This window comes from Papilio machaon, chromosome 17 (genome assembly GCF_912999745.1).
Source record: "Papilio machaon chromosome 17, ilPapMach1.1, whole genome shotgun sequence".
Lineage (NCBI taxonomy): Eukaryota > Metazoa > Arthropoda > Insecta > Lepidoptera > Papilionidae > Papilio > Papilio machaon.
In genome coordinates this window covers 4,276,572-4,348,660 of record NC_060002.1, presented here as the reverse complement: position 1 = coordinate 4,348,660, position 72,089 = coordinate 4,276,572, and the positions used below count along the sequence as shown (strand labels likewise).

General features: G+C 33.0%; 1 protein-coding gene across 1 annotated transcript; it reads right to left on the bottom strand.

The window, feature by feature from the left end:
- Positions 1 to 14,835: 14,835 nt before the first annotated feature.
- On the bottom strand, positions 14,836 to 64,234 carry LOC106721451 (hemicentin-2). Its single transcript, XM_045681835.1, has 17 exons — positions 64,014 to 64,234; positions 28,589 to 28,721; positions 27,362 to 27,570; positions 25,721 to 25,831; positions 24,610 to 24,816; positions 23,600 to 23,745; positions 23,206 to 23,356; positions 22,867 to 22,997; positions 21,510 to 21,669; positions 19,122 to 19,283; positions 18,432 to 18,566; positions 17,466 to 17,672; positions 16,918 to 17,067; positions 16,368 to 16,485; positions 16,107 to 16,237; positions 15,316 to 15,446; positions 14,836 to 14,958 (listed from the first exon to the last, which is right to left on the bottom strand). The coding sequence occupies exons 1-17, from the start codon at positions 64,129 to 64,131 to the stop codon at positions 14,836 to 14,838; spliced, it is 2,523 nt and encodes an 840-aa protein (XP_045537791.1). The 5' UTR covers positions 64,132 to 64,234.
- Positions 64,235 to 72,089: the final 7,855 nt, after the last annotated feature.

The window sequence follows — 72,089 nt, the reverse complement described above, 5'->3', positions numbered from 1 at the left end:
TCTTTGTGTTGCATTAACCTATTGACTGCCAGACATATTTAGAGCGTCTTGCGCTGGGTGCCAGTTTTATTTTGAAGAATATATAAGTTAATGATACTATATTGTGATGGCATTTACAGTCTACGAGATAACTCGTAGCTGGCAGTCAATGGGTTAAACAATCATTATTCACGAAAATGTTTCTATTTCATTGTTTCATTCAGTTTATAACATAAAGGTAATATACCAATGTTATTACGCATATACAGTTAGGAATTTCTCTCCAAAGTTAGCGATAATGCACGCGACTGTACCTCACCAAGTGGACACTAGACGAGTGGAAACTGCTTCATCACTCAACCAGGTCATTTCCGACTCCGGATATGAAGCATGTATTACCACTTCAAACTAGACATACTAATGATCGTTCAAGAAAACGTTATATCTCACACTATCTGACTTAAGTAATAATGTTTTAAAGGATTATTGGAGATAAATTATTTATCTTTCATAATAATTATATACAGTAACTTCATTTTTACAACCAATCATTCTATCCATTTACCAAAAATATTAGGTTTATTTAGATGGGACTTACTTATTAGTTAGATAAATTATCCTGCTAGAAGGATCAAAATTAATTATGGGCAGCAATACAATGAACTCTTCAATTGATCGTAGAACTTACTTCAAGTGCCTCATAATAACGTTCTTAATAAGAAACGGCTTAAACTCACTAAGTGTTTAGCAGTGTAATTAAATGTTAATTCAACAATGAGTCGTGAAAGTTTTATTAATTTTCAAAACGTTGTATAGAATATAAAATATCGATTATTAATGAAATTCTAACTTAAAAGAGATTACGATATTGTATAGTACATATTAATGAATAAGTAAATATAAATTGAATTTCGTAGAAATGTGGCTGACGCAGTTGCGATCAATATTTTCATTTGTATTCTAAGTTAGTTACCAATTCAAGTGTATCAACCGTGTTGCCAATAAGTACTGCAATTATTTGAATAAATTATAGTGTAGAAGGTCAAATAAATACAATGAGCAAAGACAGAGTTGAATAATTATATCTAATATATAAAATTCTCGTGTCACAGTTTTCGTCACCGTACTCCTCCGAAACGGCTTGACCGATTCTCATGAAATTTTGTGAGCATATTCAGTAGGTCTGAGAATCGGCCAACATCTATTTTTCATAACCCCCCCCCCATTTTTTAACTGCGCGCGGACGGAGTCGCGAGTGACAGCTAGTAATTTTATAATCCAATGTAATCATTGTACCACATTAGCGGTATATTCTAGGTTATCAAGAATTTTCTTTATTAAACGGGCAAAAATATTTCTCAAATACTCTTAGTAGTTTCTGCCTTTAGTACGTTCAAACATACTCACAAGCTTGTATAGATGTTGACCTAGAGTCTGCGGACAATCGTTACAAACGAGCGGTATACAGGAACATGGATACCCACACAACATGATGCCTTATACAATGGAGGGAAATGATTCAATAGATCAATGTCGGAGATGTGGGAGGCAGTGTCGCGTAGTAATGTCACGTACAAAGACGGCCAGCTTCTCAATGCCTCTTGATATAATGTCCCATATTGTTTGTTTTTTAAATTTCAAAAATTTACAAGCAACAAGTATATCAGAGATACATTCTGAGTAACATAATTGCGCATCATTCAAATTGTTGTCATCAAAATTTGAGAATCAAATATGGTTGAAAATTTTCGGGACCATGTTAATGAACTTAATTTTTTTTTAGTACACTTATAGTTTAATAAACTTTTCACTTTATTTTTTTTTTCGCAATCTTATGAAAAAATTATGAGAGGATATAATTTAAAGAAAATTGTACTCCCCATAAGTTTTCCAATTAGTTACAGTATTTCTGAGTATTCTTGTTATATTGTTATACTGACGTCAACTACCAAATCCTTTAAGTAAGCTAAGAAAAGTAAATAAAGCATCTTAAACTTTCATGAAGGAACTTATTATGTTTGTACAACAGAATTGAATTCATAACAAACAAGGCTAATCTCGGGACAACCGCAAAAATATGAACTTAGATTTGCTGAGAGCAATTAAAACTTTACCTCACAAGTAAGTTCGTTAGTTGGCGGTCTTTTTCAACGAAATATTACAAGCGCTTGAAAGATAAACAAATAATTTTTGATGAGAACAAAGTTAAACAGAATGAAATGTTAACTATATTTTATTCAGATATCTTTTCACATTTATACATTTTTAGATTTAAATAATAAATAAAGTTTTAATCCCTTTATTACATCCTACAATATAATATAATATAATATAACAGTAAAGAAATATTTTACTTCAAGTTTTATTATAAACTAGCTATTGCCCGCGACTCCGTCCGCGTGGAATAAAAAATAGAAAACGGGGTAAAAATTATCCTATGTCCGTTTCCTGGTTCTAAGCTACCTGCCCACCAATTTTCAGTCAAATCGATTCAGCCGTTCTTGAGTTATAAATAGTGTAACTAACACGACTTTCTTTTATATATATAGAAAAAAGAAATAAAAGAATAAAAGAAATGAATATTAAACGTTTAAATATTATTTTATTGTGTATTCGTTTTAATTTAAAACGTTTCATTCAAATGTCATACACTTAAATCGCCACTATTCATGAACCTTATAAACGTCCAGAATGAAAAAGTTTAATTAAAAGCAAAATTTAGTTTCTTTCAAGGATGGCAACATTAAAAAAAAAAGAATTTATTAAGGCAACTAATATCATTGCTGTAAGTCAAAATTATAATAATTAAAATTAAAACTATGTGGATGAACTGCCAGTTACTTTTCAAAAATGTGGATGCACAACATAACCCTCAGAAAAAAAACAAATATGACAATTTGCGAACTTCCCCACAATAACATCAAACGAGTACTAAGTGGGATTAATATTGACACTTTTGTTTGATACTTTTAAGCATTTAAGAGCTAAAAAACTCGAAATATCTGTTTATAATCATGATGACAACTTATTCTCAAAACTCCGTCGGGTCATTTAGTGTACAGAAAGCTACAATAGGAAATGACATAAGTACACACCGTCACTATGCGTGTACTTTTCTGTTACATTTTATGCAATAAAAAATATCTAAAATGAAAACTGTTCAACAAAGCGGTCATCCGTGCAATAGTTGACCGGGCAGCGTCGCTTAACCTCTAGTCGTTTAAACTATGGACCGCTAAACGCGTCTAGCGAATGCAGCTACATTTTTCGATAATGCACAGACTAGTGTCATATTTATTTTTATCCGATCAGACCAGACGATCACATGAGGGTTTTATGAAGAAAATACTCGTATTCAACAGCATAACATCGATGTAGACGAATTGCAAACCTATATGATTGTTTTTTTTATTTTATTAAAGTTAGATATATTAGGTCCTTACATATGAAATTGGCGTTTTTCGTACTGGCCACTTTAATCACGAATTTCTCCTCTTTGGTAAGGAATTCCAAATTCAAATTTGTACAGCTATAGACTCATGTATTTGTGGTTCGATGACCGTCATTCATTTGTTTTTTTTCTTCTGTTTTTTTCTGTTTGCGTCACTCATTTTACAAAATGGAAAACTTAAAATATCGCATTATTTACGAGTACGAGTTCCGCCGTGGCACTAGTGCTGCGGAAACGACTCGAAGGGTGAATGATGTGTATGGGGGTCGTGTTGCAAAAGAAAACACAGTTCGTTTTTGGTTCCAACGTTTTCGTTCTGGAAATTTCGATCTGCAGAACAAGCCCCGTGGACGGCCTGAGACTCAAGTTGATAATGAAGAGTTGAAGGCTATTGTGGAAGCGGATCCATCGCAAACCACGTCCGAGTTAGCTGCAGGCTGCAATGTTAGTGATAAAACTGTTTTAATTCACTTGAAGCAAATTGGAAAGATTAAAAAGCTTGAAAGGTGGGTACCTCATGAATTGACTGAAGCAAACCGGCAAACGCGCGTCGACTGTTGCGTTACATTACTAACCCGGCACAATAATGAAGGTATTTTAAACCGAATCATTAACTGTGATGAAAAATGGGTTCTTTACGATAATGGGAAGCGCTCAGCGCAATGGTTGGATCCTGGTCAGCCAGCCAAATCCTGCCCCAAGCGAAAATTAACCCCAAAAAAGTTACTTGTAAGCGTTTGGTGGACTAGTGCCGGTATTGTTCATTACAGTTTTCTCAAATCTGTCCAGACTATTATGGCTGATGTCTATTGTCAGCAATTGCAAACCATGATGGAAAAGCTAGCGGCTTAACAACCTAGGCTGGTCAATCGCTCCACGCCACTGCTGCTTCACGACAACGCTAGACCACACACTGCGCAACAGACGGCTACTAAATTAGAAGAGCTTCAATTGGAAAGTCTAAGACATCCTCCGTACTCCCCGGACCTTGCTCCAACAGATTACCATTTTTTTCGAAATTTGGATAACTTCTTGCAAGGGAAAAAATTCAACTCCGATGGGGCAGTCCAAATCGCCTTCAAAGATTTTATTGATTCCCGTCCGACTGGTTTTTTTAGTAAAGGGATCAATGAACTACCTATGAGATGGCAAAAGTGCATAGAAAATAATGGTTCATACTTTGATTAATTAAATATATCATATTAAAAAATATTCGACTTTTTGTTCCTCCCATACAAAACGCCAATTTCATATGTAAGGACCTAATAGAAAGTTTTTTCAACTTAATTAAAATTTTTGAAACAATAAGCCACATATCTTTATACTTTGTTGGTGCGATTACAAAGATAAAAGTCAATTTACACATTAATTTACTTTACACTACTTGATTAAAAAAAAAACAAAATTAATGAAGTTGTTTTTCGTTAATACTGTATCCTATCTGCTATTTAAAAATTGTTTGTTTCATTTTATAAAGAATATTAAAGTGTTTATGTTTATGTGAATTGGCTGAAACATGATAGTGTTTTTGTAGAAAAAATGTAGATGTACTCGCGTGAAACTGGGACGGACCACTAGTTTTATAAAAATGTAAAATCTGCACCACCAAATATATTTCTAAATAATCGAAAACAAAAGCGCATTCATGTTCAAGTTCTATTCCATTGTATTTTTGTCAGTAGCAGAATATTAGAAAAGTTTTTCAATCCCGTGAATAGTATACAGTACATGAGACACAAAATATTGCAGCCAAAGTATAATCTGGCTTTGAGCCAGTTCACAAAATGTGAGCTTACATTTAAATACAGACATTTTCGTATCCGACGAAGTTCAATGACAAGTGAAACTTTATAGCTTCGCTGACACAAACAATTGTTGCATACTAACACGACACATAATACCACGTTCTAAATACAGCACAGACATTTATAAGGTGACTAACGACCAAGCTCACGTCATAAAATAAGCGATCACTGATATAATAAAGCCCATCATTATAACTAGCCATTCTGCCAGTCCATTGTTGGACATATGCCTTCCAAAATGCCTTTCACACTATGCGGTCCTCAAATTTCTGTATCTACCGACTTCTTGCTGTCCATCACCTAAATCTCATAAAAGAATAATTATATCCGGATTTTTGACGGAAGGATTTTTACTCTTAATGAATTAAGTTTTAAAAAATAAGCACCAAATGGGTTATTAAAATCAAATCATAACAAATTGGTGGGAAAACAAAAATAATTATTAGAAGTGGCTTCCTTCCCTAACGACCTCGATCATTGGGCAAATCTCATTAGCATACAAATCGAAGTCGTTAAGGATCGATTTAACCCTTTCCATAAGTCTCTTATCTCTTTGTATAGTAAAGTAAACAAAAGAAACTTAAGATAAGTTGAACGTTATAACGTACCCTGGCAGTTGTAGGATACATTGAATTTATTGCTTTTTTACAGGAAACTTGGCGTTGTTTGACTATATATTTACTGCACTGTTTATACTATTTTTTTTCATTATAACCATAATTTATTAGACTAACCAAGCAAATAATGACTTGTATGTAGGTCTAAACCGATTATGACGAGCTATTCGTTTCTTTTTTTCTGATTCCATTTTGTCATATTTATTTTAGCCGGGTTATAGAGTAAATTATACGTGAGAAAATTGTACGTGTTGCGAATTACTTGAAAAAATATCAATTATTACTTTCTTTTACTTATTATAAGTACATTTATTTGTTTGAAACCGTTAGTTGCTAATGAAGTTAAGTAGTAAGAGTGAGGTAAAGTTTTAATTGCTCGGCGGTCACGCGACACAGCTTTGTTAGCTGTTATTCAGTCCACTTCAGAGACGCAAAAAAGAATTGCGCTACAAATCTCATTAGAGTTCGAGTGTCTCTTTTTATTTTTATTTTTAATCTTACTTCAAAGAAAACAACACATAAATTATCATGACCTAAATGGAACTGTTTAGAATTACATATGACTTTCAGATCTTTTAATTTAAACTCTTACATTTTTTGCTTTACTCACAGAAGCTATTTCGCGTGTAGGTGTGTAGCCATATCCTCGTATGTATTAGGTCCTTACATATGAAATTGGCGTTTTTCGTACTGGCCAATTTAATCACGAATTTCTCCTCTTTGGTAAGGAATTCCAAATTCAAATTTGTACAGCTATAGACTCATGTATCTGTGGTATCGAACCGTCATTCGTTTGTTTTTTTTTTCTTCTGTTTTTTTCTGTTTGCGTCACTCATTTTACAAAATGGAAAACTAAAAATATCGCATTATTTACGAGTACGAGTTCCACGGTGGCACTAGTGCTGCGGAAACGACTCGAAGGGTGAATGATGTGTATGGCGGTCGTGTTGCAAAAGAAAACACAGTTCGTTTTTGGTTCAACGTTTTCGTTCTGGAAATTTCGATCTGCAAAACAAGCCCCGTGGACGGCCTGAGACTCAAGTTGATAATGAAGAGTTGAAGGCTATTTTGGAAGCGGATCCATCGCAAACCACGTCCGAGTTAGCTGCAGGCTGCGATGTTAGTGATAAAACTGTTTTAATTCACTTGAAGCAAATTGGGAAGATTAAAAAGCTTGAAAGGTGGGTACCTCACGAATTGACTGAAGCAAACCGGCAAACGCGCGTCGACTGTTGCGTTACATTACTAAACCGGCACAATAATGAAGGTATTTTAAACCGAATCATTACCTGTGATGAAAAATGGGTTCTTTACGATAATCGGAAGCGCTCAGCGCAATGGTTGGATCCTGGCCAGCCAGCCAAATCCTGCCCCAAGCGAAAATTAACCCCAAAAAAGTTACTTGTAAGCGTTTGGTGGACTAGTGCCGGTATTGTTCATTACAGTTTTCTCAAATCTGGCCAGACTATTACGGCTGATGTCTATTGTCAGCAATTGCAAACCATGATGGAAAAGCTAGCGGCTAAACAACCTAGGCTGGTCAATCGCTCCACGCCACTGCTGCTTCACGACAACGCTAGACCACACACTGCGTAACAGACGGCTACTAAATTAGAAGAGCTTCAATTGGAAAGTCTAAGACATCCTCCGTACTCCCCGGACCTTGCTCCAACAGATTACCATTTTTTTCGAAATTTGGATAACTTCTTGCAAGGGAAAAAATTCAACTCCGATGGGGCAGTCCAAATCGTCTTCAAAGATTTTATTGATTCCCGTCCGACTGGTTTTTTTAGTAAAGGGATCAATGAACTACCTATGAGATGGCAAAAGTGCATAGAAAATAATGGTTCATACTTTGATTAATTAAATATATTATATTAAAAAATATTCGACTTTTTTTCCTCCCATACAAAACGCCAATTTCATATGTAAGGACCTAATATAATGTTCATTTCATTTTTACAGGATTATTGCCTGTAGTCTAAAGGCTTGAATGATTTTGAAGTGGTTCTTTCCTCTAAATTAATACAGAAGTCGATCTTCTCGGTTATAAAATTAATTACATTAAAGGAAACATGTAAACATTTTGTAGTAAAGAAAAGGAAACAATCATATCGAATTCAACATTTAGAAATCTATATCTCGCACCATCCAAGATTAAAACGACATTGACGGATTGAACGTTCTCTGCTTCCCTTCCCTTTTATCACGTATGTCAGAGAATTAGCCTATCTCGCTCTCACATGTCAGCAATTAGGTGCTACTGGCATTTGTTTTGGACGCTAGATTTACTTTCTTGGATGTTATCTTGACGTGGTAGTAATTCTTGGTGATAGATTAGCTCTAAATAGATGAAATTAACATTTAAAGTAGAGTTAATTGCCCTAATGACAAGAGAGCAATGTTTTTCGGGCGAGATGAAAGGTTATTTTTGGAACGAAGTTCCTTATCGCGCGTTGTGAAAGGGGGCTAGACGGAAAAAATTCTTACGAAAAGTTGTCACGACACTTTTTGCTATAGACGAATGAGCGCTACTTCACCACGGCAACGACGTGACAGTATATAACGAAAATTCATAGAAATAAAATGTACTTCTTGTGAAGACTTAAGTTTTTTATTCATAGAATAAACATTGGTTCCTTCACTAATTAATAGAAAGGAACTTCGTTCCATCCGGGTGTCCATTGACACCTCTCAAGTTTTTTATTTATTTCGTTTATATTGTATTTATAATTTTAATTGTGATCCGTAATTCAATCTGTTGAATCGATTCTGATTAGTTAGGTATCATTAGATTAATTTTTTTTTGTTTTCTCTGAATTAAATTTTTTTTTATATGTTTTGCTGTTACGTCCTTTTACATTGGCACTGGATAGTAATATACTACCCATATGATACGTAATTCAGAATTTCCTTATGGTACGTTATAACAATGCATTATTTAAATAAATCTCGTTCACTCCTAATTAGCTGTATTTATTGGGCCATTACTCTCAATGTCCAATGAATTTCAATGATTTATTAGCTGTCATCAGTCATTACACAAATTCATTGACGAAATCTGATTAATTACAGTCATGCATATTGAACTTAAGGCTCTATGACTTTACTAAGAGCTACTTAACTACCATCAATATCGTTATTATTTAAAGTATATATGTATCAAACAATTGAAAACGTCATAATCTCTCTGTCCTTACTTCAATGGATGTAAGATCCGAAGAGCGCCATTTAAATTGATCTGTCATAGGTCATTTCAGTCACCACGCCCTTCTTATTCATGTTACATTTCACGTAATTCAATCTATATTTAGGTCCGCGATTCCATCCGCGTGGAATTAAAAAAAAACTTACTAAGTAGCCAATTTGTTCTTCCAGACTAAGTTCTACATCTGAGCCAAATTTCATCAAGATTTCAAACAAACATCCATCCATCTATACATTTGCATTTATAATATTAGTATGATAATGGTAATGACAGATTAAATCATTAGTTCTTAAATTCATTGTGATATAAATATGGCAAAATTTATATAAGTTATAGTTACTCTTAGAGAATTAAGTCCATTAAAATTTATAATCTGAATTGATAATTAAAAATAGTAGTGTAGTAGTGATGTTATTAGGTCCTTCATTCAATAAAATAAGATGGCGAGCATATTGCTAAAGTTTTCTGATCCTCCGAAAGCTATAAGTTACGTGAGAAACAAATATTTCACCAAGCCTAAGGATAAAGTCTTGGCCATTTGCCAATTTTCAAAATACAAGCTTTTTGTTTAATACAGTTATTTGAATATACGATGGAAATATCATGAAAATTGTACGAAATATTTCAGTCACCACGCCCTTCTTATTCATGTTACATTTCACGTAATTCAATCTTTATTTAGGTCTTCAATTATCGATGCATATATTCACATGTAAATTGAAAGTTATGCCAACGTTTAAAGACCTTATAAATTAATAATAAATTCTTTAAAAATTCCTCCGTATGCGGACAGGGAATGGCCGAATGTCATTAGCGTAAGTATTTATGTCACGCTTCGACAAGGCGTGTCATGCCGTAGAGTGGCGACGTGATTGGAATAGCCGGAGAGGCGAGCAATAAACGGACACAGATGATTTTGCGTACCCCCAATCCACTGTAATTAACTGTATTCATTTCATTGCTTTTCTTGTTAAATACATTTTTAAATTGGCCAACAGACTTAGGCCAAAGATTTTTAGCAGTTTCAAAGAGTAACGTAAACATGTTTGTTTTTACCTTATCTAAAACGGTTTATAAACAGAAGTCAGTCTTAAATTATGACTATTCCCCGAAATGTAACTGGTTAAAGTCAGTCGAATTTATTGATTATTTGAATAAGGAATTAATGAAGTTATTTCAGTTCACTTGTACTCGTAGTATCGCGTAGTTGTTATATCGCTCGTAGCTGCTACCAGTGCTACGAATGTATAAAGTACTAGCTGTCCCCCACGATTCCATCCGCATGGAATTAAAAAAAAACTAAGTAGCCAATTTGTTCTTCCAGACTATGTTCTACATCTGAGCCAAGATCCGTTGAGCATTTCCGTAGATAATTTCAAACAAACATCCATCCATCTAAACATTTGCATTTTTAATATTTGTATGATAATGGCAATGACAGATTAAATCATTGGTTCTTAAATTCATTGTGATATAAATGGCAAAATTTATATAATTTAAGGTTACTCTTAGAGAATAAAGTCCATTAAAATTTATAATCTGAATTGACAATTAAATTTAGTAGTGTAGTAGTGATGTTATTAGGTCCTTCTTCGACAAAATAAGATGGCGAGCATATTGCTAAAGTTTACTGATCCTCCGAAAGCTATAAGTTACGTGAGAAACAAATATTTCACCAAGCCTAAGGATAAAGTCTTGGCCATTTGCCAATTTGCAAAATACAAGCTTTTTGTTTAATACAGTTATTTGAATATACGATGGAAATATCATGAAAATTGTACGAAATATGGAGACTCGCAAAATATTTATTTTTATTTAATGACACATCTACTTAATAAATTCACCTTAATATTATGTTTGACCTTCAAGTATATTAAAAATAAACGTTATCCTTCACATTCTTAAAAAAAGAGATAACAAAATGTTTTTGCATAGCTTTTTTGGCAGTATTACCTCGCGTTTAATGTCGTAATCAAGAAGACAAAAATGAAAATTTTGCATCAGTTCAGTCCGTAAATTATTTCGTAATAATAATTTCAATGAATTATCTTTGAAATATCTATAACGTACTGATACATTCAAAAACATTTAATTCTCACATACATCATATTTAACCAAACTTTTTTCGTTTTATTTGCTCGCCTTTAAATTGACTTTGAAGGTGTTTACTGTAACATGAAATAAAACTGCGCCCGTGTTCAAACGAATTTGTCCTCTGTATGTCTGAAGCTTTATTTTTATGAAAAGTTTAAGAACCCCCAAATATACTTGTAAAGGTGACTTTTTCCGAGAGAAAAAAAAATAATAGTCGCTTGATATTTTTCATACACCACCCTCACACGTAGCTAAGACGATTTTTATTACACTTCAAAGTAAATGTTTAGTAACGATATTGTACGAAATAAGCTTTAGCTATTGAACACAAGTATGAAAAGATATTTTGCACTTGTAGATATTTCGATAAAAAAGCTGTCTTTTTTATTTATTTTACAAAAGACAAGACTTTTCTCGTAACTTACTATTGAAATTTTTTTTTTCTCTGAAATATGAATTAGTTATGGTCGAGTTGGTAAAAACTTTTTGAATTTAACACTTATTTTACTCTTAATATAGCAAGGATTTTATTTACAAAATCAATTAAATTATGGAATGTGAAATTCATTAATTTATTCACTAAGATACGAGTACATATTTTATTGTAATATTTTCCTGTGAGTTTTCAAAAGCTAGCGAATCAACGAAATGTTTTAACAGAGAGCTGCTTAAATTGGAACGGAAAAGTAAATTCATGAAGTCTTTCCTACTCCACTGTGGCCTCATTCATTGGGTAAATCTCATTAGCATAGAAATGGATGTCATTAAGGATCGATATACCCCTTTTCGGCATCTTTTAAACCGCACAAGATGCTTATATAATGTTGGGATAGAAACTTTCATATAGTAGTTTTAACTTACGAAAAAAAGTGTTAATTTTATTTAAAATTTATTTACGTTTTATAAATATTAACTTTTTACATTTCTCACTTTATCCAGGTATAGTTAACATTAAAAGTTGTTCTAAAATAAACAAAAACTAAGAATCTTAAAGTGTGTTAAGATAATGTTTTAAGCGTATCCAATTTAGTCTTTTGCATCAGAGCAATTGTCATTTTCCTTGAGGCAGTAACAGCGCATCTTGTGACAGCTGTTTTTCGAATTCAAAATAGTTAAGTGATTAGAATTATAAGAAAAGTTATTTTTTTAATTGTGCCGTAAAATACTAACCCTCTTACCTTTTGTACAAATCGATAAAGCCTTTCCATTTGTAAGATCAACGTAAGACCAAAATATAGGTGACCGCAGCGGAAATCCGAGAGTGTACGTACCTTCCGTAATGTCAGGCGGGTTAACTAATTGGGAAGGGCGGGTCGGATGTGCGAACAAGGTAAATGAAGATTTATCATCGCATTGCTACCTTTTGCACATGGTACTTACTACTTTATACGCTGACATTATTTTTAAATCCCACATTTGTTTCAGATTTTTCTCAATATATATTTTTGTATTAGTACTAGCTTTCGCCCGCGACTCTGTCCTCGCGTAATTAAAAAAAAAGTGATAAGTAGCCTATGTGTTCTTCCAGATTATGTTCTACATCTGTGCCAAATTTCATTAAGAACCGTTGAGCCGTTCTGGAGATACCTTCAAACAAACATCCATCCGTTCATCCAACTAAACATTCACATTTATTATATTAGTAAACCTTAAAATAAGTGTCCTGTCAAATGTTGGTCAGAAAGTTTGACAATTTAATATTTTTTAGAAAAATCCCGTCGGTAATCTCTGGTACGATTTGTTATTAATTATATTTACTCTATGAATATATATTAATAACATTATAGGCAATTATAATACTCGATAAACCGGACACCTTATGTCAGGGAAAGTGAATTTTAGTAGATACAATTTAAGGATTATTACTATGGATTTAGGGAGGATTATTATGGATTTAGAGAGGATAATATTTAAATATTTATTTGGAAAAGTAATGTAATTAACGATGAGACACTCCGCATATCGTTATTTAACATTGAGGTGTAAATGAAACATTATTTAATTCCATTTGGAACAATAAATCCACTCACCTATAAAGCTCGTAAAATTTGGTGGGTTGATTGAGTCAGTATTTTTATTGTTTCAGACCGTGAATCAATGGCGAATGTTAGAGTAATAAAAGCGTTTTACGATTGTTTTCACGGGGAAGTTTGTGGCCCGTGAAATACACTTCCCCAGTCATTTTCTTACTCGACGTTCGATTCTGGAGACATACTTATTCTTTACGGCGACACCTAATTTTAACGGTTTTCACAGTTGGCCAACTTTCATATAATTTTCCTTTGATGTTCCTCTCTTGAATGATTAAATCATTATTTCCTTTATATTCAGAATTTATTTTCGTGATAACGAAATCTCCGGATTTTCTTCGCGTCAGATTTATTTGAAATGTAAATCTGAGCATATTTACCTAAAATAGCTGTATAAAGAGTATTTTTACAAATACAATAAACTAAATTTAAATTGACTTACTAAACATCGTGTGTGTTTCTAAATGGACTTCAATTAGAAATAGATCAAAACATATTTTAATCAAGCACATTTAAATTTATGCCAAAAGCAGACTTATATCGTTGGATTGTCCTTTTCCTCGGTCGCTCATTTTTCTTCCCTTTTTCCCGGCGCAAACGGTAAAGAGAAACTTAATTGGAGGCTTTCCTGCCGACTCTCAGGCTCAATGAAAAATTACGAGCTAAACGAGCTCACGCTTGGGAATTTCATACTCGTTCTCAACAGTCCGCAGAAAGAAATACTTAGACTTTTTACGTTAGACCATCTTAAAGTTAAATAAAGACACATTCTCTTTTATAGCGCTTTAGCCATGTATTATTTTTACTTCAATACGTGAATTCAAAAAAATTCCTACATCGTATTTTCCATTCCATTACATTTAGGTAGAATTGTTTTAATTGGGTGTCATGTTTAGAGGGTTCCTAGAACGTGGTTTTGCTTCCTATTTCTATAATTGGCATTTAAAATAATGTTTATTTTATTATATCAAAATCTTTGACATTTTATTAATACGAGTAATACACGGCGATGTAAATAATGAAAATTAATGAGAAACATTGTAAATGAATTATATAGAACGTGTCAATTACCGTGGGTTTCCGAGACCGAAATATCCGTTTAAAACGTATTTTTTGTTTGTTTCTTTTGTCAAAGATTAATGATTGGGATAACTATATCATTTATACAGCGATTTTGGTGTCAGAAACCAACGGTAAGTGATTTCTTTAGTTTACAAACCTAATTTTAGTGTTAGAAGATACGAAAGTATAATTGAATGTGATGGTTAATAGCCCCTAACTTAGGTAAGGTTTCGCGCCCCTCAGTGGGGACGTATAGTGAGCTGATAATAACTTTATTAATATTGAGTAAATTATATAAATTAATTAATGTTTTTTACTACATCCCAGGTTCACTCGGGTAGTAAGGCTGTCTTCTTTCTTTACGTATCGTAGGTATTAAGATATTAGGTGGCAATCTCAATAAATTTAGTTAGGCTTTATTATTAAATGTATTATTAAAATAGTTGGTTAAATTATAATTGAAAAACATACTGAATCATAATTATATTTTATTTTTAATTAGCAAATATTTACAATATTTTTATCACATTTTTCACAGTCAATACACAATTTGTTAATAAATACAAAATTATAATAACTATACAATTTTCTATACACAACTCTCTGGGCCTGGTATTTCTTCTGGTATGAGATGACCTCTTTTACTTATTGACAGTGTGTTTATTGTCACTTGCTGTTTACTTGATATTGAGGCTCTAGGTGATGATGTAACCTGTAAAGAACAAAAAAATAAATTATATTTTTACTAATTCATACATTATTTGTTATTTTAACTATATTTTAGAACCAACAAATGCTTTCATTTGCAAAAAAGTTCTGTAATTCATATTTTATGGTAGTTAATATTTAAATTTTTATACTAAAATAGTCTACAAGTACAAGTGTATGTGGTATTAAAAATTAGAAGTCCCTTGATGTCAGTCAACGACGCGGTAAGGATTACTTTAAAAACATGAGTGGAAAAGGATCATTCCACACCACTGCCAAGTATTAAGACTCTGTAGTTTGACTATAAATTTGATCACTAAATAATATTTTAGTAATAAAATTAAGTACGTAAAAAACTAACCGGCTGAAGTGGTTCTTGGCTAGCAGTTAGCGAGTCGCGCTCACTCATTGCCCACTCCTCGCTTACACTGAGCCCGCCATTTTTGACAGCTACTTCTATTTCACACTTTTCAGTCGATGAGCTTCCGGGATCTATAAAATTGAGGATCTCTTTTACTTTTTCATGTTTATAATTTTTAAAATGTTTTTGGTAAATCCAGAGGAGCTAGCAAAGAGGTTCAAATATTTTTTAGGTTTAAGTTATTAGTGTGAAATGTAGTTAATCATTTTTTTTGTTTCAAATTGTATCTGGTACAGAATAAAATTTACGTTATTAAATTTTAATTAAAATTTATAAATTTGTTTCGGTTCCTAACTTTAAGTCCTTTAAATAACACACAACAAAATATTCAAACAAACAAAACATATATCAATAAAGTTTAAATGTATTTCAGTTCATAGCCCACTTTCAACGCTTTATACAATTCTCTTTGTAATGAGTCTTTGGGGATTGAGAACGAAATTTGGTTAGCTTTATTGCTTGTGCCCCATGGATTCATGTTGTGTGAAAAGTTTGAATGAAATAAATTTAAAATAGATTTATATTTTCGACTGGATTTTAATCAAATTAAAAATAATAAATTATACATTTAAAAGGGTCACGGTGATTTTTATTCTATGGTTAAGATTGTGGAGTTTCTTTATAGCACCAAATTTGGATAAAATCCTGGGGTTATTATATATAACTCAGTCCTCTAATATATAAGATATCCTATAATTATTGGGTGTGCTTTCTAGATATTTTTCTCTTACCTGGCGGTGGATTAAGTATATCAGGTTGGCTCTGCTTAGTTCTAGATTTCAACGTAAATGCTACAACGTATTGTCCGTCGCCGGAATTCAATTGCAAATGTGACGAGTGTGGTTTAGATGTTGATCGACGTCTAAAAATTAAAAAGATTCTTTAAAATTCACTATTATGATAAGCAAATTATGTGGCATATTATTTTTGTTTATTATTTAACATATAATGATTAGTGTGATGAAAAAGGTAAGACTGTTGACTAGTTTTACCGTTTTCTTCTCAAGAATAGTCCCGTTGTGACCGCTGTCATTGTGCATACGATCGTAGTAAGAACGACTGCCCAGAAAGCAGCTCTTGATACTCCAGCCATAAGACTATGATTTCCATCTGTATGTAAAAAAGAAATTAACTAAGCAACAATATAAAACAATGACATAGTACTGAATAAGTTTTAAACAAAAAAAAATTAAATGTCTGCATGATGGTTGTTAGTCATATCATTATTACATGGAAAGAATACGAATGCAACAATCAACTTTACTCTTTAAATCGTGTCAATAATTTTAGGCCCTGATGACGTCACAATGTGTCGAATATATAGCTGAGGTCGAATAGCAAATTTACGTTAAACACATTACACATTACACATTCTCATGTGTTTAAGAAACAATGTAAATAATTAGATGTAAGGTGTATTTATTGGAAGGCTTATGGGGCGATATGGTCGCTTTGCGACAAAGCCTCTTAAATTATTAAATAAAAAAAAAAAATTACACATTTTCTGTGTAAGACGGTTAAAAGCGTTGTTAACGCTAATACCTGTCCGTCGCTCAGGGTCCTGATACGCGAGGGCACTGAGGACGATCTTCTCGGAGATTCCCTTGTCATTTCTAGAATACACTGTAAGCCTCAAAGCCGCGTTATTCACCCATAGTAATCCTATGGGTATTAGGAACACAGCCACGCCATCTAAAGTTGAAGAAAGTAAGTTGTAATATAATAAATTGTAGTTTAAAATTTAATAAAATATCATATAATAATGTTTAATATTTAAAATTAAATTGGTTATTTAAATGAGTTCAATGTCATATAATATAAAATCAATAAAATTATCATGGTGAATTTCCTTAGCCGTATGCCGTAAAGCTTTTTTTTGCCACTGTTTTTTTTTTTAATTACCGGGTTTACAATTTTTGTTTAAGTGTTTCGTAAGCGCAAGCCCACAAGCTATACGCGAAATATATAGGTATATATTCCAATACATTTGAGATTGAACAACAGAACAAAAAAGTAGAAAATATTTTTTAAGTATGAATCATCGTAAACGAACACTCAGAATTGATAAAATATTTAGCTGTGTTACTTACTCGTTTCGTTTGCAGTAATATTAAATCTAATAGAGGCTGTGTTAGGGTCTAAAGCCTCCAATACCACGAGCTGTGGCAAGCCCCCGTCGTAGCCGGCGACGCAACGGATTACGATGTAATCCTCAATATCATCCTTAAACGTTTCCTCGTTCCAATTAGAATCGTTACTGGCCAGTACTGTGCAGTTTCGTGGCGGCGATGGTCGAGCTGGATAGTTTTGTTATATTTATAACATTGGAATTAATTTATTAAATAAGCATTACAGATAATATATCGTAACTTATCATCAATTATGTTTTTTAAATCATTTAATGTAATTGTTTGTATATAAGTTATGTACACTTTTATAATGATAAATGTTTTGTCATCGAACTTTCTAATTGCATGCAAACTTTTCAATTGAATCTTTTTTTGTGTTAAGATTATATAAATTAGATCTTCACGGTCTACTTTAATTTACCTAAGTAGCTAAGATCTTAAAAAATATAACACAAAAACATAACTTACATAAAGAAGAAATACTTACGAACTACTTGATAAAGTTTTAGAAATTTCCAATGGCAACGAAACAACTGATAACTTCCAAAAGTCTTGTATAAGTTTTTTTTGTTACATTTAGAACCGATTACTGATGTGGGGGGGGGGTTTATACTTTAAATACCCCCTACATCAATCTGCGATCACAACGTCACAGCTACACTAGTTCTATGTTGATGCTACGCTACTGCTACGCATGTGCTTTGCTTTTGCTAGGTACTACGACAATACTACGATTCTTGCTACGATGAAGTTCCAGTTGTTAGGTTTTTTAATTTTCGTTAAGGGAATACTATGTTCGTTCTACGTTTATGCTTCGATAGTGCTACATCGATGCAATAATATTGCTACGTGAATGCTACGATAAAAAAGTAACTTATTTTTAAATTAAAATTGTAACATTTATATACATATTTTTTGCCAACATACCAGCAGGAACAATTTGAAAAATACATGGTTGCAACTGTCGACCGACCGCATTCGTGCCCCGACACGTTAATGCTCCGTAGTCGCGTTCACTCGCAGGCGTGTAACGAAGTTCACTGGTGCTTCCGTTAATAACGCCTACGAGAAAAAAATACCGTATATATATTTATATAGTACACTTTGACAAAGGACAAAGAAAAACTGATATCGCTAAAAACCGAAATGACGGCTGCCGACATATCATCTTGTTCATCTAAAACAAATTAAATTATAAAAAATGTTTTAGAAACATAAAAACTGATTGGTTCTTTACAGTGTTCATTATTGAACAAGATAACGCTTCGATACGGAGAGAAACGTTTTGATCAAGAGATATGAGATTTAATTTTCGCAACAATCATCTTCTTTTGTCCTTTTATTGTACATTAAAAAAAAATATGAAATCAATGAAGTCTTTATCTGTTATTTAATAAACACATTAAATTCTTACAATGGAACATTTAAACTAGATAGCACTTAAAACTTATTACTACGAGTATTACGTCGTAATTGTTACAAATATTAGTAACTAATTAATTGAATGGTTATTGATTCTTTAAATGTAAAAGGTAGCACATAAGCAAACGACCCAATTTGCCAAAAAGCGAAGTCATCATCTCCAAGTCATCGATGTTCTATCTAAAATTAACTTACCAAATCGTGCTGGAGACACGTTGAAACTTTCACCACTGTTATTGAATTGCCATAGGAAGGTGACGTCAGCAGGGTCAGCGTGCACTGAGCATCTAACGTGCAGCGCCTCGTCTAGTGCCGCGCCCACAACTTGCGGACTCGAATCGCTGCACACCGGCGCATCTGTAACGTTCTATTTCATTGTACCAGCACGATAGGTATGACTCATCTGCAAACTAATCGGAGATTACATCTGACAGAACTTGAGTTAATCCGATGTTTACCTATTGAGAATTTTAGAATTTTGGGGATAAAAACAGCATAGAATAAGTAAGTGCGAGGAAGACCGCAACTAAAAATTAAATTCAGTCATACTGACGAAGGAGAGGTCATCTAGACGGTGCTTCCGAACTTCATGATATTTCGAAATAAGATATTAGTCATCTCATTGTAAAATAGATTCCAAAACTTTATGCTTTCAAAACAAACTGTATTTTTTTTATTTTAAAGGTCTTTGTAACGTATGTGTCATGTATTGCTTTGACAAAAATATTTTCAAGCACCGAAACGCAATTTGATATGACTACGATGAATTTTATTTTCTCCATTCGCCACTGCTATTAAGTTCACAGCGGGGAGAGGACGAATAAAAAATTTCATGCATGCAAATATTGAAAAATATTACACGCGAATAATTTTTGTCTCTAAAAAGGATTATTTGATATATAAAAAATGGCAATTTTACACTTAGTCGTGCATAGTTGACGAATGCTTTTAAAAGTACAAACAAGTAGACATCTTAGGTATTAAAAATGTTTATTTTTTTATTTCCTTGTGTTTTCTTCGACGTTCAATCACTTGACTAAGACTAAAATTCAGTCATCTTTAATTCTTAAAGCATAAATGTTAGGTAAACCTATTAGACATTGTTCAACAACACACTATAATTGCGAATATATTCCGACCCAACAAAGAAAATTTATTCAGCCTCAAAGTAAAACAAAGCTCTATGAATTAATGTGTACCCACAAAACAACAGATTGCAAAGGTTCGTGGCGAGTCGCCGTAATATTAGGTAATAATTTCGATGATTTACAACAGTTACTGCCTTCCTCGGCAATTACTCGACGGCCAGTCCGCCGCGGAAGGAAGCGGGTACGTCGATCCGTACCGCAATCATTTGAATACATACTCGCAGATATAAGGATATTTATTGCGCAGTAACTCATTCTCTGCCGACCGTATAGTGACATTTTATTGTTCAAATTCATGTCAGTGTATCCGACGTTTGTTATTCAGGAATGAATAATTAAGTGTTGTAGGCACTTGTGGGTTTCTCACTTCCTACTGAATGAGGATGTTTAACCTTCCATTAAGTCCTCTTCTCTGCCAAATCTACCTCCCCTTTCAGTACCTTCCTTAAAAAAAATGGGTGAGAGAGGCAAGAGGGCTAAAATTAGATGTCCAACACGCACACGCATCAGACGAAACGAAGAATTACTTCCACTTCACACCTGTCATCTGTGTGGTCGTGGTATTAGATCGTTGGAGTCGACCCTTTTGTTACCTAAATATTTTATAATGAAATGTTAGAGGGAAAACGTTTTGTAACAAATTGAAACATAAAAGATTTTAAACATTGATAAAACACTCGACAAATTGTTACCATGTAATTATACCGTTAATTTTAAAATTTAATAAGTCAAACTTCTTGCTACAAGAATCACTTAAAGAGTTGTTACGAGTAATTATTTCAAAATATTTTCGTATTCACATAGACGTTTACAAAGTATAAGGAAACCAACTGTATATAAAAAATAAAAATTAAGAATTCTATATTGAACTAAATATATTTTTACAAATTTAATAGAGCTCTGTCACCTGTGCTAGGTGTAACCTGTGTTACAGGAGACAGCGCCTTCTCTTATTTACGATTTTACGTTACTACAGTATGTGTTACAGTACAAAAATATGTTAATAATATGTATGTGTATTTGTGGGGTGTGTATGTGCGAGTGTGTGTGTACATAGTCATGAATGTGAATTTATTTTCATATTGATGTTTTTTTTCACTTTTTTTTTTTTGTTTTATTTTTAAAAGATTTTCAGATTGGTCGTAGTCGAGTGTCATTAGCCATTGCGTTGCGTATTTTTTGAATCTAAAGTAATTTAGAGCTCCTAGGTTGATGTCGCACTGAGCTAATATTTGGTTATATATCAAAGGCTCAAGAAAGTTGTAGTGCCTTTGCGCAAAACTAGATTTGATAAGAGGAATAGGGCAGCGTAATTTTTTTTTTGACGAGTGTAGCAGCAGTTTAGCTGAAGTGCGGTGGTATCTTAGCAGGGATTGGAGTATGAAGAGCTTCCTAACATAAAATTAAAGTACCTAAAAAACCGATTTTCACTTACACTGAACTCTCAGCATGACAACTTCGCTGGACGTTTCACCTCTGATGTTGGCAGCTTTACAAGCATACCTCCCCGCTTCGCGTCTCGTCACCTTTTGCAGCACCAGAGATCGAGTACTTAGTATTATTCCAGAAGTCATGTTCTGTGTAACTGCTATATCCTAAAAGAGACAGTTTTGTTAATATTAAATTAAAATGCAGTTCATAATGTCAGTGTTGCTTAACGTTAACCATGTAGTAGTTTTTTAAAACAAAAGCTACGTTAAGAGTCTCCTTCAAATGGTCCTGGTAGGGCAGTAAGCGTTATTTGTAGATCCTTCAAGCGCCTGTTTATGAATATAAAAAAAAACTAAAAATATGCAATGTATGTGAGGCAATAAGTATTGATTATAAAACGTATATAAATACATTGCTATTGCATGATCCTTCACCGTCATTTAAACTATTTTAGATCTTCAGAAGAAAGAAACGGGTCTGTAATTTTTTTAAGATTCCCAGACCGTGGCTGTATCTTAAGTTTAAGCTAACAAAACCCTATTTTTTATCTACTGTGGGTTATTTATTAATCTCGTATTATATGGTTGCGTAGAGAAACCAACGTCACTGTTACCGATGCGAATATTAGATTTTTATTGGATATATATCACACTCGTTTTTGTTTTATAGCTTGAAACCAGCCATTGATCAATCATACGCAGAGCAGACGTTGACATTTACGCCGGGAACACAAATTTCATTCCAACATTCATACAGCATTTTTATATACAGTGAAGTCAACACATTACATTATTTTATATGTTTCCTGAAAATAACGCGTACCTCACAATACGTTCGGTAACAAAGGTATGTACTTTTATCAATAATCAAAATGTTTAATTCTGCTAAAACTCCTTCTATATAAGAGCTGCTTAATATATATTCTGATAACCTTATCTGAATGTCTATATTGTTACTGTTGAATAAGATTTTGTTACATAACTATATATTGTAAGGTGGCAAACAAACAAGCGGCCACCTAAATTCGCAAAACATCCGCAACTGTAGGTTCCTCCCTTTAATCGACAAAAGAGGAGATGCACAGAAAGAGAATATTTGCCCTTCCTAGGCGTCTCTCATATCCATCACATCCACTTTCCCTTCCCATTCCTTCCTTATAAGAAAAGGGTGGGAAGGAAAAGAGGACTAAAATTGGGCCTCTGGGACACACACTCATCAGACAGTACGCGAAATTACTTTCACTTGACGCATATCTTCTGTGTGGTCGTAGTATTGCACCGGGCGAGCCGTCCCATTCGTGCAACAGATATTGTGTTGCTTGCGTCTACCACTGTTGTGATATTGGAGACGTACATACTTACATTATGGTACCATGATATCCGATGTTCTCTAGGATTTGATCTAACATTACATTCAAAATATACGTCGTCTCCTTCCTTTATGTCGTGCGGGTTGAGGGTGCTGCCTAAAGTCAGTGTAACCAGCGGACTGTCTAATGGAGAAGGAATATTTATTATTGAATGTCACAATAACAGTTATTTAAGTATTCAATTTTAAAAATTATACCATTCCAATTGTACACAATAGTCGAATGGCGGGAATCATATTCACTACCGAGCGATCGGTAGTTTGTACCCTTTACCATTAGGCTATTGGCTCTTCAATAAGTAAAATAGTTCATTTTTGATGTCAATACTCACATACAACGTTGAGTTGAAACTGATCATCGATCTCTTTGCCCGGCAGTGAAGGATTGATAGCCCCACATTTAATTGTAACTCCGTTGTCCGCTGGCGTAGGTTTCATTATCAATGTACTGATAGACCAAGTATCGTTGTAATGTTCGCTTATCTAATTTAAACAAAAGAAAACCAAAAATTATTTTGATCAATATTACTTGTTCAAATGCAAGAGGTTTATTTATAATTGACCCTTATGGTTAGTCCGTACTTTCTCTTAAACGTGAGTACAATACCTAAACATTTTTTATTGTTGGTGTTCTCAGTCGATAAACTTATATAAAGGCATATCCAACCTTTTAAGTCGTTCTTCTTCTTCATTCGTATTTGAGTAGTGTAAATTCAAATAATTTACCTTATCCATTCTAAAGCTTCTGTTATCTTTGTACCAAGTTATTTGAGCCGGCGGCCTACTGCCCTTTGCGACGCATCGTAATGTTGTAACAGACCCCGCAAGCAGTTGCTGCGGTCTGTCTAACATCGATACAGACACAGGCAACACTGGAAAATTAAACTTAAAAGTACATTCGAACAAACAAACATTAGAACCAATGATCAATTATAATTATAAGAATATGTTTTCATATCACAATTTGAGTATTTTTGAACTCGAATATTAAAAATGAACTCATTTGTTTCATGAGCACCTGTTATGTATACAGCCGAACCTGGAAAAGGGAGAGTCTAAGGGACATCGATATTTTTCTCGTTAGTAAAGGTTTCGAGTTCTCACTCATCCAGGTTCGACTGCACTCATAGTGTGCAGTGTTTATTAAAAAAAAAACAGTTTTGCTTTAAGACTTTAATTCAACTATATTTTTTAAACATTCATTATTCCAATGTGTTCCCATTATTCTAAATAAATTAGAATATATAAGCAAGCTAATTCACAACATTTGAAATTAAAGTGAAACGTAATGTAACATTTTCACTCTAAGTACATACTTTGTCAAATAAATAGGATTAAGACATTCTACGATCCTTTTAAGTAAACTCTTAGACAATAAAATTAATGCTTAAAAGGTATCTCGGAGGCCTATTCTCTGGCATTTAGTTGAAAGCTGCTATTAAAGTATTTATTTTCAGCTAAACATATTGTAATGTATTGAAGGTTGCCCATAATATAATCTTACGTTATAACGAGTAATAACTATGATTAGACTAGAGGTTAGACGCTAATGGAATAGTTTTTTTTTAAGATTTGGTGTGTCAATATTATTTACATTAAACTTACATCAAAACAGTAAAACTATCGTTATGTTCCCTCATAGATTAGTTAATAAAATATATTTTTTTAATAATTAAATTATTACACCATAGAAGGTTTTAGTGATATAGATTCAATTATCAAAAAACATAACTTACAAATCATTTCGAGTCTCACAGTTTTCTCTTGAGGTGGCACAAGATGTGTATTCGTTGCTCTGCATTTAAACGTAGTATTTAAGTCATCCCTTTGTAGTTTCTGTATTTCTAAACGATTGACAACAACATGAGTGTCTGTCTTCACTCCTATGTATTTAGGTTCAATGGTTCCGTTGATTAGCCAAGAAACTGTAGGTTCAGGTCGACCTAAAAGTTTATTACTAGTTAACTAAAATAAAATGAATTGTTATTAAATTTTAAGTTTCTAAACATGGTACTTTTGTAAATAAAATTCTGTAACAACGTTCGTATCCAATTTTAATCCTTAAGATCGATCCAAAGGTTACCTTAATTATTTTTAACAACCTCTAAATTATACATAAGTTTTTCCGATCGCTAAAGCGAACTTAGGATCGATTATGTTTGACGCCAATAAATTAAAATGTTTATAAAAATATGTTGGACAACGTAGAAGCAATACCAAGAGTAATTTTAAATAATGTTTGATAGTTTAGTATTTTATGAAGCAATTGGTCTGTTAACAACGTTAGCAACGACATGTTAGGTTAGATTGCTATACTCAGCGTATAGGTTTATAATTTTTTGAAGCAAGTGGTAGTTATATCATAACAATAGAGAGGGCACAGGCAGAGATAATCCGTGCGGCATCACTGGCGCACTGCCAGCATGCCGGTTATACTGCGGACTTTTCAATAAACCCATTCGTATGGAATATCTCTTCCAATGTAACTACAAAAGAAATGAGCCGATAAAAAATAAAATTGAACGTGATAGAACGCGATGAACATTTAAAAATGTACCATAAATTCGTTGTTTAACTTAGTATTAAATTATTACGGTAAAATAACAAAACTTTATAATATATCTGTTACCAAGTCTTAGGATTGACATTCAAAATTTTGTTTTCATAGGTTTTCACGATTAATACACTTGTATAAAACCATAATGTCATCTCTCATCCTCCTTGAACAGAACAGAACCAACAACATATTTAACAGTTACGGCAATGTAATTTCATAATGGCGAAGTCCTTGTTTGTCTTACGAAAAGACTTCTACTGTGATGTTGAATTCATGAATTGATTACTTACCACCTCGTACTTCGCAAACTAATACGAGCGCAGCACCCTCTTCTAACGGGCCAACGACACCAGACACATCTGCACCAGATTTGTCATACAACAGCATCTGATGTGGAGGTACTGAAATGTTTATTGCAGTTCAATATCTGGGCTATATTGACTCATGTCTCAAATATACCTTCAATTATTAATTTAATCATCACCGAAGGCTTAACCTGCACTTAATATGCACATTTGATATTATCATTAGAAACAAGACATTCGTCAAGAAAGTATTTGGTTATTTTTAAATCTTAGTATTTAAAAATTCAGTAGCATAATGCTCGTCTTTTTTGTATCTACTATAAAGGTAGAAAAACGTTTAAGGTTTGCTAGTATACCTTTATTAAACATGAATAGTTGTTTTTCTTAAGATTAATCATCTTAGATTATTTTCTTTAAGGTAAAAGAAGTGAGAATCTCGTAAATATACCCGTTTTTTATATTAATATGAATGCTTTTGAAATTGAAAGCGCTCTTTGTGGTGAGAAAGCCTTTGATAACAAAAGATTTCTTGCAAATTACCTCTCGGCTCGAGGAGCCTAATGGATTTCAATTGAGTTGCATATATGCCATGTAGACTTACTCTAAAACGCTTTGTTCTGTGTGAAAGAAATTTGCGTACCCGTCGTGTAATAGAAAATGAGATGTCATTCGCTTGTGTCTGTCGCCGTCTTTACTAGGGCTAAAAGAACAGCAGTTTCTTTGGTCTAATACAGAATGTGATGTTTTTATCAAACGTATTGTAATAAAAATAAAGCCCTATTTTAAGGTTTAAACAGTCATTATGTATCAATGAGAAATACGTTTCAATATTTTTTTTAAGATTTTTATAACAGGTTAAAGAAATTTAAATATGAAGTATGAAATTAAATATGAAACATGTCAAAAATTAATCTTACAATTTTCATCAATTTGAATAAAAAATCCATCTAATCCTTTTGAAGTGTCTTCTGCAGATTTTATCAGCGGAGTTGGTGGGCTAACGTTTTTATCATAACTGCCTGAGCGATCTCGAAATCCCAAGCCGACATCGTCCGATAGACTATAATTAAAACGTCTACGAGATGTCATTACCCGGCCGCGCCGGTCGCGATGGTACCTTTATTCATTCATAACTAAATTGGTTGCCAGTTCCCGCCACAAGACATTTTTATTAAGCTTAAATGTACTGCGTTATAATTTATTTCGTTTAATTCATGTTATATTGAAATATTATTATTATTAATGTAATAATAATGATAAGTAGCATTGCTACTCGATCTCTACAACACTAATTCTTGATTTATTTCTCTAATCATATTCTATCAAGAGTATATGCAATATAAGATTTCTAAAATATCTCACTAGACGTACTGACGATGTAATTTGGGTTTACATACATACATAAATCCTTAACAATTGTTATAAAATTTGTCCCGCACCACTCGGATTATAAGGGATGCACCGATATATTAAATAGCCTCAACCTGTCTTAAAAATTATGCTGTTTAGTTTCTGAGATTATCTCGTTCAAAAAAGCAAAGCCTTTTTAGTAGTAATACAAATAGATTTAAACTCCATTAGATGTTTTCATGTTCAAGTTATTTAAATCAAAGACACACTGCTTACCTATTACGATGAGACGAATTTGAAAATTTCTCGTTGGTGAATTCTTGAAATCGACGCGACATCTGTATACACCCTCATCATCTAGTTGCACTGAGCTAAGAGTCAACGAGGCGGGCTTTGCTATCGTCGCGAAGTAGGCCCTCGGCCCGAAAGCCCCCGGATCCGACCACTGCAGCGCTTTGCTGAATGAACGCCCTCTAACGTCAAAGCTGGAAAATTTCAGTAACCAAGAAGGAAAGTTATTAGTTTACCTTTGTACATTTTCATGATAATTTTTAAGTGAACAAGTGTTGCATAGATTATAAATATTTTGAAATGCCAAAATCATAAAAAGAAAGTTAAAAGTGAAATTCTATTAAGGGCGATCTAATAATGGCTTATTCTGTTTTGTATATAAAACTCGTAAATTGTCACATAGTACATTCATAAATTTATTATCTGGACAAAAAGAAAATACTTTCGAAAAATCTGAAGTTTTTCAATTTCCGGACTGACTACGTTTTCTCAATTTCCCAACCTCCATTCTAATTTATGAAGCAAAGAAGCTTTCACAAAGATGATTTTATTGTACACCCCGCTGTTTCCAGGTAAATTTAACAATTTAAGTATGCTTTTTACGAGGGAATGAATCCCAAAACATTTGCTACATCGTGTTGTTATACCTATACAGATACTTATCACAGTAAATTACCTTATTAATCATTTAATCGACAAAAAAGAACACCCTATAAACTTTCCTCATCCATATAATAGAAATGTTACATTGTTGTTTTTGTTTAAGAAAATCGTGTTACATAATTAATGAAATTTATGTGTTTGAATTGAAAAAAAAAATTTAAAAACATTTCCGTCCGGTCGCGAGCGGCGAGCGTCAGGGGTGATACGACGGTAACGACCTGCGTGAAACGTCTTAAGTGTATTTTCTCGTACGTGTACTTTATAAAGCTAATTGGATCGACTCGACTCGGCTTCCGTTCATCCGTTTAAGGCAACGCGAATGGTTCATTACGCCTGTCTTAATAGTATTAATTAAATAAACATTATCAATGATGCTTTCTCACTTAAACTTTGTAACTGAAAAACATTAAAGTAAAACATTATAACTGAAAAACCCAAAAGTTATGCGTGAAGTTAACTTATCCACACTAGATCAGCGTAAACAAAGCCTAATCACACCTAATCTAGGCTAGTTTAAGGAGTATAAATATATGAGCTGACTATAATTACCTGTATATTGGCTTGCCGCCACTTTTCCTAAACCAGAGCACCATGTAGACACGATCTTCATTTGTGTCTGGCGTGACGTCACATGGTAGCGAGGCTGTACGACCGAGGACTGCGTCTACATCCACTGTTGATACTGTGTACAAAAACATCAACTGTGAATGAGATGAGATGATAAGGATAACCAAAATAATAATAACAAACAATGAATGTTCTAATGAAGACAGAAAGCGAACAACATCGTGGAACTGTTTTTTTAATTGGGTTTTATCCATTTATAACAGTCATTCATTCGTTCATTCACTTATGCATTTAGTTAATCATTCTGTTTTATTCTTAAATAAGTTTTCGTCCAACAGTAGGACCATTGTGACTGCATGGATATATTGTAATAGATTCAAAAACATTGTCGTTTATTTATTTCATAAAATCTATTTAAACTTTTTCAATTTGTTTATTATCTACGTTGTATAATGTTAAACAGAGGGATAATTTCACTCAATTATTACTTAACAAGACTTAATTAAAACCCTTTCAAAACATGTTTAAATAAACAATTTTACTTTTATGTAACGCGAAACCTAAATTGATTCTACGAAGGTAGGATAGGCAAGTAATTTTATTTACCTTTGTCAAGCGATATATATCAAAATGAGTTAATTTTTTAGAAGCACTTTCAATGGAACTATAATACCCTAATATGTTGAGACTACGCCCCATATAGTAGCTCAACTTTACTGTTGGTTGCGATAGAAAAACACATGTACAAAAAGATGTCCTTAGTCTGTTTTTTCTAAACAGTTTTGGTTTTTGAAATATTAATAGTTTGTTGTTTTTTAAATCATAAAAACAATGGAAAATCTTAAAAGTATAAATATTGAGCAATCATTTATGCAGACAAAATTAAATATTTCCATTGTGTCGGTAAAAAAACCTGTTGTTAGCTCTCGGTAAATAAAGTTTCGCTCGGATGATTTTTCAAATTTGATAAAATAAGACGGAAGAAAAATGAAGGGAAAAATTTCTGGCGTAATACATTTATTCATTATGAAAGTAAGTTAATGAAAGCGGCCGTGGAGTTAGCTCTCCAAAATAAATAGACAGGGCTGCCATATTTTCATACCCTTTCCGTAATGAATCTTAGAAATATTGTATTAAATCATTACCGAAAAAAACATACATTTTCAACCCGTTCTAGTCATACAACAGACAATGGTTTCTCCATTTCGTATCGTAGTTAAAATTAAAAGTATAAAAAATGTTACATAAGTGAGTTCCCACTTGAAATTTTGTTGATACATTTTTTTGAAAAAAAAGAAGGAGAATTCTAGATGCAGATACATAACATATTATATAATATACCGACCAATATTAGACCAACTAGTCATCTTTCCTACTCTATGGTCACCGACTATAGGGGCAGTAATAGTACACTTTTTAATTTATCACTTGTGAACCTTCTCAGAATTAACAAAAAAAAAAATATGCGCTTTATATTCGTGACCTTTCCGGAGCCAACATTTATCTCGGAGTATTTAATTGGAGCTCCACATTTGCTCTTTGTAAATATTTTATATCAATCTTTTCAAATGTAACTTGTACGAGATGAAACAATTTATATTTAAGTTATACGCCGCAGAATTTCAGCAAAAAAGGCCATGTATACGTATTTCAGATTTGGGTACCAAAAATAATATTATGTTGTTTTTTTGTAATATAAGAAAACATACAGTACTAGTATTCAATAATAAAACAATAGTAACAAGATATCGTGATGATTAAGTTACAAAAAATATGCAACCTTGCTAGTTTATTATTTATTTTTAAATCAAAAGGTGGCAAACGAGCAAACGACCACCTGAATTCGCCGTAATAGCGAGGCGACCGTTGCGCATAAACATCCGCAAATGCAGATGCATTGCCTACCTTTAATCTACGGAGAAGGGGATGCCCAGAAAGACGATATTTCTCCTTCCTATGCGTCCCCTCTTCCGCCAAATTCACTTCCCCTTCCCATCCTTTCCTACTAGGAAAAGGCTTTTTTAAAAGCTTTCCAAATTGGAATAGGAAAGGGTTTTTCCAAAGGTTAAAATGATTTATCTTGTAAATTATTACATTTTTTAAAACTTACATTTTACAAACGTCAAACAACTCGGTAACGTAATCCGGTTACAACGAAGAATTCCATTGAAATTTTCAGCAATGTCTTTAAATACATGTAAGCCGCGTCATTCAATATGCCTTATACGTAAATCGTGTTACTGCTGTATTCGTTATTGCGTGAAACGTTGGAATCGGCGAGACGAGGCGTGCATTATGATAATTTGTGTCGTATCCGACGGAAGAGGCGGCGCCCCGTGAAATATTCGACGACACGTGAGTCGTGGCTAACACAAATACTTTCCATTACAGTAAATGCGGTAGCAATGCGCTCTTTTTGAAGTTATTAAAGTTTAAAGTATGTGTTTTTATTATATCTGAGTGACCAAGGTATCTCTGAGGAGAAGGTGACGGAGAAGATCTAAAGGAGCTCCAACAGGACTGGGCCGGGAATGAAAAAGATTTAGAGTAATTGTCGGATACAAATGTAATACTGTACCATTATTGTTTTGGGATTTAAGTTTATTATGATGCTAATTTATCAGTAGATATTGGATACTCCCAACAATTGTTATTGCTGAGTTAGTAAGCGAAACCGCTTTGACCTGACGCTATGTAGTTAAAGACGGTGATATTTCTATTATTCTGCTTAGTTACAAAAATAAGTCCACTATATAGACCTGTCGCGACCTCAATTGCATGCTCCGGCTCGACGAGATTCAAAATGTCCCAATACATACGTAAAGTTAAAGTTTAACGTCACAAAATAATAACAAAAGCTTTTTATTCAGTTCGAAACTATTCTATTGAAAATTAAGGTAAATATATCGAAAAACGTTTTGTAAATACGATATTATTTTGATAATATTTGGAGCGGTTAGCTGTAGGTGCTTATTAGACGGCATGAATTGTATATAAAGGCTTGCATGTATAGTACGTTACCATATCGAATGTGCCGGCTTAGAAACGACTTCGATCACGCGATACTTTTGATTCACGTCCTAAAAACCTTGTAAGAATATCTACTCACCGATAATTACATATTTTTTTTATTATTACGCCATATCAAGATATTGTGATTATGTAACTACAATGTTAAACATTTTACAACTATATTTTCGATCGAAATAACAAAATAGTACTTACTATTTTTGTTTTATTTATGTTTTTTTTTGTCTAAAATTAATTTGATCATAATACAATAAAGGCATTACTTTCTAAAAATACAACATGTTAATGTAAAGTGTGATAAATGTGATAAAACCTCTTAAGTTATCACTAAATTCTCTCACCTTTAATTGGTTCTATTAAGATTTACAGACTCCCCAATACTGTGTTCGATAATGCTCATTGTTTTTTTCACGACGTATGTGCGAAGGTGAGAGAATTTAGTGATAACTTAAGAAGTTCTTTTCTTCATCTTAAAGCACAAACCCTCTTATTTCTCCTTACGATAGAGATTTCGAAGTAGTACCACGGAACGATTTTTGATTTTTCTTTTGTTATGTTCCATTTCGAAATTTTGTAATATTTATAGGTATACTTACGTTCAATATTGCATCAATTCATGCTTACAATAAAACTTTTAATCGATTCATTCAAAATCCATCTCACGTGAAGATTTCAAATCGGTCAGTGGGCTTGTGTGGAACCACCCCCCTACTGCCGAGCTGCGGTGCACGTGATCGGACTTTATTTTACGCGCGTATTTTATTACTGTACTGATCTCCTGAATGTGATTTAATATCGATAGAAGAGATGATTGAGCATATTAATTTTGTATTGTAATTGAAATAAATAATCTGAAGGGAAAAAAAGCTACCGATGTACAGTGGGATTTGCTGGTAGTATTGCACTTTAAAGACATTCGTTTGATCATCTCAAACGTTTACATACATTTTAATTAATCAGATCATCGATAACACTCTAATTGTTTAATAGTAAGAAGGAGTGGAAATTGACTTATTTGCGAAATGCAAACATTTTTTTCTTTATCTTAAACACCGCGTACAAAATCGACTGTACGTTCAAAAAGAGAGCGAGGATAAATCAATTCTTAAACCAACTTTATTATACTTTCTGAAAACAAAATATTAGTTTAATAATTAGTTATAATATAGCACTGTTAAATTTATTAAAAATATTACGAAATATGTTCAAAAATGTTCGCAGAAAAGATTTCGCGTGACTTACATTTATTATTCATACACCAAACCAACAAACACGAAGCATTATTTTAACAATTATCTAATTAAAATTTTCAATTCATTTTTCTTCATGAATTTAGACTTTTAATTAGTAAAAATATTATCTTGGTGAAATTTGAGACAAATTTTACATTCCCAATTTAAATTTCATTTTATGATAAAAATAGAAATAAATAAATGTATATTTTACAATTAACCCATAAAAATTTCACATTACAAGAACATTTGTTATTACTGCGAATTTATAACTGTTGATACCTGTACAAAAATACTATTGTTATCTCTATTTTTTAAAAGAAACAAGAAATATGTCACTATTGTTAATGAAGGTGGTACAATATCAGAGACTTAACCTGCAGTTAGTTGATACTCTGATAGTAACAAACATTCTTGTTTTAATCTGGAATCAGTCACTTCAATATATTCATGTGGTGAACGTAATTTGTAGTTCAGAGAGACTAACGCATCATAACGTCGCCCTCTCACGAAATTGGGACATCGTGCGCTCAACCTGCGCAATGTAATGAGGTAGCCAGATCCATGTAACCGCAAGTTTACAAAGTTACTCAATGTAACGCAATTTGACTGTCACAGAAGATATGTAGTTTGTTAAATAAAATTCACTTTCACACAAATATCAAAGGTCGTATACGTACAAATGGCTGGACTTATTTATTTTTTCTAATCTTATATTTTTAATTCTTAAAGTTTGTTAAATTGAAAATTTCACACATTCCATATTGACTCATAGTAAGATTTTCTTATAATAACTTTCGTTAAGAACTGATTGAATATGAAAAATATAACATTTGAAGAATGTCCAGTGAAGTACACACATCATTCACAAAAAACTTCACGGCAAATAATACAAATATTTGAAACACCTGAAGCTAGAGTTCATTTGTTTTTGATAAATTAGTTTAAGAAACTGTTTTTTATTTTACACAACCACTGAGTTTGTACATTTTTACCTCCAAAATATGACTTTATTTTTAAATAAAATTAATAAAAAAGCACTCTAATTTAATTTTCAATTATGACGTACACTAACAACTAGGCGGGGTCGTTACTTAATTGAAAGTAATAAAAACACTCCGTCCCAGCGAAATAAGGAATTCAACAGCCGCCAAAAGTCGTAGAACTAAATAATTTGCAATACTTTATACGTTTTTATAATATTATTGAAATTAATTGAAATTCTAGTTTTCAACGTGAATATAAATTTGTTTTTGAGTTATTATGAAATATATTTCATGTGTCATTAGTTTTTATATCTCTAATCTTTAAGCGTACGTCCTGTTCTTTTGTTTAGTCACCAAAAATATCATCTTATCTGGTCATCCATTCCTTGACAGATATTACCAAAATTGTGCACCATTTTACTTAAAGAAACATATCACACTTTACATATTTTGTCTTTTTTTTTGTCAAAACTGCCTAACTAATCAAATCTTCATCCACAATCAAGAAAAATAATCTAACTATCTGCACGGGCCGTTAAATAACTCTATTTGATAATAGATTTACTTCACTAATTCGGAACAACTTTGCTGAATAGTATAGCGGGCAACTCGAACTGTCGTTTACCAAAGTTACTCAACTCAGTTTAATAGGTAGGTCGTTGGAGTTAGACCTCTTTTGCACTAAGCAAGTAGACTAGTACGACATGCTTTATATTTCAGAAATATTATGAACCATTACCTCTGGTAGGACTCAGTCTCACGCGGCTAGATAGATAGTGCTAGTGGAAAAGTGGTTTTAGTTACCCAGTAGCCGGTGCGTTGCAGTCACGCACAGGATCGCAATCATACGGAAATCTCTGAATATGCCCCATTACCTTCCTCACCTCAAACTTTACTGCCACAATACTTAGAACCGAGTAATGACCCTTTTATGGACATCAATAAAAAGAAATACTAATTTTTTATTGATTTGTTTTCTAAATATAGTATTTCGGAACTTATTTAAAATTTTATCATATAATTTGGTTAGTTTAATTGCTTGCAATGCGATTGAAATAAAGAGGAACGCAATTGACCCGTAGAGTCATTAAATGATTTTTAACCAATTAAACCTAACTTCTGCCATAACTGCAAAATACTATAATCTTTATATACAATATTATTAAGTTGACTTATTCATATTAATTCTCAAAGTCAATAAAATCCACAAATAGGAATAAAATTCTGGTACCTCTATATGTATTCAAACTTACTTTTTCCTTTCAAAAAAATGCTTTCAGAACTCAATCCTCAACTTAAGTTTTAAACGCAATAGCATGTCAAGCAGTTTTTGCTTTAAACGTAAAATAAAAGTCGAGAACTAGAGTTCAAATCTTGTAGTTAACGGTTGCAGCTTAACCGGTTTATGTATTTTAATTAATCTCAAGTTATTTTATGTCATATTGAAATAATAATTAATACTTAACATACTTAAATGACTGTACCAAGAAGAATCGTACTTCTTACTCTTCTTACTATAAATGCGAATGTGTGGATGGATGTATGAAGGTATCTCCAAAACGGCTGTATGGATCTCGCTTAAATTTGGCATAGATGTAGAACATAACCTGAAAGAACATATAGGCTACTAATTAAGTTCTTTTTTAAATTACGCACAGACGAAGTCGCGGGAGACAGCTAATTATTATTGTAAATGCGAATGAATGTACGAATGTTTATGACTAGGTATCTCCAGAACGGTGAAACAGATCTCGATTAAATTTGGTATAGATGTATAACATAGTCTAGAAGAACACATAGGCTACATATGATTCCGCTAATGCATATAGTTTACATAGGTACGTTTTATACACATATTTACTCGATAACTCTGCAACGGTTCGACATAATAGCAAAGGTACAGAACGTAGTATTACTATTCAGCCTGATTTTAATTCCGCGCGAACGAAGTCGCGGGCAAAAGTTAGTTTACTATGATATTATTACTTTCACGTTTCAACATTTTAGTGAAGTTAAAAAACTAAGAAAATTAACAGTCAAAGTATTGCATCTATTACTATATCTTAAAAATAAAAATTAAACTTGGAGAAATAAGACAAAATCCTTGTATCCATTTATCTATTTCTGTTTCAACTCGGCGTATTTAAGTGGTTTTGTTATTTAAGTTATTTAAGGCCTTTACTAAGGCTTTTATAGTCGCCGTGTGAAGTGACTCTGTGACCTACAAAACTTAGAATAACATTTCTATCACTGTTTATACAAACTAAGGGAATGTTATTTTAATTTAGGAACTGTAACGTCTTTGCTAACTCGTTGTTTTAAAGGTAAGTCATTTCGACAAAGTTAGGGTTGATTTAAACAAAGAGCAACTTCAATGATTTATGTTGTACGTCCGAGTAGCGCCTTGACTCTATATTACAAAGTTTTTGTGAGAAAATTTCTAAAATTTCTAAAGTGTCTCGTCTGTCGGTCGCCGGCTCGCTTCGTTGTCTAATGCTAGTTATACACAAGGGCAGGAAAGTGGCGCAGTATAGCAGGATAGTACACTACTATTGTTAAATGTAACGCAGATACGGCACTGCCCAATTAAACAAAGTAACATTTGGTTAACGCTATCGCTCATTGAAAAGTCAAGAACAGATGGAAATTATAACAATTTTCGATGTGTCACATGCTTGTCATATATTCATTGCTTTACATCTTGTCGATTCTAATAGCGATATCACTGATCGAATTTCACTATGTTTATGGGCTCAGTATTATTATTACTGTGTGTATGCGTTCAAGCAATATGTGTTTACTTGATAGTGTAGTACTGATAGTGTCTACGGCCCTGTCTCACTATTCAGTCCTTGTGTGAAACCAGCATTACACCGTGGAGTTTGCGAGGCGCGTTTAACTTTGTACCCTTAAATATACATTTCGCAACTTTGCTTTTCTTCATGAATGAAGTTACAGCGTTATATCGCAACACAACAAGGCGACGCGACGGTAGCGCGAAATTTTAACTTCCACGGCTTTATGTTATAAGCGGATATTTTAAAGTATATCAACAATACAATTTCATTAAAATCGTAGTTTTAAACCTACATTTCATAGTTAGGATATTAGACAATTTAAAATAAACATTTAAATAATGTTATTGCCTTTATTATTTAATAGCTTTTGGACGAGACACCATTGGCGCGGAATTTAGAAAAAACTTAATTTGTAGCCTATATGTTCTTCCAGAATATGTTCTACGTCTGTGTCAAATTTCAGTGAGATCTATGCAGCCGTTCTGAAGATACATATTGACAAACATCCATCCAAACATTCTCTTTTATAATATTAAGATTATTGAAAATAAAAGCAACAATAAATTTAATTACTGTTCGTGCAGTTACTATACGTGAAATTTTTGTATTCCTTATACACACCTAAAAATCGAATCCTATTTACAAACGCGATGCTATGATATGATGCAATGATAACTTATAACTATCACTGCATTTAACAATGTTTGTAATAAAATCAAAACCCGAAATCTAATTAACATTGAACATAAAACGCATACCTAGAAGTTGGTTCTACCATTTTCCAGTAACAATTAGTTGGAATGAGGTAGTGCGGCCATTCAGGGAAGTGGCGGTTGGCATGAATTGGCGGTGGCGCGAAGCCTTGTTTAGTATTAAACGGTACAAGAGATGCTTTGTTCGTAAGTTCGCGTTACGCCCGGGGAATGTAACTCGAATATTCCAAGCAAATCACTATGAATTTATCTGAGAATCCGGCGGTGTGGCAATTATTATTATCTATACCGAGTTTGAAGTAAATACATTAATTTGTATGTTAAAAGTTTCTCAATATATCATTACAATGCGAGAAATGGTGCTTGAATATATGCTATAGTATATTTGGATAGTTTTAGTAAAGTTTACTTAACTAATCACGTTCAAATATTTTTCTCAAATTTAACAAAAACCAGGACCTAAAAATAATTGAAAGGGTTTACTAAATAAATACAGACAAAAACTAAAAAAAAGTTGTTTCAAAATCTTCCACACAAAATTCGCGAACATAACTGCAATATTAGACTTAATCAAAGTGTACCTGTGTTGGTAAGACAATCAAATGCATGACACGTATAGGATTGTGGATCGCTTATCGTATATAGGAGACCACATTTCGGCGTGCAAGTTAACACCTAATAGCGACGGACGCGGCGAGAGACCGCACGGAATTGACTCGCCCGAGCCCGGGGCACGAATGCATTACGCGAACAGCATTTCTACCTGAACGATATTCGACTAATCTACCGCGTGACATTATTCCATATTCTAAATTCTTATCGAGATTTTTACTGGTTTAAAATTACTCTTCTTTTGTCAATTTACTCATGATAAAGTATTCTTTAATATAAATATAGGTCTACATTTACTTAGTATTCAAGTTAATTTAAAAACTAGTTATCCCAGCTGACTATCCTCTCAACAGTGAAAATATTAAATACTAGCTTCTACCCGCGACTCCGTCCGCGCGTAATAAAAAATAGAAAACGGGGTAAAAATTATCCTATGTCCGTTTCCTGGTTCTAAACTACCTGCCCACCAATTTTCAGTCAAATCGATTCGGCCGTTCTTGAGTTATAAATAGTGTAACTAACACGACTTTCTGTTATATATATAGATATATTAAATTAAAGTTCAAAAACAAAAATCAAATAAAATATATAACTTTAATGTTCAACATCAACGTCGTAATAGTTGTCGTAAATAGATGCAAAATGCACGTACACGTACACGTAAAACAATTTCTATCGACCAACTTTTCTTTTATAAAGAAGATTAAGCCGTTATATTGTAAAGAGTATTTGAGAACACAAAGGTTTTATTTGTTAAACGACTGGAATTGTATTTACATCGCGACTCGTAAATAAACAGGAAAATGTTTAGCAACATACAGTAACTCAGTTTATTGACAATAATGAATTGTTTGTTTGTATATCCGGTTAAAATTGTGTTTGGATTTCATTTGATTTCGTGAAAAGACGTTTTTGACATATTTTGATTATCAATTAGGTAATTTTAGACCACTTTACATTAAAGGAAAATTTGTTTCTGAAATCGTACTAGCAAAAGCAAGCGCTAATTTAGTTATAAGTTATAATTTAGTTATATCATAAAAAAATGGTGGAAAATTACATTTATATAATGACCAACAAACTAAAAAAAAGTCTATATTTTTTTTTGACTACTATATTGACTACTTTAAAATTACCTACCACGTGTAAATTATTTATGCACCTCTCTGTCTACAGAGCGGCTTTTGTTTGAATATTTATCAACGTATTATGTAGTTAATTTCTAAGAGGTTTAGGTTTAAAGCAATTTTAAACTTTAAACACCTTTAGGAAAGTGTCCTTTACGTTTGCCAGCTGTGTCGGACTTGAGCGGTTCGAAAGCCCTTAAAGGAGATGCTGACAGCTCGTATCTGCTACATATTGCTCACCTGTGTTGATTGGGTATGCTAATGGGCTAATCTTGAAGCCAAAGAGGAGATTGACTTATTTTTTATATTAGAACAACGAGCGGCGTACTTGTTACCATGTGACTAAATGAGTAGTATCACCTACAATTATTATTTATTCAAATATATAGCTTGAACTAGAATACAGAGAATCTGTCATGAGTTCTGATAGTTATACTTGAAGATAAATTGCTAGCTAACAAAGTCGAGAAAATAGGTACCGTTCAGACTTGGACTATTCACGAGTATGTATATAAAATCTCACCTCACTTGTTTATAAAGTGAGTTTATTGACAGTACATTCTAGTAACATAATTTACTCTTACTCTACTTAATTTACAAAACATCTACAAATTATTAACATCGCACATCATTTTACTTGAACTTTGTGTCAAAACTTAATTAAATTAAGAATACTTAAGTAAATAATAATTGTGTTAAGTAGACCGTGAATATTGTGTAACGAACTGTTTGCTTATTTTTAACGTCTTGGGGCTTGTAACTGGAATAAGTAAATATTTATCAGAAGTAAAGCTTCTAAGAGAAAGTCACAAGACATAGTTTTATTGATGTCTCAGTAAAGACGACGGACGGAAATTTACTTTTCATTACGATAAAAGTTTGTTCACAAACAGTATACAACTAGTGGCGTTTTTTTACGCAACGTAAATAATGATGTTTTATTTCGTAAAAGCATAATCCAGCTTTTCATTATGTTAGCGATAGTAAACTCTACTAACTTGTTATTAAACTCATGTTTAATATTTAACTTTGAAAGATAAAGATTTTTTAATTACGAATTTTGGGTAGAGATATATATTTCAATAAGAGTACCTAACTCTAAGTGAAAAAACCTCGACAAGCAACTACAAGAAAACTCACGCTCGTAACCCAGAGGGGTAGGCAGAGACAACGGAGCTTTATTTAACTACATTCATATGTATATGTCGGTTTCGCTCTTCTTTTATACCTCATTTTTCCCTTATAGTACTACTAGCTGTCACCCGCGACTCTGTCTGCGCGGCATTAAAAAAATACCTTTATAAGTAGCCTACGTGTTCTTCCAGACTATGTTCTACAACCGTGATAAATTTCATCAAGATCCGTTGACCCGTTCTGAAGATACCTTCAAACAAACATCTATGCATCCATCCATCCATCTAAACGTTCGCATTTATAATATTAATAAGATTTCTAATCTTGTCATTCACAGTCACTCCTGTCATACTTTACAAATAAGCAAAATCACAAGTAAACCTATTAAATTAACAGTATGTAATTTCAATCTGCTTCGTAAGAAAAAACCCTAAGCGAGTCTTACCAACTACTACTAAATATATTCAATGTGGATATGTTGGTGTGAAAATAATGTCCAAAATGTACCAGAATCCTCACGTCCCTTTCCTGACTTTTATAGTTTGTACGGGAACCGTAGCAGCTGGTGTATTTTTTATTTTACTTCAGCTTGCAAGGCTTTACGTTGTCGAGAAAATTATAATATATTTATTTAGCACTTGTGATGCCGATAAAATAATTAATAAAGCATCTCATAGTATAAGTAATAAGTACTTATGTCAATAAAAATGACAAGCAAATTTTAGTAGTATTTAAATCGGTGCCTACCCTAAGTATGGGGTGACTAGGCCATAGTCAACCACGCTGGCCCAGTGCGTGTTGGTCGACTTCACACATATCATTGAAATAAACACATATCCTTCACTGTAAGAACGTCGGATAAATGTACGTATGTAAATCGAAAATCGAAAAACACATTGGTACATGGCGGGATTCGAACCCAGGACCTGCAGATTGCAAGTCAAGTGCTTAACCCCTCAGCCACCGACGCCTTAGTAGTAGTGGTATTTTATTCGTTAAATAATATTTGTATTGCCGTTAACGGTTATTACGTCTTATACAGGAACCTGGAAACCATATTTTTAATTAGATTGGCTTTTACCAACGAAATATTCATTTAATGATAAACAAGCATACGTTGTTGTAATCGTCCAGTCCATGGCGTTAGGTTTAATAAAACGATATATAAATTTCATTAACCCCAGGAGAGAGATAAGGCAAGTTTATGGCATAACCGAAAGGTTTAGCGTAATCCGAGTGTGTCCTACTCATACTGAATTATTATTGTGTATGAAAGTTTAATAAAGTGTATACGAAGACGTACTTAAGCTCCTCTATATCAGGTTTCTTTAATCCAACTTATACGCTCCGTCGCTAGCTTATGTAATATTAATGATGACAAGTATTAACATAAGTTTTGTGTCGATGTTTTGTCGTCTGTTCTACTTTACATTTGCCTCTATGTAACTTTACATTAATATATTATGAAAAGTCATAACTCCAAAACTGACAGTCCTTATAATCATAATAAACTCAAAAACTACCGAACCGATTTATTTACATTGCAACAAAAGATGAACTCTTTGAAGAAACATAAAATTGTCACATAAGATTTTGTCTCTTGGTTGGCCCAGAATTTCTCGAAGCTTTCGTGATATGATGCTACCGTAGAATGCTACGCATAAATTGGACAGAGAATTGTATTGGAAATTTCCAATCTGCGGATACTACAGCGTGTCGGCAAGAAACGCTAATTGCAACAGACCATAAAAAAGAGAAATGTGGCACATCTTGCGACACAAAAATATGATCTTCTACTAACAATGATGAGCAATATCGCAGAAGGAATGTGCTTTAGAAGAAAAAGAAACTCGAGGCTAAGAGACATCCGAGAGTGGACCACTATTACTAGCGTTGAACTTATTCGCTTGACATAAATAGAGATCCATTAGAAGAAGAATTAACACACGTTGAAAGTTTATCACGACAGTGTTAAAAATAAATGTAAAAGAAAAACAAACAGATGTTATTTCACAAGTTCTCAAGGCATCTCTGCTGATAAAATTTTATAGTACATCTAAACATTATCTAAATCTTTTTTTTTACTGCAACTGAGTAAAATTCTTTGGGTAAAATCAGCACAGAAAATTAAAAAATGTCTGGGTTCCAACAATAAAAGAAAGTTATAAATTCTTGTCACTTACAGGAGTAGGTACAGTGGTTATAACAAAAAAATCCCTTTAGACAATTTTCCATTATCTAGGCGTCTTTTGTTGGGGTCCGGTGGTCAGCATTTTATGGCTGCGAGCGGTGTCGTCGTAACTTCTTATTAAACCGTCGGGGACGCACCGTCTTTCTTCTAATTGATTTAGAGACCTCCGTTACAGTTTTTTTGTAAACTTTGTTCTGTTTCACTGTACTCTGTCAACTTTGATAAAATTATTACATCTGAATCAAAAGTTAGCAGAGGATCAAGAATTTTCATTTCACATTTTGAAGTTACACGGATATTTAAAATATTTCATTTCTATTTTAGCTACGAGTTCCATTTTCACTAATTACATTAATTAGCTTTGAGACTATTTTATTCATGTCGATACCATCGTTTGCTTGAAAACAGTTCTGCTTTTTAGTTATTATTATTTTACTTTTTACTATAATATTATAAATGCAAATGTTTAGATGGATGGATGTTTGTTTGGAGGTATCTCCGGAACGGCTGAACGGATCTTGATGAAATTTGGCAAGGATATAGAACATAGTCTGGAAGAACACATAGGATACTTATTGAGTTTTTTTTTAATTTCGCGCGAACGTAGTCGCGGGCGACAGCTAGTTATGTATAATTTCAAGTTACGATGATCATTTTATATAAAATTAACTTAATATTTTAAAGGAATTAACAAACGAAATAAAACATAGACAAATGTAAGCTTGTGTTAATTGATAATCCGATAAACAGAGGCTCATTTTATCCAGTCAGGAATTTCTGTAATAATATGTAAGCCGATACTTGACCACAATTCCTCCCATGTTAAGCGGCAGTATCTAATAATGCAATGTTATTTTTGTTTCTATACATTTTTCGAAGCTATTAGTAAAATAATGTTCTTGAATTCTTCGAAAGGAAATAACTTTGAACACTAGCGAGCAATTAAATCAAATAAGAATGTGCATGAATCCAATTTGTAATTGCTGTCTAAGTTTGAGCATGTAATACTGCCTTACGATTGGTTTCTGAAACCAAAACCTGTGTATAAAATATATCGTCATCCTTGTCACTGTCTTAGAAAAAAACAGAGATAACAATATGTTTTAAACGATTTTGGTCTCAAAATTTTAATTTTAAATCTATCAATTTGAAAAATTATTACTTACTTAAGAAATTAAAATCAAATTGAAATCAAGAAGTTTATGTTATTTCTAAAACGTATTCACCGTCCATGTATGTTAAATGATTACGATAAAGAGTTAATGCTATAAAAAATCGGTCAGGCTTAACAAGGGGCATTTAAACTCAAAGGAAGCAGATAACGACGGAAGAAAAATGAATGATTACAGCAAAAAGGGCCATCAAAACGAATGATAAACGAGCTTAATCCGAGTCCCATCCCTGTTTTATTACCATCGGACGATTGTAAAAACGTATTAGTGGGCGGCACCGGACGCCGCACGGCGAGACGATCTATGACACTTTAGTTGGTCTTTTTATACCACCAGTGGGCGCTTGTGCCTAATTTATTGCACCGTTATTGGTGCTGTAAAACTATATCGATTGTTATAAGAATAAATCCAAAAACATAGATAGAACTCTTCGATAACAGATTTTTAGAGTAGCTTCTTATATTCTTCTGTTGACCTTGTTAGATAAACGATTTAAAAAAGATTTTTCACCAAACTTTTTTTTTACCAAATATACAAACACTAACTTGTAAACAAAAATCTATGAATTAATTTCTAATAAAAATTTAACGTAACACTTAATTAAAACTTGCCATAAAACTATTACTTACGGCGATAATAAAGTTAATTAAGAGAGAGTAATTACTTCCTACGCATCTCCGAGGCTTCCGCTATCCTCACTAAATATAATTATTATATAAGTAAATGCACATTCAACGAAAACGTATCTAATCTTGTCGCTTTCACATTTGGTGCCGTAGATGAGAAAAATCATTTCACCTGGTGAGGGTATTAATCAAAGGAACTATTAAGGAAAAACTACCATTTACGTATATGTATTATCTTTTATATACATACATAATCTACACTAAGTAAAGCCTTAACTGGTTATTAAACTATGCATAGTGCGGCAGTTAGTAGGAAATTATGAGTTCTTGTCTATTTTATGTAAAATACATCAGTAAAATGGCCGTATTCAAGAATCGAAACCACAAATAGTAAGGAATTTTAAACCCACTACCGCTTCTTAAGGCTTCCTTTCACTGTAACAACCTCCTCACAACGTGTAATAAGTGTATAGCGTGATTCAACGTAAATTATCTTGAGTTTCCACTTTAATCACAAATTACATGAGCAACAATTCATAAAAAGAGGTCGTGAATTCGTCTGGCGTAGGTATCTTAAGAAAGAGCTCATTAAGCCGACTAGGGTTTCTTCGAGGCCCTTATTACTGGAAAACGGGTGGGAGCCTGAGTACTCTAACGATCTATTCTACTGGCGGGCAAGGGACTCGACGTCCCTTTCGTTTTGTCTGACGTTGCTATGTAAAAAATGTACCGATATCGAAACTCATAAATCAAACACTCTTAAAGATATTTTGATGTATTTTAAATATTTACTGCAATGTATTCTTAAATATAGTTAAAGATGTCTCTAATAAAAAAATACTCTTACGATTTATTAAAAAGTAAAAAAAAACTGTAAGAGTCAAAATAGATTATGTATAAGCAGCAGTAGAGCAAATGTTGTAGATAAAATTATTACCACAATTAAAGTAGTGTATAAAATAATAAGGTGTAAACCATGATTATACAAACAAACTGGACGGCTTTCGATAAACCGGTGCAAAAATAAGCGGTCGTTTAAAAAGGCGCTTTTAAAATAACCTTCATTAAACGATTTTATTTTGTCACACATAAAAAAGTCTTAGTGAATGATTTTAAAAACCACATTACCTAATAAATATAAAAATAAATATACAACTAATGTACAATCGGATTCGTAAGAATAATATATATAATATAAAGGATGTAATATTTTCATCCCATTTTCAGTTGTACTGGCTAGGAAAATAGAATCTTTAACATTTTGTTCTACAAGTTGTATTTAAAAATCACACACTATCGTATCTAATAAATGCGAAAGTTTTAATGGATGGATGGATGTTTGTTGGATGGTATCTCCTTTTTTAATTCCGCGGACGGAGTCGCGGGCTACAGCTTGTTTTTTATACATCATAATAAATATTTTAATATAAAACAATAAAGTTTAACGAATTTTATCTAAACATAGACCTCGAACGATAAAATTACGCGGGTTAAAATATTGTTCTCGGAAGCCGTAAAGAAAATTTTATGTAATGAAGATAAGTACTTGAGATTTTAATGAGATTGTTTTAAAGATTAAAATAAACGTTATTAACTCGTAATAATTAAAGAAAGCTTTAAAAGTAATCTTTCTGTTTCATCCGTATAATTGTGATTACTAAAAGTTAACTAAGGATTAATATTCTTTGTAACATATTTAAAAACCACGAAACTTTATTGGATGAAATAATATTAAAAAATTATAGGGTATAATCATTTTTATTTTACGACAACGCATTATTAAGTTCAAGTCTAGTAATCAATATATATATCTTTTATGTTTTGGGTTTATATGAAATATAAATGGTGACTGAACTTCATTTTATGAATCCTCACATTGGAGCTTTCATTCAGGCGTTCATTCACCCGTCCCCGCGGAAGTCAGGGGCCGCAGGAAATAATTCACAAACAACCATGTCACGAAGTAACCGTCCAATATTTCGGAAATGTGTACAAAATTTCGCCAGGCCACTGCGGGGTCGGGGGTACGCAGGAACGGGAGGGGGGCGAACCCAAATGTTTTATGATCCGAGTAACACACAGTTACGTGTCTGAACGCTTGTGGCATGTGGACAGAACTGCGCGAAATGATTTAGCTTTTTCATTTCACTACAGTTTATTTTACATTGCATTCTGTTTCAGTTGACTAACGTAAAATGAATCTCCACAAAAAATATTACGTAAAACCGGTGCTTATTGCTACGAATATTACAAACAACAAATAATACCAGCGTAAAACATGAAATTATTTCTAAGTAATTCACTTCCAAATGTATATTAACTAAAAAAAGGTAGATTTTATTTTAAGAAATAATAATTTATAAACGACAATATCGAAGTATTTCGAAATAAAACTGCAACGAGGTGATGAAAAAACAACCGCCAGTAATTAAATGTTATTTTCATGTATCCATGAGTTTCGACTACAGAATCACCTGTACAGAAACATATATGGTCATCCCTTTCTTCTGTTTAAAAAATAAAGAGATAACAATAGGTACACGGTATATACGTTAAACATTACTGAAATATCAAAGTTTACAATAATCGTATAGCCGGCAAATGATTTCTTCACGTGTTTGTAAGCAGTTAGAGGGTGATGCTACATGCATGAATTGACCACGCCGAGCATTCCGACTCGGGTATACCTTACCTAAATACTGCGGTATGAGATAAATAACTATGCAATTATATTGCGGTAATTTGAAGTAGTCAACATTTTTTAAACCAATACATCTTACATTAATCTTTGTTACTGAATATTAATGTATAAAGCGTGTTACACTGTATTCGATAATTTATACGAAGAAATTCTAGAATGTTCACAAAATTATAACCCTAATTGTTATCGGGTTTCTTATAAACTTAAAGAGTAGATAAATTTATTTATTAATATTATATCGCTAACGTTATCCACATTCCTTAAATCATCGTGCCTGTTATCGGGTCTATAAATAACAGCGGCTCGTATTATCTGTAAACATAATCGCTGATGTTACCCCGCATTATTTACCTCCGCGGTTAACTTACGAAACATTTGTTTTATACCATTTTAATAATTAAAAGGTACAAGTAATAAAGGGTTAAGTAATTACATTGCTCTTATTGTTAAGAAACCCGTCTGTTTTGTGTATTGAATTTTAAGTCACTTTATGTTTTATTTAATAATACCTACTCGGTAGGTAACAATTTAAAAAATCATATTTGTATTGTAATTTAAGTAATTTCTATGTCTATTTGATTGATATATTATCTGCTAATAAATTCAAAAATGTGTTTAAAGCCAGCTAATCCGTACTGGGCCATCAGGACTAAGGAGTAGTCATTACTTATGTAGGGCAAGTTACAGCTCCTCGTCAGAGACTTGTATGAACTGACGATGTAACTCTAATATAAATATGTCACTTTTTTCACCATTAATTACACTTTCATATTACGTCATAGAATAAATAAAAGTTACATAACCCTTGCGTCACTTGATATTGTCACAAATATCAGTAAAAATTCGTCGGAATAAAAGGTACAAACGAAAAAAATAACAATGGAACACAGTTGAGAGGATATTCACGAAATTCGCTTGACAGGCGTCGGCGTCGGCCGCAGTCCCTGTTCCCAAGAAGATAACCGGGATAACGCGCGCTCTGTTCTCATTTGTAACCCCGCATTAATGGAACTTTTTTTTTACTCCATTTATGTTTTTTGTTACATTTCACATAGCTCGATTTTTAAATACCTCTCGCAGCTTGTAATTGTTTTATTCGTTATATTTATATGACACATCATTTGATCGAATTTAATGGCGTAAAAATATAACACTTTGAAGATTTACCCTTTATTTCTGAGACCAAAATCTCTGTTAAAAACATTTCGTCGTCGTTTGACAAAACACAGATAAAAATAGATTTCAAACAGGGATTTTTGTCTCAGAAACCCACTGTAAGATAATTTTAAATTAAATAACGAGGACATGAAGAGAAAATTATCGTGTACAGGTAATTTTAGAAATAATATGGATGCGCGTCTTTCAAGAGATTTTTAAATCTTATCCAGATATGTAGTTAGCAAATTAGACTTAATAAATAAAATTTCCATTTAACACAATTTAAAATTAACTTCGTTAGAAAATAAGTAAAATTTCCGTAAGAAGTAACTTGAACAAGTATAAAATGAAAAGGCGAATTTTTATTTGACATTCTCGTATGCGCTATAAAAAGTCGTTCAGAATTTTTATCGGCGCTGAATGATGCACGCTTAGACTCGCGTACAAGTCCAATAAAAGCGAATGAGCGAATCATAAAAAGGGTTGAATTTATTGATTCAAGTTGACGATGAATATGAAACTTTTAAACATCCCTCCGCGACGAGCCACGCCACTTACTACCCCCTTCGGTGGTAAATAATTTACATAATATTATTATACATTGGTCGGTGTTGATACCAGCGTTATAGTCGTTACCACAAATAAATTTGACGTATCAACATCGTAGCAAAATTTTGTATTAACTTTCCATATAATAATTCAATAGAATAATTAATCTTGTATTCAACGTTTAGTGGTTTATATTAATGTGTACAACGTAATAATTATTTATTGATACCTATTTAATATACAATCTTCATCTACAAAATATATATTTATATGTTTTATTTTATACATCATTTATTTTTCGTCTGGAAACCCTAGGTTATTGCTAATTATAAACTAAAGATATTTCGATTTGATAAAATTTACTAAAATCCGATTTTGTATTTTGTAATTTAATATCTCGGAGCGTAATTTTGAAGTAATACCCATCTCAATATTAATTATAAGGCTATACAGTTACTAGATTATTGAAAGATTTAATCGTCCAAAGTTACTGTGAAGGCTGATTTAAAAATAAGACAGCCGTTCCACTCTAAATATTCTAACGTTGAATTCCCACTGCTAAAACAGCTGTATAAAAACATGTTTTAACTCTCTCATTCTATTTGAAAATTATTGAACTTGAATATATTAGTAGATATTATCCTTCGTATTTGTATTTACAAATCGTATATATAATTCTGGAAACATTATTTGTGCTCTTAAACGTTCTGACGCGTAACCCAATGGTGCTGACGTCATTAAAACGGAATAATGAAACACCTGCGGTTTTCGTCCCGTCTACACCAAGATGTTATTTAACTGGAACAACTCCTTACACTTTTGAATAGCAAACAATTTTAAAATGATTTTTGTGAACTTCTTTTGAGAGAAAAATGTCGTGAAGAAATTCGCAGATTTCACATAAAAGTATAACATGTAATAATGTCCCACAAAGGGCTACAAAACTAAAGGAGATGAAAAATAATCTCCCACGCAGATACTAGAAAATCATTCTACACATTTTTTTTTGTTTGACCTAATATATTTGCAATTTTAATTTCAGAAGTTTATTTTTATAGGAGCTCCGCCTTACATACGTAACCATCGTTTGTAATATTGATTTAAAGTAATTAAAACCTACACGGAATCAGAATTAATAAATATATTCAACACTGATTAAATAGTACAATTGTTGGTGTTAAAATATAAATATTACAAGATGTGATACTTCCAGGGAACAATAGCGTACACCGCAAGAGCTTTCCTCACGCCTCGCTTTTACGCTTTGTTCCCGGTGTCCGTTCTAACAAAGCAAGCGTTGCACAAATAATTATGTGCATACAATTATATCCTTTCCTAAGCGTTCGTTCATAACCTTGCCGCTTCATGTATCGTGACTGTGCCAAGCCGCTCCTAGTATAAATTATTGTTGTTTTGTTAAATACATCTTGAAGTGAAACAAGCATGAGTAGTAGTACGACGAACTTATTTGTCCCGGTGAGTAAGTGAAACTAAATAATAATAGGTAATTAAAGCGTGTCAATGTCAATTAGTTGTCACAATGTCCTTTTCGGATATTTTTGGTGTTATTTTTTGGAACGAAGTTCCTTATCGCGCGTTGTGAAAGGGGGCTAGACGTAAAAAATTCTTACGAAAAGTTGTCACGACACTTTTTTCTATAGTAAGTATATTAACGACGAATGAGCGCTACTTCACCATGGCAACGACGTGACAATATATAACGAAAATTCATAGAAATAAAATGTACTTCTTGTGAAGACTTAAGTTTTTTTATTCATAGAATAAACATTGGTTCCTTCACTATAATTAATCGAAAGGAACTTCGTTCCATCCGGGTGTCCCTTGACACCTATCAAGTTTTTTTTGTTTAAAGTCTACTGACTAATCTTACTGCGATGACATTTGATTGGGCTAACATGTTTGCCGCACTATATACGTATTAAATTAACGTTTGTAATGATATTCAAAACACAGTTCGAATGTTTAACTTAAACTAAACATTATTTTAACGAAGGAAAACATGAAACGCTTACGTTCCCGTTCAATTCCAACCAGACCAAACAATTTCGCTTACCCAAATAAAATAAAGCCCACGTATTGAATTAATTTTCCTGGAAGTTCTAATTTGATTACTTATTTAGTTACTGTTAATATAAGTACAAATAGTTAAGTGAGTTTGGTCTGACTGTCACTCCTATTGTTGTTCTTCTTCTTTTAATTAATAGTGGACCCCATCGTTTTTTCGATGATTTCGCCAACGTCAATGTTGAAGGTAAATTAAAGTGTAAAGTGCAAGATCAACATATTAGATAACAAAAGACTATCAAAAAAGATGGGCTCCGGTTTGCTTTAAAAAAATGACTGGTTGATTCCTATAGTTGTCTTTATTGTTTCCACAAGAATGCAAGGATGACAATATCCGTCAATTCAAGCGTCAGTTAATCGAAATCCATAGTAAGAACTTATAGAAGCATTATATTTAGTTAATTTCTTACTGTATCACTCCAAACAACAGACAATGTTTAATTAAACACGTCTTTAAGCCTTCGACTACCGCTGATTGATATTATTGACGTCAACGCCATTATATGTATCACCATAAATGTGTATCACCACAACGCTTTCGGTATAAGTACTTCATAATTAATTAATTTCAATAACTACGATTCGTCGAAAATCCGCGCCGGGGCTAGAGCCACGGTATAAAAGGTTCGACGTATGTTTAAACTAAAACGTATTTGAAAAACTTTCTGAGTTGTTTTATGGTAAGGCCCTTAAGGTTAACGCGCATTGCTTAACTGCTTATCCGACTCCGCCTCGCCTTTCGAGAAAGCGGGAAAGGATTTAAATTTGTGAACAAAACATTATATCACTCACGCTTGCACGGGTGGACGGCGCGCGGTGCGCAAGTAAACGGTGCGACGTCTATGCGCCATCAACCCGTCTGCCACCGCCCGCGTCGTGAGTGGACCGTCCATCTTGTATTAAATATGTCACTTGGCAGCGTCGAGGCAGTGACTATTGAATGTCGCGGCGATCGAGTAGTTTTGTAATGCACGTAAACCTTAAGTCAATTATTTAAATGACTTGCAGTATTTTTTTAATTTACTGTTCAAATTATAATCATAACTTATCGAAACATCAAACATCCATAGGTTTTATTCCTCACTACAATTGAAAACATACGGGTGATTAAAGTAGCATGAAAAACTCAAATTTATTTGAACTAATCTTGCACGTTCTTTAATTTTGCACAAATTAATTAAAGTATGTAGTTACGTGCGACGTTGAAAGCAATAGGTAGTAATTTAATATACGGTATATTGAGATCTGTTGCCTTACCATCAAGTTAGGGGTGCGGCATTCTTGAATCTAACTACACTTGGGCTGTCGGCGTCGCATTGTGTTTCCGTATTAACGACGAACGCACAAAGGCCGCCTCTCATATATCAAACTAACGTCACTCCAATGTCTTCCTTCCTCACAGTTACACTCCCCGGGACCGCAAGAAATAGTCTTTTTTATTGAACATTACGTATAGTGAAATTGTGGCGCGTGAAATTCATGTTGCCCCTTATGTGATGCTAACGACTTGATATTTGTATTTGCTTTATAACAAAATATATAAATAAATCAAAGAATAATGCAAATAAACAAAAATCTGTCCAACCACCGTAGTCAACATTGTAAGTATATGTCGGCGCCCGCGCGCCACCTGAGCGAAACTGTAAACAACACGTGCACCGATTGCGTCATTCGATGCCTCCACTCTACCCACTACTAGCTCTGCCGCTATAAAAGACGTGCAACATTATTTGAAAGGCAGTCTTGGCTCTGGCGTGGCTCGGTGCACTAGTTGTACTTCGCTTGCTTAACCTAGACGCTTTGGATAGTTAATGTGTGGAAACGAATTAATTATTATTCCGGTGCTATAATTTGGTCCCTAGACTAATTATACCCGGTTATTATTTAAGGCTAATTTATTGAATTGTTACTTTGGAACATAGTTTAGTTTAATGGTTAATTAACTGTCATTAGTACTGTGATTTTGCTAAAAAACTATTATACGGTTTAAAGTAGCTTCTTCTTTTTAACTATGGCCGATCCTCTTCCTACATCAGAAGTGGGATCGGATCCATTTCCATCTCACGATTAAACCAACTCAACCAACTGCATGGAAAAGCAAATGTCTCTTTTTTTCCGGAATGGAAGCAATTTTATGAAAATTATCAAATAGTTTAAACCAGCATCCAGTCAATCCACCTACCCCCTTTAAATTGGTGTAATTCGATTCCTTAAGCGAAATGATCATCGAAAAAGATCTTGGAGGGTGTTGACCTCATTATTGCACTCACTCACGCCCTTAAAGGTCGCCGCGACCTGCCTTACAAAATAAAATAATAATAATAAGTAGCTTTTAGTTCACAGTTAAGTCCTCGCCGGCAAAACGGAAGTCGTCGCTGATCAATCCTTAACGCCAACGATGTCGTCACATCCTATAAATCTACCCTATATAAGCCGTTGCACTGACACTGCAAGTTTAGTTTTCATTCTGTCTTCGGAAGGTCAACATAACTTCAACTTCAGTTTACTTAACTTATAAACTCAGAACCAACCACGCTGCCGGTTACCTGCTTGATAGATAAGTACTGGTTACTGAGTCATTTCTGCCTTTTTGTCATTTTGTATTCGTGATGTTAGAATTGCAAATCAGTTTAGACTCTAGCCGTTGATAACTATGATTGTAATTTGATTTTGTGTTGAATAATTGATTTTGTGATAAAATGTAAAATCCCTTTGTGATGTCTTATTACATCTAGAACTTCTAATAACATTGTTCATGAAATCGAGTATCCGTTAGATAATATAGAATTTAATAACCATCTTGATGATGTTTCAGATACTATCTCGACTAGTAGTGACCACACCCTTACTGCAAATTCTGATACCTTATCGGCACAATATGATACAATGTCGGCTAGCTCTAATGTAACATTTATATTCTGTACCTTTAAATATGTAATAGAAATTTTATTGAAGGGCTTACGCCGGTCCAATAATATGGCTGTAGGGAATCTTAATTCCGGTCCAGCATGAATGCTACAGGGAATGACAATTCCGGTCTAGCAATGGCTGTAGGGAATCTTAATTCCGGTCCAGCATGAAGGCTATAGGGAATACTAATTCCGGTCTAGCAAAGGCTATAGGGAATACTAATTCCGGTCTAGCAAAGGCTACAGGGAATACTAATTCCGGTCTAGCAAAGGCTACAGGGAATAATCATTCCGGTCTAGCCCCTCTAAAAAAAAATTTTTATCTTTTTGCAGGACCTCAGGTCGGACCAAAACTAACTACCATAACTCTGAAGGGTCAGTTTGGACCGGACCAGACACTATAATATTGTCAGGATAATCGAACGATGTTTTTCTTACTTCAGATGTATAAAAAATTAAAAGGGGCGCGTGCGAGGGCGCACGCACGTCAGCATGGCCGTGTCGGCGCCCGCGCGCCACCTGAGCGAAACTGTAAACAACACGTGCACCGATTGCGTCATTCGATGCCTCCACTCTACCCACTACTAGCTCTGCCGCTATAAAAGACGTGCAACATTATTTGAAAGGCAGTCTTGGCTCTGGCGTGGCTCGGTGCACTAGTTGTACTTCGCTTGCTTAACCTAGACGCTTTGGATAGTTAATGTGTGGAAACGAATTAATTATTATTCCGGTGCTATAATTTGGTCCCTAGACTAATTATACCCGGTTATTATTTAAGGCTAATTTATTGAATTGTTACTTTGGAACATAGTTTAGTTTAATGGTTAATTAACTGTCATTAGTACTGTGATTTTGCTAAAAACTATTATACGGTTTAAAGTAGCTTCTTCTTTTTAACTATGGCCGATCCTCTTCCTACATATATTACATACTATTTATTTTTTTATTTATTTTTTATAGAAGAAGAGGGCAAACGAGTAGGGGAACACGTATGATTATTTGATCCGACGCCCATGGACATACGCAACGCTTGAGGAATTGCAGATTCGTTGCATTTTAAGGGAGGTGTAAGCTCTTTTATTAAAGGCCCCTAAATCATAACTGTTTGCAAAAAACCACTGAGGACAGATAATTCCACAACACGACTGTGCGACGTACAATGTTACCCAAAAACCTCCTCGTTCTGGAATGTCAGCTACAATGAAGTAGTACATATTAACACAAGAATAACTGTTAAAAAGAAACTATATTAAGTAAATATATGTCCAATAGGCTACTAAAAATTCTCAAATCAAATCGTATCTCAGTTCCGTCAATCAATATCTAAAGGACAGTGGAATTAAAATCATTAAGAAGAAAGAGGATACTAGTTATTTCCGGGGAAAGAATTCAAAGCAATAAATTTCACTCTTAAAATATCACGGCATTTCAAAGGAACAATATTTAAGTGACAGATCAAATAAAACTTTATGTTATTATTGTTCTGCTAAGTTGTGGAAATATTTGTTTTCTCGAGGGCAAGAAAGTTCACTCTCGTTTCGCTAATGACTTCTTTTAGAATTCAGAATTTTCCGGGGAGCCGTTTGAAAGCTTTGCTATCTGTTTGAACAGTAAAGTCTTTTATTGTTCGAGTAACTTCCACGCTAATCGTCTCCGTGCGAACAATATCGAAAAACATTCAAACTCGAAAAAAAAAAACAGTAACTTAATACTTGTCTTGGTGACACGGTTATTTACTTTTGTTTAAAAGTTTGATAAATATAATTTTATTTTCTTTTTTTTTATTTCTAATATAATTGCGGATATATGTCGCCGTCTATAATATTTTCTGGCAACAAATACACAAAGGTTCTTTTATACAAAGTTTATTAATTGAAAGTATATTTCATGTTTGTATTTTTTTATTATTTGTCTACTTTACCTATTCAAAAGCTAGTAAAACGGTGTTACTTATCTTGCTATGTATGTATTTGCGTCAAATCTAGTAAATTAGATACACGTTCTGTTAACAGATTGGAACACACTTCTAGTTTTGATGACAACAATATAATTTAAAAAAAACCGTTTGACGTTTTATATGTTTTGATTTTTTTTTAGGGAAACCAATTTATTAAACTATAGCTAAAGTTGAACTTGTTTACATTAAGTTATTGAATACAGTCGTAATTCAAAACAACATCGAAGTCTCTGCTATAGCAACAAAGGGGAACAAAAGGCAGTTTATCAAAGCCCGTTTCACTGGATATCTCTTCCTTTCTCATAAGTTCATTACATCTCTAGTACATCTGGACTACCCGTATCGTTACGCAAAACAACTTCCAAGATAACATTTAAAAACAAGTATTAAAAAAAAGCTTTTAAAAATCAACAACAAAAGAAAACACTTGATAATTTAAAGGAAAATAATTGAAGAACGATGCTTTAAAGTTACGATAGCTTTTGTTTTATTTATTAACTACACCACTTTGGACTCAAGAAAGTTCTTTCCGCATCTTTTCAGGATTATTCTTAAGGTTTTTCTTTTAAATTTTACTAGAGTTGCGTGTGAGAGTCAGATTTAGTGTATGTTCACAGATAATCATAATTTATTTTACTTATTTATTACATAGTGTTGCAAAACGTGTCATCCCTATGATCCTACATTTAGTAAATAAGTGAACTAGATTGCTCTCAATATAAACGATTAATAACCATAATCAACCTGTCCTTATCCCTACTTGGGGTCGGCACAGTATGTACTACTCCTCCATTATAATATTCAATTAAATTACTTCCTCGGCATGGCTACAAGAATCTTAATAGAAAATAACTTAAGCGAAATCTTTTTCAGGCTAAGGCTTTGAAGTTTTTTTCTTGTAAATATTCTAGAGATCAAATAACTTAGACTGTAAAAACAAATTTGTATATTTTAAGTTTTTTTAAAGTAATTAAAAAAAATGTAAACTAGCATCTATTCTAAGAATCTTAAATCATATCCACTGATTGTTTGAAATGTTTTAGGGTCATTTTGATATGTGCCTGAATTAACATAAGTTAAAGTTATTGATATTGTATTATAAAAGGTATCAAAATGCAGTTGTCAAAACTTTTAAATAAAACGCGCTTCCAATAAAGTTAAACAAGTGAAAGCAAATTAACGTGTTTATTTAATTAAACCCTGATTTTAAATTTAGTGTTCGGCGTAATTGAGATGCAGAGCGGCCTGCGACACGATGGAATCGCTTCGTGAATACTTCAAAGGACATTAATTAGCGTTTCTCGAACTAAATGAGCTGGAACGGCACAAGAAATGCGCATCTGTTTTCTTAACCTTCAAAATCAATTAAGCCCTTTCATTGACCGAATTTGACTTGAATAGTTTAAATTTTAATTAATATAAAATGTGAAGAAAATGAATATTAAATTTACGTCAATTAAAATAGAATTTAATTACAAATAAACACTTAAATGAAATGAAATTTTCGTTAATATAAGTTTCAAATTTTGTTTTATACTCAGACGGTAGGTATTTTTGGGCAAACTGAACTGAAATTTATTTTGTAATTAAATGCTTTTTTTAACAATTGCTTTCTGCTATTTTTCTGCTGATACAAAGTGCTTTATCTTTTATATTTGGGAATAGAGTGATTCAATAATACGTCACACGTCTAAAATGTCAATATACTCAGTCTGTGGGCTTCATTTGTCAATTAGTTTACATAATTTGAATTGTAGAGACCTACAAGGATGTCTAACCCGGTGGATAAATACAACTAAATTATTAAACCTCACCTTGTCAAAAAGACATCTATCATAAAACAAGTATTTTGTGACACTTTTTGACTTTGAAAAGTGGTGGATTTGACAGTTATATTAAAACATATAGTTATCTATATTATTTTTAAAGATAATTTACGGAATGATAATATTTGTCAAAACAATTGTGGTTCCAGTGGAAATCCACCTTTAGAGAAAATTTCGAATACTTACCTGACGCATACAGTTTCAAGCTGAAGTTGGAAATATTTAGTAAATTGGGACGTTATAAAGCGTGACCGCATCAATAGGTACAGTAATTTCAAAGCAGTTTTGGAGTACGTGACGTAACAAATAAGTTACAGAGAAAACAAAGATGCACACACGTAAAATAAATAAGCTTCGCCATGTGAAAAATTCCTGTTATATAGTTAACTTACTATAAATTGATTATAATTACATAAGTGATATGATTTATGTAAACATGCTTGGAATTGCTTTAACATAGAAGATCCAATTGGCTCATCAAACATTATGCTCTTTGTTTGAAGCACTCACACGATCTATTGATATTCAAAACCAACACTCAACTGCCGTGGCACGTTCCGCGCATACAAACTTGTATGCAAGTTGAAAGAGTGAAATAAATTCTAGTATTTTCTTTGTTTCGTAGTTTATAGTTTTCTCTAGATTCTAAGGTTTGTTTTATATTTTGACATACTAGTAGTATTGATACCGGTGTATTGGAATATACTTCGAGATTGCACTTTACAGTCTTCCACGGTATCAGTTTTCCAGTCGATTTAACCTCTGAAAAACTTTTTTGAAATTCATATTGCCCATGAATAAATACTGCGGTTCTACTTATATACATATTCTAGGATTAGTAATACTTGTTTTTGTATGCACATAAGATGATAAGCGATTGTTTGAACAATTTTAAATCACAAAGCGATAGATTTCAAGATGAAAAGCGGGGTAAAGCTAAAGGTAAATATCATTAGCTCGCTTTGTGTGTCACATCAGTCTAATATGATTTAACCGAACGGTTTTGAAACGCAGATTCTGACCTATTTTAAACATGGAACAGTCGGGTTAAACTTTAACGAAATTAAAATGGTACTTGTGACCTACTTTTAAAACATTTACGTCAAAACTTAAAGTTTCAGCGAATAATTTTATATTCAATTCATTTATTATAATAGTGATGTATGTTTTTAATTAGTAAGTAAGCATATTATATTTATAACTTTTTTACATATAATACTGAAATACACTCGTGTGACATCGGATACAAAGTTTCCGTTGTCAATAAATAAATAACTTCAACCAGAATACAACCGCAATGAAACGGAACTCTGTGCGGTGTATAATTCTGTGTACACATTCCCTATGAAATGTACTCGCGAGTGGACAATTACGGCAAACGGTCCATTTATCTTGAGCCGCATAACTGGTCCATCTAACCAGAAATACTGGTTTGTACGCAGTGTTTAATACGGTACAACTTTTGATAATGTCTCATATGTGACTACAATGGAACTTTGTGAGAACAGTCATTGTATTTTCATAGGTAGTCTACGGAAAAACTCTAGTCTCTAGTAACCGTATAAATATGTCATATTAGTTCTAGCCATTATATATTACGTAATGATTAACTATAGATTGACCGTAGTAGTGTACACAGCATTAACGAACTTGATGCAGTTATGCTATCTACGCTTTTGCTACGGTGCTACGGTGCTACGCATTTTGCTACGTGCTACAAAGCTACACAATACTACGATAATTATAACATTAAGCTTCCTATATACGAATTTATTAAATATATATTACTTATTATTAATTATACTTTATTATAAATTACAAAAAAAGATAAATTAACATACGAATGCACTATAAGATTGAGTACTACCATAATATTTAAGCTTAATGATCATAAATGTTATTGACAACGACGTTAAGTTTAAATTAGTTAGTTTTTACTTAGTTTAGTTTCAACGCGATCGACTGTTGTATTATATATTATACTTCGGAAGTAATATTTAAAATCTACAGAGAAATTGGTATTTTGAAGAATACAAGCGAATCCAACCGTATTTCAAAGTCGGCCACAGGTTGTCGACACTTGACAGACACCGCACAAATAGCCAGGATTAGCCGTTTCATTTGAAACAAAAAGAAATTCATCCCGATTGCCATACGACCTTTCGCAATTCCAATGATATTCCAGAATAGGGTTTTACAAGTGACGTGAAACAAAATGCGGTGACCTTTGACTTTGTCTCCTTTTAGATGCCATCTCTTTTTTATATCCGGCTCTTTTAGTTTTATGTTGGAGATGTTCAAATAAAACTAACGATTTATATAAGTGACAATATACTTTGATAATTTCTTTAAATAAAACTGTCTTAAAGGATTATTTCAACGTTCCGATTTTTTTGCTAAAAATCGTTTTAATTGAGCCGGTTTAATTGACGTCGTACATCTGAAGCACTTGACAACAATAACTATACGAACATGACCATAGTTCCCGAATCGAGTGTATATGACGATCACTACCAAGAGAAGAGAGTAGGCTTTGTTATATTTATACTGTTTTAGTACTTATATTTGTTATAATTTATGCTTGATGTATTTTTAGAAGTAATTTTGAAGAATATAGCTATAAATATTAAGGTTATAAATTATGTTTATTAACATATTTAATTTTTTTATTAATTAAAAAAGTAAATATTCAATTTAAATTCATTCCTCCTGGTAGGGTTGTCGACGGGCAAGGGGTCGGCCGTAAAAATTAAGCCAAAATATTGGGATTTATAAAAGCTTGCGCTCCGATCCCACGTAAGTTGGATAAGGCCAGGGAGGTGATGTTCATGTTTTTCTACGTGTCCTATGAAAGTAAAGATTCTGAGTTATAAATACATCAAAAAAGTCTGAGCAACACATTTTATTTCAAATTATTAATTAATTATTATATAATTTCTTACCAAGTAGGTAATACCTATGTAAACTTTATTGATGTGTATATTACGAAATGAGTTAAATGAATGGCGTTGTTAAATATGATATTGACATTTTGCTGACACAATATAAAACAATGTGATCTGTATGAAGTCTCACCATTAGAACATGAACTACTTAATTATAGCGACCTAACGTGTAATTAATTTACGCCGGTTTAACTCGCGCATATTCGCCAAACAAATATGCGGCGTCACTCGCCGCCCGACTCAAACTTTAACTGCTGTTGAAGGTTGCCATATATTCGTCCAAAATAATTATTTTAGCTTAAGTGAGTTCTATGGCCAGATTCTCTTTTAATTTACCGTTGTTACTTGCTTAAATGTCAATTTAACTCGGATTTCTCATATGTTTTTGTGTTTCCCTACGTTTATTATTTTAGTTTGAAAATGTAATTGTTTTTGTCTATTGTTTAATACAAGCTGTTTCCAACTACTTTGTCAGCGTGGAATTAGATAGTTTAAGGTAATCCGGCATACATTAACTATTGATGGAAAAAATCCTTCAATATCAATCTCACTCTTTCGGTGATTACCCGAAACAAACTCGGATTGTTGACAAATAGACAAAAATTAAAAAAAAAATCGTTACATACACTGTATTAACTACATAGATATTTATATACCTTATTTATGTAAAGAAAATAATAAATATTCCAAAAGTATACTTCCAAGAACAGATCTTTGTATGAATTCAATGATTTCAATCAAGATGGATTCCTAATACGCTGAGTTGTCCTATACTTGGTATGACGTCATACCGAAATCAAATATATTTTATTTGTATCTAGTGTGCACGCTTTTTTCCGACGAACTAAATCAGTTGTGAATTCTTTTCGCATTTAAGGACCGACTTCGAGCCATACTTCAGAAACCGCCGACGAAAAAAAAAGGGGGGGGTGGGAGAAATCGGGTACACAAATATATAAGATATTTAGTGAACAAATTCAAAAAATCTAATCCGCTTGTTGTAGGTGCCGCCACCTACAATCCAATCGCGCTCGGTAAGTTTCGTCGGGATTATCGTAGACCAAGGCACGTTCTTGACTTTCAAGACGATGCAATTACTATCGCCCAGGCTAAGCTCAAACATCACAAACAGATCACACGCCGCAGTCGCTGTCGGCTGCGACAATCATTCTCGCGATACGGCCTCATAGCAGGCAGGTTTTCACCTATTAATAGTAGAAGCGTTGCTGGAGTTTCTTCCGCCACTTCTTCTCCCAGCGCTAACGCTTTCCGAAGTGGTAGTAATGTTAGCTGTATTAATAATAGCAATCAGATAATAGCAACCGATCAAGCCGAGGTTCGGCCCTCTCGGGCACCCTTGAATCGGAATGCTAAACGCGTAATGAGTGACAGCCCAAGCCGAGGTCCCCTCTCGGGGGCCCTTGCGCCCAGTCACTCCATGGAGCGTCCACCGAAGCGACCTAAGAGCTCGGTGACCTCCCAATCCGGTAATAATAACGAAGTAACAGCCCGAGCCGAGGCTCCTGAGGGAGCCCTCGAGCCTAGTTACTCTTAAACGAGGTTTAGGCTAAGCGCCATCTGCGCTCGGCCACCTCAAGCCCGGTGAAACTGTAAATGCCTCCTCAAGGCAAACAGTGACAACTCAGTCACAAAAAAAAAAAAAAAAAAAAAAATTCAAAAAGAATTTTTGGCGTAAATGTAGCGATAAAACTTCTTTTATCATTTCCCATGTAACCTATTACATTACCGGTCCTTGGCTTTTAAAGCTTATATAAAATTAAAACAAACTGAGTCGGTTTTATACCCCAATGTTTTAGGTGCCACAGGCAAGTTTAGTGATCGCGTTCAATTTTTACTAGATTATATTTGATCGATTCGCTAATTGACCAATTGCTTTGTAGTGGATCATCAATACTGTAATGTTAAACTATAAAAAAGTAAATTACTGGACATCTATTTATATCAATTTTAAAACAATAGATGGATTAGCAGGTATATAATGATTTTATGAATTTAAATAACTTATATACTGAACTCTAGTAAATAGTTTAAACCTGTAGCAGTTAAGCACTATCTGATAATAACTTGGTTATAACAATTTTGTGTTATAAAATTGTATTTATAAAAAAAATAAAAAAATATTTTCAATTTTACTTTCTTTATAATGTATTAATTAAATCTCTTCGGAATATAATATCACGTTACCTGGTTTGTTAATGCGAGTAAGAATTTGAATATGTTTAAGAGTAACAAACTTTCAAGTCCCATCAGTGGAAGAAAGGCTCTTGACGAGTCGTTGTAATTGTTTGGCTTGCCGCCAACGCGTACCATCTGACATACTGGCAATCGCAGCAATGGTTATGGAAATCTGGCTGTGACATCTGGAAATCCTTACGTTCGTCTTTTGCTTGTTGAAAATTTTATTGTTTAAATACTTCGCAAATTCTTGGAAATTACCTTAATTTTCAAGAATTTTCGTTTACGCCAAAAATAATTTCATTATTCGTATGTAGACATGCTTTTATGTAAAAATGTTTACATTTTTCTACAATAATTAAATGAGAGATCTTAAAACATGCCACGAACTAATATTATAAATGCGAATGTTTAGATATATGAATGTTTGTTGTTTGCCGGTGACAGCTAGTCTTAAAATAATTAAAAGATAAAATTCAGATATTAACCAAAAAAATTTAAAGATATATTATAAATACAAAGGATATAGAAAGACTAAGTTTACTTATGAGACTTAATTAAGTTACCCAAACACAATACATGAATAACACTTAATCCAATAAGGGAACAGTCAATGGCAGTTGAAGATAACCGAATAAAACAAAAGAACTTTGGGCAAATGCCGTTGAAAAAGCTTGATTGGTTTTGTACGTTTTCATCAGACACGTTATTAAAGACAGATATATATAGTACATGCAATTTCACAAAAAAAATTAAGTAATTATAATACGTTAAGAGTTCGCAAAAAATGGAATTCTTACAATGATTGGGTTTCTGAGATCTCGATATTTCGACACATTTACATGCGCTCAATTGTTGTAAGAATCTCTAGTCTAATCTTTACTCTAGTCTCTAGCTTATTTCATGTTACTAAAAACACAAAAGCTTAAATTATGTAATATACGTTACGAGTGCTTTAGATAATTTTTTTAAAGTTTTTCTGTTCATTAATTTTAATTACTCCAGTATTCTCACTTATAAGTTGGTGATCCAATCATCCAGGTTATTGGTGTAAGTGGTCATTTAATGTAAATTTACCAACTATAAAAACTCGAATCAAAATACTAATGTTGCTGTACTAAATTTAGTATAGTAATAAGTCAACCAATTAGCACACTTTACGAAGTATTGAATTTCCTTACAAATGGCTTTTCCTTTTTCTTTACTTCGTAATTAATAACATCAAATATTTATATTAGTTCCACAAATTGACACAAGTATTTTTGATGGGTATCATTTGCAAAAAAACCAAAACATTTATGATGTTATTGATATTTGGAATTCATTGAGAAATAGTTCTATTAAAGAAGTAGCGAGCTCTCGAAATCGTTTTTTAAATGAAGGCAAAATTTAATGAAATATAAAATACATATAACGAAACATGCATAACATGGCATTGAAATGAAAGTTATAAATCTTACCCAAATCTTCTGCGTCTTCGCTCCATTCACCTGTCCCGACCACCAAAATGGCAGAAAACGTCACTAATGTTATATGCCATAGAGTCGATTTTATTACATACGTTAAAATGTTCAACATTTTATTTGAATTATTGTTTGCTTTGTTACAATAACTTTAAGATGTTTCTACGCTGCCTTTACAAAGAAAATTCTGTCCTATTTTACACTATTTACATTTTTTTTTCAACTCTAATTAAAATGTTTGAATTCAACCAACTATTTATTTATTAAACAATATCTTAGAGGACATATTATATTATATTATGTATTAGATTTTCGATAAATGTAACTGTAATTTAAAATTTTTACATTGCTGGTTGTTGATTCATTTATTGACATTTTTCATATTCAATGTCATTGAACGTGACGAGAGTTAAGAAGACGGATAAATGTTCAAATGAATTATTCAGGCGTCTTGAGAATGACGCGCCCTCGTAGACAACAACCACCTGAAACAATACACAAATAAATTAATTAATATCGAAACTAACACAACGTGGTAACAAATTCTTATATTATTATTTCTTTTACAATTATAATTGAATATATTTTTAAATTTTTCAGTTAGTATATGTTATTGTAACTGAATCAATTGTGTTCAATTAACTAACTTATTATTATATATTCTAAGTAATACATCTATTTATACATATTAATAAAATTGGAATGTCTGTATGTAATATCGAAAAATCATGTTTCGCGAACATAATATATTTGTGTTGGTGATAACGAAAAACTAATTTTCAACGAAAATAAACCAACCATACGCGAGATAATTGGGTTAGAGAGTAGCCTCAAAAAAGCGAAAAAATATCACGTTCCCATGGATTCTCTCTAATCCAGGTTCGACTGTCGTAATACATTCTAACTGTAAAACCATTCCTGTGCGACTGTTTTTGGATAATTTAATATTCACCTACAATACAACATCGACATACGATAAAGTAATTTAATTCTGTTCATCACGTTCACGAAAAATCGAGAGCTTTTCCAAGTTAAGATTTAATTTGACTAGTAAGTATTGCGCATGTCTGCGTCCGCGCAGAACAAAAAAACGTAATTAGTAGCCTACGCATTATTCCAGACTGTATTCTGTCTCTATTCCATTTTTTTTTTCAGATTCATTCGGTTATAACAAACATCCCACTATCCAAAATTTCCAATTTTTGATATTAGTAAGATGTAACCTTAAAATGTCTTTATTGTATATCTACTGTACAGTGTATTTTGTCTGCCACAGTACATTTAATAAAATATATATTATTATTAAAAGATTAGAGCATCAAAAATAACCTTTTAAAGCGTCTATGTCAATGAACACTGAAAACAACTTGAAACTTATTTAATTTTTAGGACATACTTATTACTATGGAAATCATCGTAATAATTGTTCAAAACATCCAATAACTATCAATGAAGTTTCAACAATTTTTTTCATCAGCTGATAATTTTTCACATTCTACCAATTTGTTGAGTTTCCACCCAGGAACAAACATAAAAGACAAATCCTAAAAAGTTACTTCGAAATATTTTTTTTTTATATGAGAAGGGGGCAAACGAGCGGCGCGAACACCGAAGTGATCATCGACACCCATGGACATCCGCAACACTACGAGAATTGCAGATGCGTTGCCGGCCTTTAAGAAAGAGATATGCTCGCTTCTTGAAGGACCCCAAGTCGTAGTGGTTTGGAAATATCTTAACTTTTTCTTATAAAACTAATAATAAATTACTTTAAATTAAATGTGTACTAAAATTCTTTTTTATCACATCTTGCATTAAAAAAATCTTAAATCCATTTCTAAAATCACTTAGAATACCTCAACAACCATTTAATCATACATAAAGTTGACCTAAAACTAATTATTTTTTATGTATCAAAATACAAAAATATTCTCACATATAATATAGTCACAACCGCGCCTGTCCCATGACCAAAGTTCATTCAACACGCAGTTGGAGTAAGAATCACGTGAGAGGTGCATGCGTTCACAATTCGTACATAGAGACGTGTGCTACGACGCGCGGCACGCGACTAACTGGCCCGTTTACGTCGATGGCCGTGATAGAGGCTCGGGCCACATCGGCCGCCCTCGCCCGCCCTCGCCAGGTGAGCCCACGGTTCACAGGTACATATTAATTAGAGTTCTAAATTAGCCCACTGACTGTGCAAAACTTCCTTATCAAAAAGCTCTTGAGGCTAGAAAAGGTTCCGAGCTCTGTTACAAAGGTTATCGATTAATCGACCTTGAATACACGAACCAGTTCAGAATTTTTTCATATGTGAAATAGTATGATTATGTCATATCATCAGACATCTGTATGTCATTCCGAAAGCTTTGATCAGATTTCAGATTATTGTTACAACTAGCGGTCGCCCGTGGTCCCGTCAAAAACGAACCAGCCGTTCCGTTGATTACCCGTAACAAACTTGGCCTTGCAAACTGTCATACATATAGACAGACAGACAAAAATTTTAAAAATGGATTTTGGCCAGCTACGCAAATACACCTCATATTTGAAATGTGATTTTTTCGATATTACATACATACAGACTCTCCAATTGTTAATATTTATAGATATTACAATTAAAAGTTTGTAAATATAGTTTTGGAACGAAGTTCCTTATCGCGCGTTGTGAAAGGGGACTAGACGGAAAAAATTCTTACGAAAAGTTGTCACGACATAGTAACCATGGCAACGACGTGACAATATATAACGAAAATTCATAGAAATTTTTATTCATAGAATAAACATTGGTTCCTTCACTAATTAATCGAAAGGAACTTCGTTCCATCCGGGTGTCCCTTGACACCTTTCAAGTTTTTTTCAGTAGTAGTTGTTGTTTTGCACATTGAAATAAATCGGTTTTATTATATTATTTTATTCACTAATTTTACAACTAAGTCAAAAATAAACTTTGGTACAAGAAAGAAAGAAGAAGAATCTTTTAATCTTTGAAAGATTCTTTTTTGTACAAAGATTTGGTACAATAAAGTTTTGGAATCACATTTTATTCACCAATAAAATTGATAATTAATATCATAATTATATCGTTTAAACAAAAAAATAATAACATTTACTTTTAACCCGACAGGATATGTAGCGCAATATAATTTCAACATGCGAAATTTTTATGCAAATGCAAAATATGTCTTGTTACAAATTATGTTAATTTTATTCCATATCACACCAATGTTACTTCGTAATTAGTCGTACCGTGCCAACAATGAACTAATTCACGGTCTTTGTTTATTTCGTTTTAGGTGAATAACCATTGGTTACTGAAACCAATATTCCTGTAAAAATATATTTTCATCCCTTTCATCTTACACGAAACAGATATAATATATTTTAAACCGAGATTGTGGTTTTAACACCCACGGTAAAAACAACAGTTAATTGTACTCGTATTAGTTTAGTTTCCTAACATATAATACGAGAAAGTAACCGCGAAATCCTAGGATATTACCTAATATTTAAAGTGAAATGTGTGTTTGGCTGACATAAAAGCAAAACACAAATAAACACTGCACGTACTATAGACCAAACACAATTTTGCATGTTGATTTTTACCTTGGAGACATAACCGAATTTTGTAATTCACATATATGTACATTTTTGTAACACACACCGTAGGTAAATAACAAGAGACCAAAAGATCAAAAGTTTGACTTTAGGTATACATGTAAGGTCAAAACTGTTATAAAAAATAACTAGTATGTGTTGCCTGCATTAGTCGCAACCATAAACCGATGCTATATATATAAAAGTAACTAGGCTCGGCCAAGCGTCAAGTAAATATAGAGACACCTCAACTCCGCCCTGCTCTTATCGATGGCCTATAACGTTTATGAGAAATTCGTGCCAAGTTAATCGCCTCGCTTCCGTACTCAATAATTAAAATGTTGAACTACAAACTGCTATGGCGTAAATCGAAACGTATAAACAATATTGTTGTGAGACTATTTCTTAGTTAGGCAAACTTTTTCAAATGAATTTTCTTAAAGATTTTTTTCTTACAACTTTATTGACGGCACAGTTTAAAAAAATATCGTTTTTTTAATTCATGTATCAATGATTTTCTTTACTAGAGGTTTCTACAGAAATGAGCAATCTTACTAGTCGTAGTATTATAAATGTGAATGTTTAGATAGATGGATGTTTGTTTGAAGGTATCTCCAGAACGGCTTAACGGATCTCGATAAAATTTGGCATAGATGTAGTGCATAGTCTGGAAGAACACATATGCTACTAAATTGTTTTTTTTTTTTAATTTCGCGCGGACGGAGTTCGAGCGACAGCTAGTGTATTATAATTTTCTAGCCAGGTCATAGGATTGGTCTTCTTCTTTGCCTTATTGGAACGAAGTTCCTTATCGCGCGTTGTGAAAGGGGGCTAGACGGAATAAATTCTTACGAAAAGTTGTCACGACACTTTTTGCTATAGTAAGTATGTTAACGACGAATGAGCGCTACTTCACCATGGCAACGACGTGACAATATATAACGAAAATTCATAGAAATAAAATGTACTTCTTGTGAAGACTTAAGTTTTTTATTCATAGAATAAACATTGGTTCCTTCACTAATTAATCGAAAGGAACTTCGTTCCATCCGGGTGTCCCTTGACACCTCTCAAGTTTTTTTTTCCCACTCTTTCTATCATCAATTAATAATCACTACAATAATTTGATTGTTAAGTATAAAAAGGTGATTTTCCATTTTTATTATTACGACTAACGTATTTTATGTAAACATATAAACATTTAGCGATAGCAGAATGCTGCTCTCTTATCGATCGCTTTAAATGTTTATGAGAAATTCATGCCGAAGTTAATCTTCTAGGCTTCCGTTCTCGATAAACTAAAATATTCGTATAGCAAACTGTTGGGAATTTACAGGAAAACTGTGTATATAACTGTTCCGAATGAAAATGCCAATAAAACAATAGATTTCTATCGGAAAATGGTGAAAAAATAATAATATTGGTCGACGATGCAATCAATATTTTATAATCCCTAAGGTTCAATAAATGTTTCTTCCTGTAGTCGATTTACTGGAAAATATTTATCGAATACTAAAAAAGGTCATTGTCAATAGAACCAAACATCTTCAAGAAAAACAATGACCACTCACAAAATATCTACCACTTACCAAAACCAACCATTTTATTTCATCACAGCATAACGTTATAATTTACAAAGCAATAAATACGATAAAATAAATAAATAGAAAGGAACTTCTTATTCGTAGGAGAATCCTCACATTTCCTAACATAATCTTCCAGTATTTTCCCAGTTCTGAGTGACGAAAATTGGCAAACAGCCGTCCATTCGATATGTATTAAGCCATTCAATTTGTCGTAGCTAGTAAGACCCTTTTCAGTTTGAAATTGACATGAGCTTATTCTGTCTAAAACCTACAACTTATCATCACTCTACTGAATTACATTAATTTCATCTAATACCAATACATATAATTGAATTAAATAACCTATTTTATAACTCATTTACTTATAAAATAAGTTTTGGACAGTTACAATTGATGACTTCTTGAAATGAAGTAAAATATTTTCCCCGCTCTGCTTTCTTTAAATTAATACGGACGCTTTGAATCCAAAGACGTTAATTCTAATTTAAAAGTAAAATCAAAAGTTTTTATTTAATAAACTTACTAAAGCTAATGTTAGTCTTATTAATAATAACATTAAGAAAATATTGAAATAATAATTCACGGCCTTGAAGCTTTTAAAGTTTCTTTGCGTTCAGCGTAACTTTGTTTCAAGAATCCATTAGTCATTCTTTTGTAAGCGATTGCGACGGAAAATTTTTCACGATGAGACAAATTTGGAGAATAAATTAAGCAGTGTTATCTTGTGTAATAAAAACGGTAGACGGTCGACTTCTTTCCCACGAAAGTATGCGGAGTAGTTAAATGATCATTACACTTGCAACTTTTCTTAATTTATTTCTTTCAATGCATTGTGCTAATCTTTTCAATATTAACTATAGATTAAGTTTTTGTTTAAGAAACTTAAATCCATTTTTGAATGTTCTACGAATCTTAGAGAAAAACTTTTATAACTATTGTTTAATCTACGGAATGATCCGATTCCAGTACTAGGATTGGTTATACCTGTGAAGGGGATCACAGTTACATGATGACCACGACGAGTCTGGAAAGACGACGAAGAGGAGACTAGCAAATATAATATATAAACCTATAGATAAAAATCGCGCTTCGTTAGTTGTTGGTCTCAGCCAATACTTAAGCTTCCAGAATATATGTTGGTGAACCGAAAAAGTGAATTTTTATGTTTGATTTTTATTGCTTAATCATCTCTTTAAAAGTCAAAGAAAACTTTTACATTATTGTAATTTTGTTGAACACTACACAAGTGTAAGAAGTCAGCCTGTAAGTAAATAAAAGTAAATTCTATGTAAAATAATTTGTCTTGTCCGAGTATAAAATTTAATGTAAAACTAGACCCCCCAGCATCCCTTTTAGTGAGATGCGGAAGTTTCACGAAAATTGAAACTTTGTTTTACAAACTCATTATAGTCCAATCATTTTAGTAAGTTCACCTCGGAATTCGAGATACCCAGCTGTAAGTCTGTAAATACTTGTATATTGACACCCTAAAAGTTGTCTCAAAACCTACATATGGTAGGGTGTAAGCAACTATTAAATTTCAAGGTCAAAGGTCACAAAAATCGTTTTTTTGCGCTTTTTTGGAAATATCTCATTTCCTATGGGTTTTTTGCTATTTGTATTTCTCATCAATATTGTAGAATACAAAATTCTCTACAAATTTAGTCTAAAATTTTTTTTACACGGTGAACCGTTTTCGAGATAGAGGGCGGAGAGCGCGCGGTCACAGCATCACTTCAGGTCAACCGGTGCCTCCGGTCGAAAACGCGCCATATGTATATATGAACTATCGATAAATCAATGATTATAAATATTTGTCAATTCTTATTAACTATTATATTATATTTTATCATTTTTTTCCTAACTTATCCACTTTTTATTCAGTATTAATTTATTCAACAACACTTACCTGCCCATGTAATTGCAGAATTGTTAATGAAAATATTGGAATTATATTTGAATTTTAACCTAATTAATATTAATAACTTCTTACATGATGAAAAAAATAAAATAAATTATGAATTAATCTTTTTATTAAAAAATATCATTGAATACATTTATTTTTATTGAAAGTAAAAAAATGGAATAAAGGGTACAAAAACTACAATTTATAATTTTAATCATCTTCTTCCTCTTCATCGTCGTCTTCTGGCTGCTGGTAAATTTCAAACTGGTCTTCATTATCGTCTTCAACGACATTTGTCTCAAGTTCTTCCATGATTTCGGGGTCAAAGGTTCCATCTTCGTTAATGTCGCTCTGATATGGTAGAGCATTGAGACAAGCTTGCCCATTACATTGGCCACAAGCTAAAGAGCATTGCAAGCCCGCTTTCCTGCATCCGCATCGCGAACCACAACCACTCTTGCAGTTGCAGAAAATTGTATTTAGCAAATCTTCTGGTGGTAAAATAGTCATGATAGGCTCCAGCAAATCGTTTCGCATTGCCCAACCCCATACCTGGGGTTCCAAATCATGTCCTAACCAAGTTTGAACTTGATAATATACACGGTTGAAATGTTGATGAGCAGCTGCACTTGTTGGTGGAATATTTGAAAGCTGCACAGGTTTATTAAGTTTTGTAGACTTGACGTAATGCATATAACGAAGATGATCGAGACTTTTCACAGATTTCGGAGCATTATAGACTGCCAAAAAGGTTTGAGTTCCACTCTCTAATAATCTCTGGGCCGAACAATTTTCTTCCTCAAATGCTGCTGCTGCTACTTCATCCAAATTTGACAAATATAAAATAAAATATAAAATTGACAAATATTTATAGTCATTGATGTATCGATAGTTCATCAACTATATATGGCGCGTTTTCGACCGGAGGCACCGGTTGACCTGAAGTGATGCTGTGACCGCGCGCTCTCCGCCCTCTAT

Excerpts from the sequence above, each read along its gene's own strand:
- LOC106721451 (XM_045681835.1), bottom strand. The coding sequence starts at position 64,131 with ATGTTGAACATTTTAACGTATGTAATAAAATCGACTCTATGGCATATA. Across the intron at positions 16,238-16,367 it reads CTATTCTTGAGAAGAAAACG|ACGTCGATCAACATCTAAAC; the intron begins GTAAAACTAGTC and ends TTTAATTTTTAG. Across the intron at positions 14,959-15,315 it reads GCCAAGAACCACTTCAGCCG|GTTACATCATCACCTAGAGC; the intron begins GTTAGTTTTTTA and ends TGTTCTTTACAG.